Below are 72,089 nucleotides of genomic sequence, written 5' to 3'. Positions count from 1 at the left end.
ATAAACTCGTGGCAAGTGTAGGATGTTTGGGTCAATAGTTTGTCATGTCATTCTAGCATGTAATTTGCAAAAACAATGTACTACAGGTTGCAGAAGTAGCAGGTGTCGGTTCGTCACTTAAGGCTCCAAAGAACAAAGGTGAAGGAGATGGAAGCGAGACCTTTTCAGGACACTTGTGATGCAGACAGGGTACAAAGAGAGTTTCAGATTACTTTTCATGCTTTTGGAGGACCAAAAGCTCCTCAAGGGGGAGGATTGATCCAGGTGGCTCCAGAAAGACACATAGGACAAAGAGGGCTTATGAACGCTCAAAAAAATCAAAGTGCTTAGAATGACTTCGAACTAGGACCAGAGCGTAGATCTTGTAGTCCTGATTGTGGAGGTGTGAACGGTTCGTCAAACCGAGCTCATATGAGGGAGAACAGGCTAGTCAAAGTTTGGTCAAAGTGGGATGTGGGCCAGGTTTAAGTATCCTACAATTTGACCGACCTCGAGGCATAAACCTAGCCCTGAAATCAGTTGAAATTGTTGCCTTGTTAATTTGCCCAATGACCCTTATTTTCTAGAAGTTTCAGAACGCCCTTTCCTTATAAAAATAAAATATAATTTGTTATGAAGTGGCAGGCCACCACCCTCGCCACCCCAAAAATTTCATAACAAATTATTATTATAAGGCCGACGGGCCATAACTCCCTGTCGACCAAATTGCAACAAATCCAAAATTATTATAAGGCCAGCGACCATAACCCCCGTCGACCTAATTTCCCCAACCCTCAAATCGCATCAATATATGTGTTTTCGGTTCAGCGGCCATAACCCCCTCCGAACCCTTTAAAACAAATCGCAATCACATAAAAACAATATATATATATTTTAGGGATCGGCGGCCATAACCCCCGCCGAACCCTCCAATGCTCCGTATATATCGGGTTGGCGACCATCACCCCACCGAACCCTCCAACCTCCCATATATGCCAATCACCAATATTATATCGCCGATATATGTGATGAATGTTCAACCATGTTAAAGCGTCGATCGCCGATTAATGAATGTGCCGATCACCAATTTTAATTGCAGTGCCATATCTTAACCCCGATACCATATCATAATTGGGCCGACAGCACAGTTAAGGGTGCTAAGTGTTAGTGTAGGGTTTTAGGGGCGAGATCTGATCCCCCGACCTCTCCTTAACCATTTGCCCATTTTACCAATGTGCTAACCAATCACATTGGTTAATCCGCCGAGGAAATTAATTTAAACAATCATTTTTGCCTTTGCACACAATTCGAGACATGGGAGAGACTGTAGGCACGGATTTCGAGGCAGAAGGTGGGCACGATTTTCGAGGTAGTTAATTAATATTTTAATGCAGGAACCATGAATTTTGCAGGAGGGAAAAAATTTCACTTTGTTAGATTTTGACAAATTTTGTATGGTTTTTACACCTCTCGTCGCCACGAACACAATGGTGCTATTCATTTCTTCATTAGAGTTTCGAATTTTTTGGTCATTTTCAGAATGCACGTGGAACCATGATTTCAGCAAAAACAGGGAGTGGAACCATGAGCCATGAAATTTTCCCAAGGAGGTAAAATTTTTCCATGTCGGAATATAGTCAAGTTTATACTTGTTTTTCATGGTTTTCCGTAGGGATCGCAATGGCGAGATCAGATTCACCATTTGAGTTGCAGATTTCTAGTCCATCCATGGAACAAAATCTTTGAGGAATCCCAAGGGAATCTAAAAGATTCCTTGAGCCCAGAATTCTCAACTTCTTAGAATTCAGATTTTGGAAAGTCAATTCATCACTACTCGACGCCACAAATCTGATGATGCAGTCAGATTTTTCATTCTCTCATTTATTCTTCTAGCCACTTTTCTAAGTGCCAGTGCAGATGTCCACATTCTTGTGCAAGCAACCATCTTCATACGATCGATTCCTTGAGATCGATGGTCTGAGCAGCTTCAGCAGTGTGACATCCACTTCTCCAGATGGCCCTTCGTTGTGAGGTATATGATGTGTTCATGTACTTCTTTTTTCTGCATTATGTTGCACATATCCTTGATTGATGTTGATGCAGGATCTTGTTTATTACATGTTGTCATGATTCCTTGCTTGATTTGATGCGAAATCTTCTATGTGATGTACTTGTTGTCATAACTCATCATGTTATGCTTTGAGATCCCCTGTGTAGAATTTGACAATGAAGAAACCTTTTGAGCATAGGTGTATATCACAGTTTTCTGTCCATATGGAGTAAATCCATTGACTTAGGGCTTCTGGTTTGGGCCAAAACCCGTTAAATCTACATATCACTGCTTTTGATAAATAATCATCATGTATTTCATTTACCTCAGGTATAGCAATCGATAGAGCAGGGTTCTGAGTTGTCTTCTCGACGATGTAGGCACCAGGAGTCATGGCTTGTTGTTTTGATTGTATTTGAGGCCCCATTTTCCCTTTTACTGCATCTTTGAAAGAAATAGGTCCTTTGGAGCTTGTACCAGAGCAGCCACCACGGAGTCTTGTATTGAGGTAGATAGTTGAGTCTCTGCCTATGTCGTATTCTTTTAGCTTGTATTCCTCCTGCAATACTTTTCCTGCGTGGGTCAAGAGTTGTTTGCAAGGTGGAATGCCCATCCTTTCTTGTATCCTCTGTTTGAGGGTTTTGATCTTCTCCCAGCTCCCTATTTTTAAGCATACTGTGTTTCCTTCTATGGATCTGATAAAAAGGGTAATTTGTTTACCTTCGAGCGGCTCTGCTACCAGGGCTTCAAGATCCAGTGGTGAGCTGATCGCCGCTTCCTGTCGTTCATGTTCAATCGCCAAAGCTTGTTGTAGATTTGGGCCGATTTGTTTGCAGGCTCGCGATGCCCACCAGTAATCGCCATATGCATGCCAGAGGTAAACCATATCCCGTGGCTTTATGTACCTTTCTACCCTCAAACAATATATCATGGCTGCCTCTGCTCCGTTGATGTCGTGAAACTTCGTCCTAGTGCCCCATTTTGCATACTGTGGATAACGCCAATCCTTAGGCTGAGGAAAACCCTGCAAGCATGTTGTCTGACCAGTCCTCCTCGTGTCCAAAGCAACGGCGAGGGTCTCAGCCCAGATCTCCGTTGCATATTTCCTCTGCCCCGACTTCCTCCATTCGTCAGGTTTTCCGGAAAGCCCACATTTGTCTCTAGATCCGTGGATTTGCAGAGAGTAAGCCCAAAAATAGTGAAAGCTTCTAGATCTGACCAATGTGGCATTTTATCTTTGTGTTGGATGAAACCGTCTGATGATATTTAACCTTCTTCATAGCTATAAATTTGATCTGAAGTAGAGTCGATCTGGTGATATTTTCGGCAGGCTTGCAGTTCGTCATCGGTTGCAACTCCCTCTTCCAGCCTGTTGTGGCGGCTTCTAGATTCCTCCCTACCGCCTTTATTGTGTCCCAGATCGCTGGGAAAGATAAAAGCTCCGTCGCAGGCACTATGTACAAAAACCCTCGCTATCGCCATCTCCATCTCATGCTCCGCTCCATAAGGTTTATTCGTGGCTGTAAGTACGCATCTAGCCAGAAAAAACGTGCTCTGGGTAGAGGCTTCAGCTTCTCAGAGAGCTCCTCAGGGATTTTCCATCCAATTGCGAGGTAAAGCCTGGTGGACACAGAGTAAATAGCCTTCTTGGCTTCTTCATTGCTGCCCATAACTATTTCGAGTGTCTGAACATACTTGGTGATGAGGTCCTCATGGGAGACTTCGGGCCTGAGCCATCGTTTGTGCGCGGACGCAGAAGACATGGGAGATCTGCAGCTCGAAACCCTTGACTTCAATCTTAAAAATATTTTAGGTTATTTGTCATTGAATTAAACTGTGAATTAAAATCAAATTTAGTCTTAACAGCTACTTGGAAATTATTAATTAATTCATTTTGAATTAATTAATTGGAGAAATTCAATTTAGAAGTCTTTATGAAGTCATGCAAGAGTTATCCCTTAAATTAAGGAGATAAGATTGAGTTATATTTGAGTTGTAATTAGTTAACTCAGTTTACTGAGTTAAGTCCAATTAGATTAGTTCCAAATTGTTTGAGGAACTAATTGTGAGTTATCAGTCAGTTGATGCATGCATGCATCCAACTAGTGCTACTCTAGTTAACTAAAGATTCCCTCATCAAAAACTCATGCATGCCTATTCTAAGAAAGACCCAGTTGAGATTAAAGTCAAGGACAGTGTACTATCAGTTTCATGTGTTCTCTTATCAAGGAAACTCATGCATGCAGTCAAGGAATCATTCCTTGAGGATTGCACAGTTCTAATAGTGTGTGAGTGCAGTGTTACACTTGGTTGGAGGAGATCATCCACTTGGTAACAGGAGAATCATCCCAGATGAACAGCACAAGGAAATAGGAGCTTGGAGGGCAGAGAGGAAGGTTGAAGAGCAATCAAGATTTCCTGTGAGCATCTATGAGGATTGTACTAAGAGCTAGCTAGCTGTGAGAGCTAAGGTTTTGTATCATTCCTATGCAATTCCACCTTGTATGATAATACAGATAGTGGGGTTTTGCGCTGAGGCTTTCCCCAAAGTATTTTCATGTGTATTGTGCATTGATTCTACTTCTTCTAGTTATATTGTTTAGCTCGATCTTTAAGCTTCCTCAAATTGATAGTAGAAGTAGGTTATAGTATTCTGCTTTGATTTATATTGCATTATCGGGTTAACCTATAGTCAGATTTTCTACATGGTCTCAGAGCTAGATCGGTAGGAAATTTCTACATGGTATCGGAGCTGTGAACAGTATACTGAGAAGAGAATTCGAAGTTTGAAGTTCGAGGCTGCAAGTGCAAATCAAATTCATATCATACTTCAAGGTTGGTCAATGGCATTCTATGGCTTGAGACTCGAGTATGCCTTGGAAGGTAACTTGAATTACATAGCATGGAAAGATAAAATGGAAGATGTATTAAAAGACAATGGCTTGAAGGAATTCAATGATCAAGAAATCCCAAGGCCAGCGTCAACTAATGCACAAGAGTTGGTTGAGTGGAAGAAGTGTGTGGCGAAGGCAAGACGAATCATCCTTGAGGGAGTTCGAGACCATATTGTCTCAAGTCTCCATGGGAAGGATATTCCATTTTCAATGTAGAAGACATTAAAGTACCTCTACCAGAATAGTAGCGACCAGAGGAAATTGGTGCTCAAGGATAAGCTTCGAAGAATCAAGATGGAGAAGGGCGATATTGTTTCCACATATCTAAACAAGCTCACCACCTACAGAGATGAGCTTGGCAGTGTGGGAATAACTACTGTCGATGATGATATGGTGAGCCTCCCTCTCCTTGGTCTTTCAAAGAGTTGGAATAGCTACCAGGACTCTGTGAATGGAAGGAAGAAACTGTTGGATTGGGAACGACTGTGGTCGGATCTTATGCAAGAGGAGATCAGGAGGAGCACACGAGATGGTTCTTCATCCAAGGATGATGATGAAGAAAATCTGGCCTTAGCAAGTAAAGCAAGGAAAGGGAAGGGGAAGGCTTCCCATTTCAAATCGAATTCTTCTCATGGAGGGAATAAGGGTGACATGTCTAAAGTAAGATGCTTTAATTGTCACGAGATGGGACATTATGCGACTAATTTCCCATCGAAGAAGTCCAAGAAGGGATCCTCGGAAGGATCGGAAGGTGAGGCATTAGCCTCTCAGTTCGAAATGGACTTTACCCTCATCGCATGCATGGTATCATCAATGATGGGTTGTGTCTGGTATCTTGACAGTGGAGCCTCATTCCACATGACCAGTGATAAAAATTTATTCAGTGCCTTGTAGGAGAAAGACCTCAAGATGCGCATAGAGATGGGGGACAATGGAAAGTATAGTGTTTCAGGAGTGGGCACGGTTGCTTTTCAGAGAGAGCATGGAGCTCCTCTCATCTTGACAGATGTGAAGTATGTGCTTGGACTGGAGAATAACTTGGTATCGGTCGCAATGTTGGAAGACAAAGGCTATGATGTTGTCTTCAGTAAAGGAAAGGCGTTCTAAGACACATAGCCATGGGTCAGACCAAGAGGATAGGGATTCGGGTGAAGAATCTCTATAAACTAGAGGTAGATGATTGTGCAGCATTGAGTACGAAAGCAGAATTGGTGCAAATCCAAGACATTGGCGAGTTGTGGCACAGGCAGTTGGGCCATTTGCATCATGGGGCTTTGAAGATAATGCAGCAGATATCTACAGGACTTCCTAAAGGTAAACTTGAGAAAGTTGACACATGCAAAGGTTGTACCTTGGGAAAGTACACCAAGTCTTCCTTTCATGATCAAGACAGTCGAGCGAAGGCTATCTTAGAGCGAGTTCATACTAATGTGTGTGGACCATTCTCGACAGCATCCACAGCGAAGCAAAGGTATTTTGTGATTTTCATTGATGACTATTCTCGTAAATGTTGGATTTATTTCATGCAGAAGAAGGACCAAACTTTCACAAAGTTTTGTGAGTTCAAAGCTTTGGTCGAGAAAGAGTCAGGGAAGAAGATCAAGGCCTTGAGAAGCAAAAACGGTGGAGAATATGTCTCTCAAGAGTTTAAGGACTTTTGTGCAACAAAAGGAATTAAACGAGAGTTGACGGCACCTCATAACCCACAGCAGAATGGGGTGGCCGAGAGGAAGAACAGAACTATTGTAGGGGCAGCACAGGCAATGTTGCATGACCAAGGCCTACCACTTCACTTGTGGGCTGAGGCATGCAACACAGCGGTCTATTTGCAGAATAGAAGCCCGCATCGCATACTTGGGATGAAGACACCAGAAGAAGCTTTCTTCGGTAAGAGACCAGATGTGGGTCACTTCAGGATCTTTGCTTCATCGGTATTTTTCCATGTGACAAAGGATGCATGGAAGAAGCTTGAGCCGATAACAGAGTTGGGGATATTTGTGGGGTACACTGATACACCTCACAACTATCGGGTGTACTTGCCTACCAGTCAGAGGACAGTAGTTCGCAGAGATCTCAAGTTTGATGAGCAAAAGGTTATGCGAGTTTCCCTTGAGAGGGAGCTCCAACTATAGGCTGTGGAGGAATTGTTTGTTCCTAAGGAGGAGGAGCCTCAGACTGATGCGGAGCAGCCGCATGCAGAGGTTCCAAGAGTGGAGACATCCACTCAAGCAGAGTCTTCCACAGATGGATGAAAGCGCACAAAAGAAGCTGACAGATTGTTGAAGGATGTGAGAGAGAATGTGGGAGCACCATCTTCTCAGTGTAGACAGAGGAGGTCACCTGAGAGGTACACTGGATACAGTGCCCTTGCTAGGGAATGTGTTGAGATCGAGCCATCTTCTTTTGAGGAAGCAGTGCAGCAGTTGATTTGTGTTGATGCTATGGTGGAGGAGTATGACTCCATACTTCGTAACAGTGCTTGGGACATGGTTCGGAGACCGGAAAACAAGTCAATTGTGAGTTCCCGTTGGCTTTACAAGGTAAAGCAAGCCGTTGATGGTAGTGTGGAGAAGTATAAGGCAAGATTTATTGCCCATGGCTTTTCATAGGTCGAGGGGATTGACTATGATAAGACTTTTGCTCCTGTCGCAAGGTACTCATCTATCAAATCTATGTTGGCACTATCAGCACAGATGGGTTGGAAGATCCATCAGATGGATGTGAAGACTGCATTCCTCAATGCCCAGATTATGGAAGAGGTGTACATAGAGCAGCCGGAAGGTTTTGAGACCTTCGATCGTGAACCGCATGTGTGCCAACTCAAGAGAGCGTTGTATGGGCTTAAGCAAGCACCTCGTGCTTGGTACACCAAGATAGACAACTACTTCACTGGGTTGGACTTCACAAAGAGTGAAGCGGATGCGAACCTATACCACATCATGGTGAAAGGTAAGTTGTTGATCATTGTACTTTATGTTTATGATCTCATATTGACTAGTGATGACCAGTTGATCATGTCTTGCAAGGAGGACCTTGCAAGAGAATTCAGGATGAAAGACATGGGTCTAATGCATTACTTCCTTGGCATGGAAGTGTGGAAGAAGGATGGGGAGTTGTTTGTGTCTCAGGGCAAGTATGCCAACGAGATACCCAGCAAATTCCACATGGAGAAGTGCAAGCCCATGTAGACTCCTCTAGCAAATAACTGGAGGAAGGAGGATGCTACTTCAGGAGAAGTAGTGGAAGCTACTGTGTGCAGGCAGCTTGTGGGTTCACTGATGTACTTAGTGAATACACGACCAAATTTGTGCTATGCGGTGAACCAGCGGAGTCAAGCGCTGGTTCAGCCTACCAAGATGTTTGGAAGGCGACAAAGCATGTATTGAGATACCTAAGAGGCACATCTCAGTATGGATTATGGTACAGACTGACAGAGATAGTGAAGCTACAAGGCTTCACTGATGCAGATTGGGCAGGGAGTCCACAAGATCAGAAGAAAACATCAGGAGGGATTTTCAACCTTGGGTCAGCAGCAGTTTCTTGGTATAGCAAGAAACAGAGGTCGATTTCACTCAGCTCGGCAGAGGCAGAATACATGGCTGCAAATCAAGCAACATGTGAGGCCATCTAGATGCGGAAAATCCTAGTTGGTTTGCTTGATCAGAGGATGGATCCAACTGTGGTCTATTGTGATAATCAGAGTTGTATCCAACTCCCTGAGAATCCACTATTTCATGATAGGTCCAAGCACATCGACATCCGGTATCATCATCTCAGAGACTGTGTAACGAGGAGTATCATGTTGTTGCAGTATATTTCGACAGAGGAGCAAGATGCTGACATTTTGACAAAGGCATTGTCAAAGTGTAAATTCGAGTTCTACAGAGACAGGATCAAGGTGGCAGATAATCCCTTTCTTGTTGAGAGGGAGTGTTGAAATGTGGCAACAAGAATATTCCAGTTTAATTTGTCCTTGAATTAAATTGTGAATTAAAATCGAATTTAGTCTTAACAACTACTTGGAAATTATTAATTAATTCATTTTGAATTAATTAGTTGGAGAAATTCAAGTTAGAAGTCTTTTTGAAGTCATGCAAGAGTTATCCCTTAAATTAAGGAGATAAGATTGAGTTATATTTGAATTGTAATTAGTTAAGTCCGGTTAAATTAGTTCTAAACGGTTTGAGGAACTAATTATGAGTTATCAGTCAATTGAGGCATGCATGCATCCAACTAGTGCTACCCCAGTTAACTGAAGATTTCCTCATCAGAAACTCATGCATGTCTATTCTGAGAAAGACTCGGTTGAGATTAAATTCAAGGACAATGTACTATCAGTTGCATGTGTTCTCTTATAAAGGAAACTCATGCGCAGTTCTGACAGTAGTGTTACACTTGGTTGGAGGAGATCATCCACTTGGTAACAGGAGAATCATCCCAGAGGAACAACGCAAGGAAATAGGAGCTTAGAGGGCAGAGAGGAAGGCTGAAGAGCAACCAAGATTGCATGTGAGCATCTGTGAGGATTGTACTGAGAGTTGGCTAGCTGTGAGAGCTAAGGTTTTGTATAATTCCTATGTATTTCCACCTTGTATGATAATACAGATAGTGGGGTTTTGAGCTAAGGCTTTCCCCAAAGTATTTTCATGTGTATTGTGCATTGATTCTTTTTCTTCTGGTTATATTGTTCAGCTCGATCTTTAAGCTTCCGCAAATTGATAGTAGAAGTAGGTTATAGTATTCTGCTTTGATTTATATTGCATTATCGGGTTAACCTACAGTTAGATTTTATACATGGTCTCAGAGCTAGATCGGTAGGAAAATTCTACATAGATTTTCCCCTATCCTTTCGCTGATGGCTTCAATCCTCCTTGATCTGCAATCACTCTGATACCAAGAGAAAATTTTTGAATCTAATAAACCAGAAATCCTACTGCAGTAAATTGATTTGCATTACCTACTTGTTTTCTTCATTTAACAACTTATTTTAATAAATGTTCGGAAAATATTAACGCAAATACACGGCAACCTACACCAATATACAGATAAAGTACTGAAAATTAAATGAGACAAACACACAAAGGACGCACTTATTTTTAGACTAAACATCCCCGGAAAAACCCAATGCGGGAAAATTTATGTAGCAACTCTAATGGTTTTCTATTATTAAGCAGAAGTTCTGAATACAAATGTTAGTTGCCCTCCCGGCAAACCGGTGACAGAGAAATACAATGGCAGAAAACCTAAGTGAGTTTTACCTCACTTCACCTGGCAGATTCTGGCTTATCCGGTAGAAAAACTGGATGGCCCTAACTACAATTACACTGCCCATTCGCAGTAACTGCGTGGAGCTCTCTGAGGCTCTGTGTCAGCTTTTATGCCCACTACGTCAGCTTCCCTAGTTGTTCCGGTAGTTCTGGCACTCTGCATGGAAGGCACCTCTCTCCCTCCATGTGGGCCCTTCTGGCTCTGCATTAATGTTATGTAGGCCCAGACTGGCCCAGCGTCAGCTCTCCTGGCTACTGCGCTGCCTCCACAAGATTCTCTCCGCCTCTCTGTCTATATTCCCTAACTATCACTTCCCCTCAGCTGCAAGATCTCCCCAATCAATTTCCCTCCTTAGAACTTCTCACCTCAGAAAATCGATTTCCTCAATCTCTTTGTGTGTGTTCTCCAACTAACCCCAAGCCTCCATTTATACTTTTCCTGTTGAGAAATCAACGGCCGAGATTAAGTCTCTAATCAACAGCTAAGATTAAATTAGACTTGATCCTCGTTTCTTAGAAGCTTCTCACCCATATTTTTACTAATACCCATTAATATTTTAATTTTCCTAAGTTTAGACTTAGGAACCCCATTAAAAATATTAATTATTTTAATAAAATACAATCCGGGTGGAATTTCTCCAAACGATTTTTGGGTCTTGGATATCTCATGTGTTCTAGCCCCTCCACAAAATTTCGAAGCTAGAGTACATCCAATGCTACCCAAAAAATCAACACTAAATCAAGCAACTATGCATCTTTCCATGAAGCAAGTGAAGCATTAAATAAGTCTTTAGTTACTCCAATATTGCAATGTGCCACAACATAATGAGTAGATTCAGGTATTTTACCTTTCCCTCTATCTGATGGTTTCCTTTCTTTTATTCCCTTTCCTATCTAATACATGTATAAGCATCATGTCCATTTCTATTACACAATATGTAATGAAGATCATGTATTTCTCCTTGGAAATGTTTGCCCCCTTGCCTCTATTATTCTTCCTTCCTTGTCCTCTTTGGCCACCTCTTCCTCTAGATGAATCTTATGCTCGATTCTTCTCTTTTTGTGCAAGACACATAGCTTCTTTAGGAGACTGAGCAATTGTCTTCTTCTTTCCAAAAGCTTTCTCTCTTTCAGCAGACTTCTCCATAAGAGAGTCAAAGGAAATCTCCTTCAGTTTACCACTAGCTTGTAATGACTCAAGATAATGACAATAAATAGGATAAAGTGCCTTGACAAAAGTTGTGAAAGGGACTTCCATTTTTAACACCAGTGGCTTCTATATCATGCATAATAGCTCTTATTTCAAAGGCTAAGGCAAGAGGAGCATCATCCTTCAATTCTAAATTAATCAACTTGATCATTAATTGGACAACTTCAAGCTCAGAGTGCGAGTCATATAAATCATTAAGCTTCTTTAAGGCTTCAGAGCATTTATGAATGGCATAATATGATGACTCACCTCTTCATCGATTGACGCTGCAATCAAGGCATAGGCCTTATTGTTCTTGTTCTTCCATATGGCGAGTTCTTTGTCTGAAGTGGGTTTCTCAGAAGGATTGTCTCCTTCTCCTTCACAAGCTCCTTTCCATAACTCATTAAAAATTAAAATATGGTTCATCTTTGTAGACCATTTATGTTAGTTCTCTTTACCAGAGAGAAGTACTCTAACTATGGAGATGAATGAATGCATCATTAAATTTTGAATTTTACTTCACTGGAATTTAACTTCATGTTCTTTAAATATCCATGTATATGTAATCCATCTCAATTTCTCTCAACAAAAATTACATGTCATACCAAGCACCAATGAATGTATATACCATATATACATAAACCAACATATGAACTAAATCATACACATGAGCCCAACCATATATATATATATATATATATATATATGAATTACACACCATCACACAGGATTCACAGCCTTCAAGATATATACCAACGCATTATGTGTGATCATATATGATATGACCATTAAAAAAAACTTCAACACATGTATGTCCACCATAATGCATACATTAAAGAAATTTTGAGGTCTAAAATGGGCCTCAAAACAAAAATATACAACCAAAATCAACTTTATAAAAACCAATAGGGTTCAAGATGATGATGTTAACCATGGGAGATAATTCACCATATTTTGAATAAAAAAATAAAAAGAATAAAATATAATAAAAAATTTATTTTTTTTCAACTCGTATTTTCAATTTATCTACCTATGGTTTTACTCAAATTTCAAGTGGAAGCATTCGTTGGATGCATAAGTTAATTCCTCGTCCATGGAGTACTCATGTTGCATACTTTTGATGGACTTTACTACACAAAAAGCGTGATTGTAATCACATTTTTTCATGTATTTCTCATTTTTTGTATAGCATGGTCCATCGAAAGCATGGAACAAGGGTACTCCTTGGATGAGGAATTAAATTCCGCATCCAACGAGTGCTCCCACTAGAAATTTGAGTTAATTAAATCGTAGCGAGATAAGTTGAAAATAAGAGTTGAAAAATAATTTTTTTTTCTTTTTCCCTCTAAAATTTGATGATATAATCTAATCTTATTGTATTATTTCCACTATTATCTTATAATATTCTTTAGGAGGTCCATTTTAGACCTTATAATATTGTTACATGCTCTCCAACGCACAGCATATATCCATAGCATACCATAGCAGCTCTATTTAATCGGCCTTCAAAGAAACCAGTCAACATATATTTAAAGGCGTACCATTCAAGTTGTCAACGCATACCACAAACCACTTGCATCACATACCATACTCAGTTCTTCAATTCAATGAGCAGAGGAGAAAGATGGCCCAACGCACAATGAATTATACCATACAACCTTCAAATGATATTCAATCAAATATGTAAGTCATCACTACCTTCAAATGACATCTCGTAAAAATGCAAAGCTCAAATATGCACAACACCAGTACTAACAAAATAGAGAGTGTGCACTATTCATAGATTTTGCGGCCTTCAAAATGATATTCATGCACATATCAGTATTTGTTTAATGGACATGGATGAATGCACCACTAATTACGATTTGCAAAGCTCAATGTTCAGCACACTGATTACCCTTTCACCGCACCATACACATAATTTGTGGGAGAGCAACATCAAATGGACCATACGCAGAGAGCAAAGAATGCTTTGTCCAAATGTAGAGAAAATAGGGACAAAATTATCACAGAGAGCTGTAGGAGTTACATGCAGAAAGAGCCCAATTTTGGACCTTTGCTCTAACACCATATCAAACCAAGCTTTGGTAACTCCATGAATGGATTATTTTTTATTAAGAGAATATATAAATATATACGAGAGAAAGATTATTGGGATTCATTTTCCAATGTTTCTTCATCTTCCAATATTTCTTTAATTTACTATTTACATTAATTTCTCAGAGTTAAATGTCAACAAAATATAAAATATTGAAAAATTATCTAATCTATCAATTTTTATAATAATGCACTATAATTAACATCTATCTTTATATATTTAAATTTATAAATTTAATTATTTTTTAAAATTTACAATACTTCACCAATTATTTAATCTTTCTTTATTAACATTAACTTTAATTTAATATCTTATAAATCTAATACATCAAACTCTTCATTCCAATGAAAGCTGGAAAATTATTCACTCTTTCTTTATTTAAGAGCCACTTTGAATTGATATCTTATAAATCTAATATAATACAACGAATTATGATTCATTCAAACAATATAATGCAATGAATTGTACTACATTCACCCATTCTGCAATGTGCACATAAGCTATACATTATTGAAGCGTTTTGAAATGTGCATATTTTAAATCATTGAAGCAACCAATCTTTTGCTATGTTTACTGAGAATTTCATGGTAGGGTGCCAATCCCATTGTGATCTACTTGGTATAAACGCTCCATATAAATATGTTCTTCATTGTTGGCTGTGCAATTTGTGATGACATGGATTTCTCAATTTGCCATTTTGTATGATAGTGTGATTATAAAGATCAATGAGAACAGACATGTTCTTCATTGTTGGCTGTGCAATTTGTGATGACATGGATTTCTCAATTTGCCATTTTGTATGATAGTGTGATTATAAAGATCAATGAGAACAGACATGTTCTTCATTGTTGGCTGTGCAATTTGTGATGACATGGATTTCTCAATTTGCCATTTTGTATGATAGTGTGATTATAAAGATCAATGAGAACAGACTTTTGGGTCATTTTTATCAAACTCCATCGAAACAAAATTCCATAGTTTTTATTAATTCTATCTATTTTGGCTTGTATGAAGCTTTGGATTGATTCACAGACCAAACTCATGGGAACATGGTGGAACCACTTGCAAAATCATGATACAGGTAAAACAAACCATGAATTCCACAGAAACAAACCAATATCCATCACGGAAGGGGTGCAATTTGATTAAAATTTTATCTATGTTATGTGATATTCTAAGTGCTTGCTGAGTTAGGCATGTGTGCCCATTAATTAGGAGTTCTTATTTATGCCCTACAATTTAACTATTAAATTAGAAGTTCTTGTTTATGCTATACCATTTAATATTAGAAGAAAAAGGTGCTAAATTGGCATTTTCTGAGCATGGTTGTATTCCTTACTTTGATCATCCTCAAAGTTATGCTGCATATGGGGCCCTACATGTTTCAGCTTATTATATTTTCTTAATATAATATATATGGTGATTTTCTCTCTGAAAAATGGGAATTCGCCACATGTAGCGAAAAAAAATCATGGTTCAGATAAACAAAAACCATGATTTCCACCGAAACAAATCAACATCCATCACTGAAGGGGTGCAATTTGATTAAAATTTTATCTATGTTATGTGATATTCAAAGTGCTTGCTGAGTTAGGCATATGTGGCCATTAATTAGAAGTTCTTATTTATGCTATTCAAAGTGCTTGCTGAGTTAGGCATATGTGGCCATTAATTAGAAGTTCTTATTTATGCTGTACAATTTAATACTAGAAAAAAGAGTGTTAAATTGGCATTTTCTGAGCATGGTTGTATTCCTTACTTTGATCATCCTCAAAGTTATGCTGCATATGGGAATTGGCCACATATAGCAAAAAAATCAAGCATTAACAGTAAGAAGAATCCCTGCTATGAAGTCTGGTTTCTTGATTGGTGTTCTTCGGCTTGTGAAGTTGATCACGTTGAACGAGTTGATTTTTAAAAACTTATGATCATAAAAATATATTATTTTTGTTCTCTCGAGGCAAGTTAATAAATTATTTAGGTATTTTGAATTATTATAAATTTTAAAAATTTTGATTAAAATTGAATTAAATAATTTTTGTGACATAAGATGTTTTGTTATTTAAAATATATTTTTGAATGTATAAATAGATTTAGTTTCTAATGTTTTGTTATTTAAAATACATTTCTGAATGTATAAATAGATTTAGTTTTCTAAAATACTTTAATTGCATTAAGATTGTGGAGAATTCACAGTTCAAACTTGTAATACTAACAAATCACTACTAGATAAATTTAGCAGGAAAATATGGACGGAAAATATCCAAAACTTGGATCAGTTAGACTACAGCATTTATTTTTAAGGTTAGACATCTAATTAGTGTATCAGATTCTCTTGTTTTTGGAACGATGAACTCATATCTGAGTGATGATTTAAATATTAAAATTTAAATGTTAAAATGTATTTTTGAATGCATAAATGGATTCAATACCCTGAAAATATTTTGAGACCCTAAGATTGTCCAGAATTCACAACTCAAACTTATTCCAATAAATCTTATCAATTTAAACAAATTTAACTGCAAAATATGAACTCCAAAACTTATTCTACATTTATTTTTAAAATTAGATCATTATAATATGAAATTTGTTTAAAAAAAAATCATCTATATAAAAAAATTAAAATTAAAATTTACAAAAATATACCTATTCTACTTTTTTAAATTAAAACGATTATCTTCTTAATTCTATCACTAAACATAATTCTATCGCTTCACACTTAAATAAAGCATTCTGGATCATTATAATAATATGAAACTTGTTTTTAAAAAGAAAAACATCTATATATAAAAATTAAAATTAAAATTCGAAAAATATACCTGCTCTACCCTTTTAAATTAAAAACTGTATCTTCTTAATTCTATCACTAGATATAATTCTATCACTTCAAACTTAAATAAAGCATTCAGGGCAATTCACACTGGAAGCTCATTTTTACCCTGCTTCCATATCCCTTTCTTATTTCCCATAATCAATGTGCAAAAATGAAAGCACACCAGCCATCACATGGGCAGGGATAGGGTTGGGCGTGGATATTAAACCTATCCCGACCAAAATCAGCTCCCAACAGAGCACTGAAACCATAATATAAAAAATAAAAAAACACAATATTGCACTGAAGTTTTTGCCGTTGTTTATTTGTTTTAAAACTAGTTTTACATTTTAATGGGTTTTTTGTTATATTTTCTGATTTAATTAATTTAAAATTATGTAGATTTTTTAATTACAAATTTGAGTTGTGAATTCTGTATTATTTAAGTGGTTTTAGGATTTTTTAGGCGTTGAATTTACATGTAAAGTCAAAAACTTATTTTAAATAATAAAAATTAAAATTTGGCCCAAAAAAATTTCACTAAATTTTGACCAAAAACTCTAAAACATAGCCACACTAAACTTTTAATAAAAGATGTTATAGATTTTTATAGTTAAATCTATATTAATTTAGATCTAGATTTATTCAGCATTCAAAGAGGGTCTGGTGTGGTGTGGTGCTCGTGGGCTGTTCAGTCACCCATTCAATTCAGCGCCCTAGGATAATATATTGGATATAATGAAGATGTAGTCCTGCCAACCTTACAAAATATATATATAAATTATATTTATAATATTCTTATTTATATTTAATTTTTTTACATAACAGTTTTTATATTAAAATGTACAATTTTCTAATTTTCTCTCTATATATATACATATGCACATATTTTTAAGTTTAAATTTATATTCAATCCATTTTCTTATACACAAATATGTCTATTCATTTTAATTTTAATTTATATTCAGTTTAATGGTTTAAAACACATATACATACATACAACTTAAATAAGTCTAATAATTAACAACATATAATTTTATTTAAAAAACTATAAGAAAAATAATATATCTACACCAAGGTAACATATCTACAATAACTTAATCAAATCCCTTCCCTGAGTACAACACCTCTATACATGTGAGTAAATAAATCCTTTAATTCATTGCTATTAATAATATAAATATATTGAGTAAATAAATCTCTTAATTCATTCCTAGAAAGTGACATATCTACACTCCCTTAATCAAATCAAATCCCTTAATACAAACACCTCTATACATGTGAGTAAATAAATCCCTTAATTCTATAAGTGTATTCCCTTAATTTATTAGTCCTAATTAATAGGATCAGTATGTTTAACTTAGTTATAATAATATTATTGTTAGAACTGAAGATATGCCAAAATACCAAAGCCAATAGATGTTCTGAAAGGAACGCTAAAATGCTTCCAAAAATTGAGCAGCAATATAAAGTAATGAATGTCATGTCTCTAAGTTCATTGCTCTGAAAGGGCTCGTCTATAGCAGAGTTCAGAGAATCCTGGTCAGCCCAGAAGGGCTTGCATATTAAAAAGAGAGACAGAGAACCGTTCTCACAAAATACAGTTGGGCTTGTTTTGTCTCATCGGAGAAAGATAACAGCGGATCAAAAGGAATCAAAATCATAGGTCGTCATAAGATACCACCTCTCTACTATGCCTAACGGTGTCTGCAGTGGTATTTCCTCCTCTCAGCCCAGCTGCAGAAGTGGCAGCAACCGATGATGCTGTTCTGTTATCACCCCTGCCTTCTCGGCCGTGAGGAATTTTAGATGGCATTTTCTTGGATAATGCATCGTTGCTAAGCTTGGAAACCTCAATGCCCATCTTCCATGGAGGAAGAGAATCATTAGCCCAAGAAACGAGCACCTGTATGGCTCAACATAGAATGTAAGGGGATAAAACCTTTTTTTCTTCAATAAATTCAAGAAATGCTTACAATATTTAAAACACTAATCTCTCTGGAAAGATCTAAATAAGCCTTTAATAGTGTGAAATTGTACAGAGAAAAGTTTAAATTTATGAAACCAAGAAAATTGCTAGGGTGATTTTGCAATTGCCAATAATTTTGCAATATGTCCAACAGGTTGGCACAGAAATATAATGTAATAATATGTGACTGCACAGTGCAATGTTAATCATTCTCCTGTGATCCGGAATTCAAATAATCTATTTTGCACGGACTAATCAATATGAGTTACTCCGTCACAATTTCATAATTTCAAAAGATGCATAATGAAGGTTAGAACTCATGAATGTACTTCAGCCCACAGAAAAGACCTCCATTACAATGGTAATTTCAGTACTGCAAAATTGAAGAAAATCGGTACCGCCTAAGACGTTCATGGTCAAACACAGTACTAATAAATCCCCTTGTTTGAAAAGGAAATTTGTATGGATGTGTTATGGTATTCTGAGGGTGTTGAAAGGGAAAACCTATATTTCTCATTCGTAGTTGCATCTGAATCAAGGAAAATAAGATATATTTTGCAATTTTATTATTCCGAGTTTGGAGTTTTTGATTGGACTAAAAAATTTGGTTAAATCTTGATCTTTGTTGTTTAAAATGGGGTTTTTTACTACAAATATAGATTCAGCGCCCTGAAAAATCTCTGGACACTTGATTTGTGGAGATTTCACAACTCAAACTTATGATTTCAAGAAATTTGGCTAAATATTAGGCAAATTAAATTAGAAAAATATCCCAAACAACTCTCCAATGACAATATGGGGATCTGTCAACATTCATCAACTCTTATAATTCGGCCAAGAGGCGCTTTCCAGCCTAATATGGTAGAGATGTAATGTAACATAATTTGATGTGATGTAATGTCTTGTAAACATTTTGACTTGGTCAAATTACAAAAAAATAAAAATAAATTATATTTATAATTATAATTAAATCAACTTATATCCATCTTAATTCCTACAAAATTTCCAGAGATCAAATATTTTGATATACAAACCTCTTTTAAAATAAACATAGATTTGATCTATATCTATTTTAATTCCTATCCAATGCAAAGAGATCAAATTTCTTTTAAAATGGAAAAAATTAATCGTATCGAACACTTAATAAGTCTAAGATGTGCACTCATATATATCCCATAAATATAGAATATTGTCAACCTCAATCCATATATATATTCATAAACTCTAAGTATAGCATGTACTTAGAGTGAGTACATGATTCGAAAACACATAAATAGATTGATATATTTAAAATGGAAATTACTTGAAAAAAATAATAATAATTAACAAAAATTGAACCTCGTTTTATTATCGCATCAAACAATTTCAAGTTGCAACGCCACAAAACGAAATGAATTGATTTATTCAATATTTGAACTTGAGAAATGCAACCTCGAGGTGCAGGTCAGACCCGGCTCTGGATAGGTAAAAGGATAGTTTATACTCCCAATTTCTTAATACTACATTAAAAATAATAGATTTCACAGTTGCATATTTGAACTTGAGAAATGCAGCCTCGAGGTGCAGGTTAGACCCGATTTTGGATAGGTAAAAGGCTAGTTTATACTCCCAATTCCTTAATATTACATTAAAAATAATAGATTTCACAGTTGCATTTCTGGAACACTTTCTCAGATGATTTTAAAATCTCAATAGTCACAGTTGCATTTCTGGAACACTTCCTCAGATGAGTTAAAATCTTAGTAGTCAAGTGTTTGATATGATGCATTTACAAATGCTCTTACGATTAAAGCAAATTTTTATTATTGATTTTAAAATCTCAATAGTCACAGTTGCATTTCTGGAACACTTCCTCAGATGAGTTAAAATCTTAGTAGTCAAGTGTTTGATATGATGCATTTACAAATGCTCTTAAGATTAAAGCAAATTTTTATTATTGTATTTAATTTATACTAATATACACTTTGCATTTTACAAACTAAATACAAGCATGTCTCTTAAAAACTAAATACCTATAAATGGAGGTTAGGAAATCTATTCAAATAATTTGCTATAAATAGAAGCTAGGAAATCTAATAAACCAACTTATATTTAAATTTTTGATTTAAAATAAATTTAATTTTTAAATATTTATTTAATTTGATTATATAGCTTTTAAAATAAAATTTATTTGTAATTTTTTAATATTTAATGTAATGTTACTTTTGTTTATATATGACAACTTCCTTATTAAATAATGTTTCACTGATCCAAAATGGATCCTGGATAAACCTTTAAGTCTAAAAGACTTCATGCAAGAGGTAAAAGGTGCCAAATGGAACAAATCTTTTCTAAATCAGAGAAAAATGGAAGTCGCAGGCTGCTCTCAAAAATAGTCTCATTGCAGAGATCTCCTCATTCTGAATCCAACGCAACTTGAATGGACGAAAACAGACTCCAGATGGCGGAGTTATTGTAAAATGAAAATTGCCCAATGTCCTTAGAAAAATAGGCAATTTCATTAAATTTTGAACTATATTGAAAATTTTGATTTTAGTATCAGCTCATGGGCCAATCCACAGCTAACACTGATTGGGCCACGTGGCCCTGTTTGAATGGAACAATGGAAATATCGCATTGCAATTATTTCAAAGGAAAGGACCTTGGGCCATCAGCGATTGCCACTTTATCGCATCGCACAGATCCATGGGAGAAGGACCAGTGCCCCGAGGCCTTAAGATGTGCAATGGGCCGATTGCGATGAGCGCATTACAGCCGTCGGATCGGCAAAGGGAAGCAACGGTCAAGATCTGATCGTTGATCGGCGATCGGGGAAGCTTAAGGGCTGCAGGGCATGGAATCAACGATATGCCGACCGCCCATATGCCGAAATGTCGATAGGCCGATACGCCGAGATGCAATAGCACCGATCGAAGCGATCGAAGATAGGAGATCGGATCGGAGCAAAGCCAAAAGGGAGCATTGGGCTTTTAGACCGTGCGACATTGCGATTTGCGATGAATGTGCGGACCCAAAATATCATAGATGCGGGTTGATATTTTTTTGAGATCTAGATTAGTCTGTTCAGTCGGGTTTTCAATGTATTTCCTGTTTTTTTATGTATTGCCATACATTGTTGTGTATGGTTAAAATGTGCTTATTTTCGGATTTTAGTTCCGGAGAAAGGGTTGGCCTACGCCCTCCGCACCTTTTGTTCCCAAGTCGTTTCTATTCCAAACATCATTGTTCCCCACCTAGGCAAATGATGAAAACGCGGATAAGGAGGCGAACGGACGAACAGAGAGGAATAGCCAGAGGCACGGCCAGAGAGGAATAGTCGGAGGCACAACCAGAGAGGCATGACCAGAGGAAGGCGTTTTGGGAACCAAAGAGGCTTTGGTAACCATCCACGAGAGCTGGAAGCATTATTCTTGGTGGACTCGAGGAGTTCGAGCCATCTCGGGGGATAAATCCCATTGTTGTAGAGCCAGCGAGAGGGAGCTCACAAATGGTAATGATCCCAAAGAACCCGAGGAACAAAGAGCCCAAGAGCAAAAGAGGCCAAGAGACCCACAGAGAGCTCAAGAGCCAGAGAGTCAAGGCCAGTCTGAATTCGAGCGTGCTGTTAGCTTCAACAGTTGAGGAAATGCAGAATTCTAATGGAGTCAGTGTTTGAAGAAGCTCAAGACAGCCAGGAGCACTGAATGAAGGAATCAAGTCCAAGGGAGTTTGGATCTGTTTGCAGCGACAACCAGGGGTAAGATGGTAATCTGAGCCCATTGATTCATTTGTAAACCATATGGAGTTGAGTCACAGACTTGTAAAAGAATTTAAGCCATAATCCCAAAGAGCCAAGTCAAATTGACAAGAACTCACGGAGACATAGCCCATAAGAGTTTTGGGTGAACTCCTCATTAAATTGTTGTCTTATGTGTATTGTTTTACTACTGTATTATTCATTGTTATATGCATTTATGTATATGTTCAAGCACATTTAAATATCAGCATAGACAACATATTTTAAAGCACATAACAGCCAACAATAAAAGCAAGCATATACTTATATTTTCAAGCATTTCTTAATTCTGCATTGGTTAATCATTAAAGACTTGGGAATATTCAAGCTTTGGAAATGGAAGAGGTTCTTGTAAGTGAGACAAGAAGCCTAAGTGCCCCATTTTCAGATCAGGTGGTATCAGAGCACTAAGATTGATTAACCACACCTTTAGGAAGGTTATATTAGAATGCTTGATTGACAAAGCAAAGACTGCTTATCTGAAAGGTGTTTGAACAGCAAGAGGCTAATTGTATGCTTGTTTGCAGATTGACTATTCGCTGAGTTTGGAGAGGTGAAGGGAAAGTTATTGATAGCTCAGTCCAAGAAGGACAAGAAGGAGAAAGGCTGAAAGCATTCTTCTATCCCAAAGGACCTCAAGGCAATCTTTGGAGCACAAGAGGTTTGTTGCAAGAGGTTGCTTAAATAAGTTCTTTATTTATCTTGTTGAAGTTTTTTTTGTTCATTGGCATAATGACAACTACTACAAGTGGGTCCTCAAATTCTGCTCTCTTCACAAGACTCTTTGATGAAGACATGAAGCAAGAATTGTCCACCATGATGGATATGGTGAGAGAAATGTATGAGGATGGAAGGAAGAGCAGCATACTTAGAGAGCAGTTGAATGCCATAAAGGAAGAGAAGCAGTTGCTTTCTAACAAACTGCAGGAAATGGAGAGGGAACTTCATATTGCAAATATGAACCTAAAAAGGATGCATGAGTTGGGGTCACAACTCTTTGTTGCCCAAGAAGCCTTAGTCAAGTATCAGCATGAAGAAGAGGTAAGCCATTCCAGTTTGTCTTCAAATTCTTCTAAAAATGCTCATATTGGTTCTTTTGAAAAACATACTAGAGGCATAGGTTCCAAGCTAATGTCCAAGATGGGCTATGAAAGAAAGGGTTTGGGAAAGCATGCACAAGGTATTGTTGAACCAATAATGGTTGAGGAAAGGCCTAAGTATTTAGGTCTTGGCTATGGACAGTCTTATGAAGAGAGTTCCAAAGCTGCCATGAAGGCCATTGAAACAGTCCCAAGAAAGAGTTGCATTGCAGGTCCTCTATCTCAAGAGTGTGAAGATTGTGTTCAGGAGGAATGCAATCGCTTGAAACATCATTCGCAGGGTGCAGGTGTTCAAAAGCACACCCTTGAACCAGAGAGTTGTGGAAACTCTAACAGCCTTGAAGAGATTGATGGGATTCAAAAGGGAGCCACTTCTTCATTTGCTTCACCTCCTCATGAAGGCAATAAAGGTGAAAGAGGCAGGTATAAATCTGGTTCTGAACGTTTTCCTTTTTATTGTGCAAAGCATGATAAATTTCCACATATGTATGGAAAAAGAATTGCATGTTCCTTTTGTGGTTTGGATAACCATCATGTTTCTAGATGTTGGAAGAGAATGGCCGCATACAGGAAACTTTTGAAGAAAGAAAGCAAGCATCCAAAGGTCCATTGGACAAGGCAAATCACGCTGTCAAGAGGATGCACAGGCAATGCACTTACTGCCATAAGCAAGGGCATCTTGTTGAAAGGTGTTGGATTTTGAATCTAGAAATGCTTCCACAAAAGCTGAAGGAGAAGGTGGAAAGAGAAGATGGCAGAAATGGAAAGGAAGATTCCATGAATGATGTGTCCCAAGATGATTCACATATTGATGCTAATGTACAGACAAAGGAAGGACCTTTGAAATGGATTGGTAAGAAATGGTTAGAGTTCTTATCCAATTGAGATTGCATGTCTATTGATGCATCTATTTGCATTTCTTTGTTAAATGGAATGCAAGTTGCAGGATTTTACCAAGAAGGTGAATAGAGAAGTTGAGTAGGCGACTCACTTTGTACTGCAACATTATATTTCATTTCAGCGTCGAAAGTATAGTGTGCTTAAGTGAAAGTTGAAGAATGAAATGCATGCATGAGATGACGTGCATGAACACAAGGATGTTGATGTTTTCCTTATTTTTGGGAACATGTGTGTGTGATTGACTTGAAGGGTTGATTGCTTTGTTGTAAACATGCATGTAAAGTTGGTTTGGTGGAGATAGTGATGAAATTGTTTCATCTTTTGAAAAGAATCTTAATGGTCTTTTTCTACATGCTTGACTTAAGGGTCATCTATTTAAAGGCATGTTTTGTGGGCTTGTTATCTAGTCCATCATTTGTATGCAGATGTAAGACATGGAGGTGTTCACAAGATGTGAAATCTGTTTCTTTTGTTGAAGCAGGAGTTTAGTCCATCCAGTTGTTGTCTGTATGCCTGTTGTTGTTAACAGTTGTTGGCAGCTTGTCAAACAGGTACAAATGAAAGTTTTGTGGAGCAGATATACTTCACATTTGTTGAGCCACCTTGGATCAATGATCAAGGCAAAGAAGCTCAAACTACCTTCTATGACCATTTTAGTAGAAGTTCTGCAGGAAGGCAAGGAGGAAGACAGTTCTTCTCAGGAAGACCAACCCATCCAAGAAGGGAAGTGGTCAGAAACTTTGGTTCAGAGGCACTATGCAAAGGCAAGTGTAGGGAGGCTGAAAGAAGAGGGTGAGTCACTCTCATTTATTGTTCAGATCAGTATATCAATCTTTTGGAGACCAAAAGTTCTTTTAGTGGGAAGGCATGATCCAAAAATGGATCCTAGATAAACCTCTAAGTCTAAAAGACTTCATGCAAGAGGTAAAAGGTGCCAAATGGCACAAATCCTTTGTAAACCAGAGGAAAATGAAATTCGCAGGTTGTTCTCAGAAATAGTCTCATTGCAGAGATCTCCTCATTCTGAATCCAACACAACTTGAATGGGCGAAAACAGACTCCGGATGACGGAGTTATTGTAAAATGAAAATTGCCCAATGTCCTTAGAAAAAGAGGCAATTTCATTAAATTTTGAACTATATTGAAAATTTTGATTTTAGTATAGGCTCACGGGCCAATCCATAGCTGACACATGGCAGGCCGGGATTGGGCCACGTGGCCCTGTTTGAATGTAACAATGGAAATATCGCATCGCAATTATTTCAAAGGGAAGGACCTCGGGCCATCAGCGATTGCGATAAGCAATTGCCGCTTTATCGCATCGCACAGATCCATGGGAGAAGGACCAGTGCCCTGAGGCCTTAAGATGTGCGATGGGACGATTGCGATGAGCGCATTACAGTCGTCGGATCGATAAAGGGAAGCAACAGTCAAGATCTGATCGTCGATCGGCGATTGGGGAAGCTTAAGGGCTACGGGCCATGGAATCGACGATATGTTGACCGCCGATATGCCGAAATGCCGATAGGTCGATACGTCGAGATGCGATAGCGCCGATCGGAGCGATCGGAGATCGGAGATCGGATCGGAGCAAAGCCAAAAGGGAGCATTGGGCCTTTAGACCGTGCGACATTGCGATTTGCGACGAATGTGCAAACCCGAAATATTATAGATGCGGGTTGATAATTTTTTGAGATCCGGCTTAGTCTGTTCAGTCGGGTTTTCAATGTATTTCCCGTTTTTTTATGTATTGCCATACATCGCTATGTATGGTTAAAATGTGCCTATTTTCGGATTTTAGTTCCAGAGAAAGGGTTGGCCTACGCCCACCGCACCTTTCATTCCCAAGATGTTTCTATTCCAAACATCATTGTTCCCCGCCTAGGCAAATGATGAAAACGCAGACAGGGAGGCGAACGGACAAACAGAGAGGAATAGCCAAAGGCACGGCCAGAGAGGAATAGTCAGAGGCACGGCCAGAGGAAGGCGTTTTGGGAACCAAAGAGGCTTTGGTAACCATCCACGAGAGCTGGAAGCGTTATTCTTGGTGGACTCGAGGAGTTCGAGCCATCTCGGAGGATAAATCCCATTATTGTAGAGCCAGCGAGAGGGAGCTCACAAATGGTAATGATCCCAAAGAACCCGAGGAACAAAGAGTCCGAGAGCAAAAGAGGCCAAGAGACCCACAGAGAGCCCGAGAGCCAGAAAGTCAAGGCCAGTCTGAATTCGAGTGTGTTGTTAGCTTCAACAATTGAGGAAATGCAGAATTCTGATGGAGTCAGTGTTTGAAGAAGCTCAAGACAGCCAGGAGCACTGAATGAAGGAATCAAGTCCAAGAGAGTTTGAATCTGTTTGCAGCAACAGCCAGGGGTAAGATGGTATTCTGAGCCCATCGGTTCATTTGTAAACCATATGGAGTTGAGTCACGGACTTGTAAAATAATTTAAGCCATAATCCCAAAGAGCCAAGTCAAATTGACAAGAGCTCACGGAGACGTAGCCCACAAGAGTTTTGGGTGAACTCCTCATTAAATTGTTGTCTTATGTGTATTGTTTTACTGCTGTATTATTCACTGTTATATGCATTTATGTATATGTTCAAGCACATTTAAATATCAGCATACACAGCAGATTTTAAAGCACATAACAGCCAACAATAAAAACAAGCATATGCCTATATTTTCAAGCATTTCTTAATTCCGCATTGGTTAATCATTAAAGACTTGGGAATATTCAAGCTTTGGAAATGGGAGAGATTCTTGTAAGTGAGACAAGAAGCCTAAGTGCCTCATTTTCAGATCATTCATGAAGATTCTAGACGTACAAGGGGACGTGTGGGAGTAACCTCAAATTCTAGGGAAATTTTGGAGTACCAGGTCCGTCGAGTATATAATATTTTAATTATATATATATATATATATATAATTCAAGTTCATATTCATTATTCAATAATGAAAGCATAAATATTAAATACACTGATAGTAATATGGATACTAATACATTGAAAATTGAAATTTGATCCACACATAAAATTTAAATTCATTATTGAATTAAATAATGACATACATTGATCTATCATCATCATTCATTTTGATACATACATCATTCATATGACATACTCATTATTCATCCATACCATGAGATTCAATAAAAAAATTCACTGATGAAATATTCAAATACATTGATCCATATCATTCATCATTCTACAATCTACATTGATTTAAAAAGTAAATTCATCATTCATCATTCTAGAATCTAAGTTGCAAGCAAAACATACTAGTATATTACTATATACTAGATACTGAAGTTTTGAGGGAGACGTCGAGACGCACCCCTTTTGGGGAGTCTCATCCCCCACACTGTGGAAATGCACCCCCTTGCGTCTCCCCAAGACTCCCCAAAAAGGGTGTGTGGGGAAACTGTAGGAATTTACAAGTTAAATTCCTTAGATAGAACACCAAAGGACACTGCTCACAAACAGATCACAAATCAGTACACCAGTATTCTTGATGTGGTTAAAACCCTCAAAGAGGGAAACAGCTAGCGGCCTGAGCCAACGTGACCACTCCAGGCAATTTATTAATATAAAAGAAAGAAAATTTACATAATTTTCTCTCATGAATGGTCACTTAACAAATGACCCTCCATGCTCTTTAAATAGAGATCATGGACCAATAGGGTGTTAAGTCACGGATCAAGCGTCAGTAATATCGAGGAGAGAATGAACCATCGGATCACTTCATGTCTAGAACATATTGTGACTGTCGGATTGTAAGTTACAAAAAGTACATACTAAAGAAACACACTTTACCTAACTATACACTAGACCAAGTTGTACTTAATTATTTCCTATATGTCAGAATATCCTAACATCCCACCTTAAGAACAACTTGGGATAGGATTGAAGGATTTACAAAGATGACACAATAGGAGAAGGAAGGAGGCATTAGAGTGTATCCCACCTTAGTAACAACTTTCTGAACTCCAACCATAAATCAAATTTGAGTAAACTTCGCCTCTGTGAGAGTCTTTGTAAAGATGTCCACAACTTGATCATCGATTGAACAATATTGCACTTCAAGAACATGGTCATGAATGAGCTTTTTGATGAAGAGCATGTGTAGTTCAATGTGTTTGTTGTGCTAATGTTAAAGTGGATCTTTGCATAGTTAAATGGCACTTTGATTATCACACCAAAGTGTAGTCGGATGTTGCTGCTGAAAACCAACCTCTGATAGGATCTGACGAAGCCACAGGGCTTCCTTACTAGCTTCAACAGCACCACGATACTCTGCTTCTGCTAAAGAAAGAGAAATGGCACTCTGTTTCTTGCAAGCCCATGTAATAGGTCCAAAACCAAGAGTGAAAACATAACCTGCAGTAGACTTCTGATCTTCAGGGTCACTAGCCCAATCAAAAATCAGTGAAACCAACCAATAGAGGAGATGCTTATGCACTGTAATGAATCCCAAACTGAACTGTACCACGAACATAACGAAGTATTCTTTTAGCTGCTTTCTAATGACTTTCATGTGGGTGTTGCATAAACCGAACAACAAGGCCAACAACAAAGGAAAGGTCAGGATGGGTATGGGTCAGATACATCAGTTTTCCAACACGCTGACGGTATAAGGTAGCATCAACTTCAGGATAAGTACAAGTGACTGAAAGTTTGGCTCCAAACTGAAAGGGAGAAGGAGTTGGCTTACAGTCTTCCATGTGAAAGTGGCATAGAAGATCGCAGGCATACTTGGACTGGGAAAGGGAAATACCTTCTTTGGATTGCAAGACTTGAAGACCAAGAAAATAATGCAAGTGTCCTAAGTCTGTCGTTTCAAACTTCTTTTTAAGGCCGGACTTCACATGGTTTATAAGGTTGGGATCACTACCAGTAAGGATAAGATCATCAACATAAAGAATAAGAATGATAAGAGACTTACCCACTTTCTTGGTGTAAACAGTATTGTCAGAATGACACCTAGAAAAGCCAGTATCTAAAAGTAAGCTATCCATTTTGGCATACCAAGCCCGAGGGGCTTGCTTGAGACCAAAAAAGGATTTCTTAAGCCGACATACAAGGTTGGAGTCTGTTCGTATAAATCCAGGAGGTTGTCCCATATATATATCTTCATGAAAGTCTCCATGCAAGAAGACGGATTTAACATCCATCTGATGGACTTCCCATTTGAAATAGACAACAAGGGAAAGAACTAAGCGGATAGAGTTCATTTTGGCAACAGGGGAAAAGGTTTCAGTATAGTCAATGCCTTCAACTTGTGAAAAACCCATAGCAACAAAAAGAGCTTTATGTTTATCAACTTTTCCATCTGGTCCAAACTTGGTTTTGTAAACCCATTTGCATCTAACAAGTTTTCGTCCCTTTGGAAGAGGAACAAGGTCCCATGTATCATTTGTCAATAATAAACGATATTCTTCATTCATAGTTGTGTCCCAATCTAGATGGCCTGAAGCTTCTACAAAAGTGTCAAGATCATAATTTGTTGAAGCTTGAGTCAGTAAAGAAGAGGCTATATCAAACTGAGAATGTGTACGACACTTCTCTGTAGGATCATCTGCAAGAGCACCTGCTGCATCCCAAGTAGCGTGGACCCATTTTGGAAGCTGAGGAGCTGAAGAAAGGTCTCGAGAAGGTGGTGGAGGATTGTCATCCTCGTTGTCATCATCTGAAGAAGAAATATTTTTAGAAGAAAGGATAGAGAAAGGTGGCACATCTATCGAACTAGGCTCGTAGGCCGATATATTTTCAGCAAACTTTACATCTCTTCTAATGATAACATTTTTGGATTTAGATTGAAGAAGTCTATATCCTTTGACATCTTTAGAATATCCAACAAAAATACATTTTTTACTCTTAGGTTCTAAGGTTTTATGTTTTCATCTGGAATATGGATCCATGCTTCACTTCCAAAAACACGAAAGTGACTTACATCTAGTTTAATTGAACTCCATGCTTCTTCTTGAGTGATATTCTTTAAAACCTTCGTAAGAGTGTGATTTACTATGTAATTTGCATAGTCAATTGCTTCTGCCCAAAAATTGAGAATAAGTCCTTTATATTGAAGCATACAATTAACCGTTTCCTTTAAGGTGCGATTCTTCCTTTCAGCTACACCATTTTGCTATGGAGTATATGACACAGTATGTTGCAATTGAATTCCATGCTCAGTGAAAAAGTTGATGAATTTGTTGTTAACATATTCTCCGCCATTATCACATCGTAGCTTAAGAATTTGATGTCTAGATTGTTTCTCAACAAAGGCCTTAAAGGACAAGAACATGTTAAAATCTTCATTCTTGAGTTTTAAGAAGTATACCCAAGTGCGTCTAGAGAAATCATCAATGAAAGTTAAGAAATACTTGTAGCCAAAGAATGAAACAATTGGAAGTGGACCACATAAATCACTATGCACAAGCTGTAAAGGGGCTGATGCGTGCCAAGAGACACATTTTTAAAACTATTTCGATGATATTTTCCGAGTACACATCCTGAACAAACACCATCTCTGCATGATACCATAGGAAGACCTGTCACCATATTTTCTTTACATAGATTTTGAAGACAGTGATAGTTTAAGTGACCAAATCACCGATGCCAAAGTTTGCTCACTTCATCATTATGAACAACAAATACTGAGGGAAGAGTTGATGACCCATAGTTGTTAAACTTATACAATCTTGTGGAATCATTAGCAATGTCAGTAGCTAAAATCTGTCTAGGACCTCTAAGGTCCTTAATTACAACATCATGAGGTGAAAATTCAACGGTTTATCTTCACCTAAATGAGTTATCTAATATACAGATAGAAGATTGCAGAATAAGGTAGGAACACATAATACATCATTAAATTGACCATTGTCTAGATGAATAGTTCCAGTCCCTACAACACTAAGAGATCTATCATCACCAACATATATATTTTTGGTGTTCCAATCATTTAAAGAAGAAAGCATGGCTTTGTGTTTTTTCATGTGATAAGAAGCTCCAGAATTAATGAGCCACTCATGAGAATGAGAAGAAGAAGATACATTTAGTGCATAACTAGACCGAGATGTTTGACAATACATGCATAAAATGTTATTCCTGAAAATGAAATTGAAGTTGAAGAGTGCTCCAAATGGATGTTATGCTTCCTCATTGCTGCTTCCAAGAATTCCATTTTCTTAAAGCATTTGGATTCTAAGTGGCCATCACGATTACAAAAGTTGCAATGTCTATTAGTCTTCTTCCATTTGTTTTTAGTTGCCTTATCGTTTTGTTGAGTTAATTTTTCGTTGTGAGACTGAAATTGCTTAGGACCCTTGTTTGGTTTAGGACCATTCTTTTTAGGATGTTGCTTCTTAAGATTCTTTGAACTTGGGTATTGTTGGGTTGCTAAGGCTTTCTTAGAAGAGTTTCCAATATTAAGAAGACCAAGATGTAAGAGTTTTTCTTGCTCTCTTATTAAAGAATCACAAAAGGCATCAAAATAGGGGGACTTGTAGGCTTGTCCTTGAGAAATAAAGGCTTCTCTACTAGAATGGAAGGTGAAAACAAGCACAGAGTAGACTAGTCCTAACTTAGTAAGAATGGAATAGATAAGGCTACCATCTTCTTTCTTAACCTTAACAACTTCCAAGAGAATTCTAAGGGTCTTGAACTTGGACAAAAAACCTTAAATGGAAGAAAAATTATTGGGGTCCAACGTAAGCAACTCATTTTGGAATTGATGGGCTCTAAGTTCATTTTTAATTCCAAAAACTTTATTGAGTTGTTTCATTGCTTCATCAAGGGTATCAATTTTTGCGATATGGAATCTAGAGTCTGGAGAAATAGATATCCCTATCAACCCACGTGCTTGATCTTGCTTATTTTCTCATTTAATTTACTTATCTTCATCTTTAGGTTTAGACTATTGGTCTGAAGCTATTATATTTAGACCTTTACTTCTAAGTAAATCCACAATGTAGGATAGTCATTGAAAGTAGTTGGAGCTGTCAAGAATAACTAGGCATAAACTTTCTATTTTAAAAGAAATTGAAGTTGTAGATGTTGAAACTAAGTATTCCAATGGAAAGATCTCGAAAAATTAAGCCGATTAAAAAAAACAACGTCCAGATGAAGAAGTTATGGTTTTTTTAAGAAGAGTGGTTGAAGATGCCAATGAAATACGTGAATGTTGGAACTGAATGATAATGTTATATAAAAAAAAAATTCCCCCCCTTTTCAAACTTAATCTAGTTAGCTCACTTAAAATATATATATATATATATATAACCCACTTTTATTCATAAGTGAAAGTCACTTTTACAATGGTACTTTATGAACTATCCATTGAATTGTAACTTAAATAAAATATAAGGTGATTTTAGAATTATAAGTGACTCATTTTTTATAATGGATTAGGGACTCAATTTTTATAATGGGTGAAAACACTTTTACATAAAATAACTTTAAAACATAATATACATGTGTTTTTTAGACAAGTAACAACCCAAGACCTCTATTCTCATAAAGTAACTTTGGACCAAAAAGGTTAGTCATTTTTCGAAAGGAGAAAGGGGTTTTTTTTTCCCACTGAAGCTTTGGAGTGTGTGCTCGCTTGGAAAACTCATTTTTTCCTACAAAACAAAAAAACAACCACACAACTCAAAACGAACAAGCACAAGTAATCCAAGTCTTACGACTTAAAGTTAGATTTAGTCAGAAACTAAATATTTTCCTCAATGTTTCTGATTTTTCCGAGATCACACTAAAGCGCAGCGGAAAAGAGCATACGCATGAGAAAAATCATTTCTTTTTGTTTCTGGTTTGCCAAAATCGCAAAGAGCATACGCATGAGAAAAATCATTTCTTTCTGTTTCTAGTTTGCCTAGATCGCAAAGAGCATATGCGGAAATGAAAGGTTTAAATCCAGTAATAAAAAATTATAGAGGACTATAAACCGAAATAAACAGATAGATAAATAATTGTAACTACAAATAAAGACTTTATACCTCCAGATATTAAAAAAGACATAGCTAGAGCTACCAAAAACCTTTTCGCGTGAAACGAAAAGGGTTCATCAGTGAAACAGATGCTCCTAACACAATAGAGTAGTCATCTCGACTCGAAAACAATCAGAAATAGTAGATATAGGAAACGACAGTTGGATGTAGTTGTACCAACTTTAGATTTGAATCATCGACGGATGCAGCTCTCGAATAGCTCTAATACCATGTAGGAATTTACAGGGTAAGTTCTTTAGATAGAACACCAAAGGACACCACTCACAAACAGATCACAGATCAGTTCACCAATATTCTTAACGTAGTTAAAACTCTCAAAGACAGAAACAGTCCACGGCGTGAGCCAACACGGCCACTTCAAGCAATTTATTAATATAAAAGAAAGAAAATTTACATAAGCTTCTATCATGGACGGTCACCAAACAAATGACCCTTCATGTTCTTTAAATAGAAAACATGGACCAATCGAGTATTAAGCCGCGGATCAAGTGTCATATCGAGGAGAGAATGAACCATCAGATCGCTTCATGTATAGAACATATCGTGACCGTCGAGTTGTAAGTTACAAAAAGTACATACTAAAGAAATATATTTTACCTAACTATACACTAAACAAAGTTGTACTTAATTAATTCCTATGTGTTAAAATATCCTAACATAAACGCACCCATTGTGTCTCCCTTAGACTTCCCAAAAAAAGTATGTGAAAAAACACACCCCTAATAAACTCCCCATCCACAATGCATAGGGTGCGAGAGGTACGTACATCCAACCCTGGGAATACATCCCAAAAAAAAGTATGTGAAGAAACACACCCCTAATAAACTCCCATCCCCAATGCATGGGGTGCGAGAGGTACGTACATCCAACCCTGGGAATACATCCCGTAAACCATTGTTATTAAATTGTAGAGCACTATTATAACTTAAAACATAAATTTACTTTAAAACCAACTCTTATTTAAAAAGACTTATATTTTTTGTTTACTATTTTTTCCTTATTTTTAATATAAAATTATTTAACACTAATGTGGCGTCTCGAATATGAGTGTTGAATAATAAAAGGTAAAATTGGTTAGTTTATGGCACTCTAGGAGCATTTGATTTTTTTAATTTTTAATAATTATTATTAAAATTGTTAAAGGAAGATTACTTTTTTACTCATAAAATACATTTCCAACCTCTCGAAAAATAATTGGTATAATAAAATTATATTATTTCAAGAGCTAATATATACAATTTTTTTTGAATAAACTGTATTGTAGAATACTTGTTGTTAATATGAAGTATTAAAATCAAATAATAAATAATTTATAGAATAAATCTAGTTATTGTTTTTAAGTTGTATCTCTTTAAATTTAGTCTTTTCATTTTTAATAAATTAATTTATCATAGTTTATGTTATTTTGTGAAAGGTGTTGGTTGACATTTAGTTTTAGGATATTCAAATATTTTACTGTGCATTGCATTTATTATAAAAAAGATTTTTTTTTTAAGTGTGGTTATTGGGTTCAATTTTTTATGATTTTTGATGTGCAAGGTTAATAACAGAAATACTTGTCACTTCATGTAAATTGTAACACTATTTATTGAACAAAATTTCTAAAAACTACTATGACAATAATATTATAACGCAGTATGAAGGCAATGTATGATTCTTTTTCTGCTCAACATGGAGTTGACACATATCACTCTTAAAATAAAAATAAAATATTCTCAAAGTAGAAAAGCAATGTCAGCGATAACGAAAGATAAAAGGAAATATACATGTTTAAGTAGTTTCAATTAAAAGCATTATAAAACATCAATAATTCCAACCTCAATATAGTCAATTGATTTATTGTTAATATCACAACTCAATATGGTAAAAATATTTTACTATCCCAATCATAAATACAATATTTAAATGTCCACATGATGTAATATAATTTCATATCAACTTTAAAAAAGATTAAAGTAATTAGAAGTATAAAAAAGTGTGAATAAGATATTTAAATCACTTTTCAAAAATATTTCAACACTGCATTTAAATAAACTATTTGAAAATCTATATTAACTAATTTATTTCCATATCAACTTCATATATATTTATATATAAAAAGAAAATACTTTAATGTTGTATATAATAAAATATCCAATGTCCAAAAAAAAATATTAATCAAAAGTTTAAAAATAAAAATAAAAAATAGAATGCTTCTTAATAAGAATAATAAATAGATGTGTAATTTATAGTCTAGTTATTTTATATTTAGGTCTTTTTTAGGTATATTTTTTTGTTAATTTTCCCTAAAATCAAACAAAGTTTTTTGGAATTAAACATTTAAGTTATGTAATTTATATAAATAATGAAAAACACAAAAATACAATTTAAACAATGAAAATTTAAGAAAAAGAGAACCACTATAAGTTCATAAAGAGAACCACTATAAGTTCATTGGGATGTATGAAGAGATAAGTTTTTTTTCAAATTTTGAAATTTACATTTGAAGAAATTTAATCCTTCTTCACGTATGATAAATCTATACTAATAATTAGATAAAATGGAAAATCAACCATATTTATTATTGATAAGATATTTAATTTTTATTTAGTTTTTTTAATTTAAAAAAAAAAAAAAATTAATTTACCAAATTTAAATTAATAATTTTTTTACTTAAAATTATATATAAAATGAAAAATGAGAAGAATTATTGTTAATGTGGTTACAATCTAACGCCCTTCATCTTGATTTATCAAATATTTGAATTCAAGAAATGCAACCTCGAGGTGCATGTCAGACCCGGATTTGGATGGCTAAAAGGCACTTCCTTAATAGTACTTTTACATAAAAAGATTTCACCCGTCAGACCCGGATTTGGATGGGTAAAAGGCTACTTTATACTCTCAATTCCTGTATTTTAAAAAAAATCCACACTTGTAATTCTGGAACACTTCCTCAGACCAGTTAAAATCTGAGTAGTCAAGTGCTTGATATGATGTAATTACACAGTTAAAAATATGTTTTTCTTTAAGAAAACTTATCGGTTTACATTCAAAAAGATTATAAATTTTAACCTTCTTTAAGATTATAAGTTTACATTCAAAAAATTATAAACTTTAACCTTCTTTAAGATTACAAGTTTGTAAAAATTGCTAGTTTAAATCCAGAAAAATAAAGTATATCTATTTATAAATTTTAATAGTCACTTAAAAATATTCTTATTCCAAGATTTCATACATTAAATTAATATGCAACTTAACAAAAACCTTAAAATTAAATATTAATCATTATATGAACCAGAGGGATTGTTTGGCAAATGTGAAAAAACACAACTAGCAGGCCCAAATACTTGATACAAAACAATTATGGAGGATACATACTCGTTTGTTTCTGATTATGATTCCCTGGGGGTCGAGGGCTGCTCTAATGGCGGCCTCAGCAAATTCTTTAGCGCGGAATGTGACGATCGCATGCCCTGAATTATCTGCAATCTTGGCCCTCGAAATACTGCCAAAACCCTCGAAACGGCATTTGAGCTCATAAACACTTGTTTCCGGGCTCAGATTTCCCACATAAACCACTGCATTGTTGTTTCTGCTTCTCTTGAATGTGGCCGCCTCAACCTCCTCCTGCTCCTCTGCTCGTTGCTGTTTTCTCTTCTTCTCCTCGAAAGTTCTATCCTTCTTCATACTTATCTCCAATTTCTAGGTTTAATAGACCTTAATGCATCAAGCAATGTCGGAAAGAAGTCGCTCACAGCCCGGAAACATCCATGACCTCAGAGTAGATGAAGCCCCTTCAGTCTCCTCGAAAAGCCATGGGATGGAGCGAAATAAACCTGAGAAAGAAAGATTAGGAAGAGGTAATGTCCTGTATTAATCCATTTCTATTTAATCTTTTTCATATATTTCTGAAAGAGTGGCCAAAAATGAGTCTGGAGAGCATCAAATGAAACTTCAACTGTGCGCGAGTAGCAAAAGAAGAGTCCGAAGAGCATCAACGTAAAATGAAACACCGAATTCTCGGGTCTCAATTTAGGGATTTTTGAGGGCAAGAAATTTGTTTTAGGTTATCAAATATATATTTTAAATAATAATAAATAAATAAATAAATTTATATTATTGGAAGGAAAAGAAAAAAATCAAACTCTAGGATAATTAAAGTGTAAGTTGATTTCTAACAAATAATTTTAAATAGCTTAGTCTTTTTTTAAGAATAAGTGGAATAGTGAGTTAAGAAATTTATTAAGATAATTTGCTATATAAATGAAGATTAGAAAAATTACTTAAATAATTTGTTATAACTTACTATAATTAACGGATAATTTTTTATATAAATGAAGATTAGAAAATCTACCTAGATAATTTGTTATAATTTATTATAATTAAGGAAGCTTGGTTTGTGTATGTTATTTTAGTGTAATATTAAGGAGTAGTTTAAATAATTGAATTTTTTAAATATATAGAGAAATTCAATATCGCCATAATTATACAATTTCAATAATTAAGATATACAATTTCAACAATTTCTATGAATTTAAAACTGGATTCTAGAATTTTTAATCTTAATAACATTGCCTATATAAAAATAACAAATAACTTTAAAAAGTAAGTTTAGTTATTGTCTTTAGTTGTACCATTTTAAATTTAACTTCTTAATTTTTAATGAGAAACATATATTTGTAATTTTTAAATTCAATTAAGTTATAGTACTTTACATTATTTTCTTGACGGATGTTTTGTTCAAATCTAGTCTTAGAATCATCAAATCTTGTCTTGTACATTATATTCATATAATTATATGTTTCTTATCTTTTTTAAGTGGTAGAGTGTTGATTTTATACATGCATATTTACCAAAAATTGAGGATAAATGTGGATGGAAATTTTTTATATATATACCCTTATAAAACAACCAAAAACATTGAAGTGAATATGTATCATACCCCATAGAACCTGTTTGGAAGTTTCCATGAAAAAGTTGTAATAAATCACTTGTACATGGTTGAAATAAATCTAACCATTCATGGGTCTTTCTTCAAATTCATTCATCTCAAAATCACAACAATAAGTATCATCAAATTCAATTTTGAAAAGATATAAGGCTTACCAAACCCTCATCTTCATAAGGAGGATTGTTATCACCAATATAGTCTTCTTCATAGGCTTGGCATGCTTCAATAATGTTTTCTTCAAGTGCTTGGAGACTCTCACCATCAAGTTCTCTGTGCCCTTGATCTTCAATGAAGTATTGAGGTAGCTCTTGAGAATGCTCTCATCAAAAAGCTCATGATCTTTAATGTGATATTCATGAATGTATTCATCATATGATATAACTTTTATTGGTTCAAAATGAGCTCTTACTCATGTTAGGTTGTCACAAAGTCTTTAAGAGCGCCCCCTCCCCCACCCCCCCACCCCAAATACTTTTCTTCATTATAATAAAGGTCTCAACATTTGAGGAAGACTTTGAACAAACTTACAAGAGAGAAAAAAGGTATTTGTCCTACAATAATGCTTGATCTAAGTATTTAGATATTCTTTCGGTGTTATACAAATAGCTTTATCAATGCATCCTCTTGTATTATATTGACCTTTGCAACAACTTTCAAGAATGACAGTGAGAAACAAAAGGAACATCACCGTGAAACTTTGGAATACATTTTAACCACTTTGAAGAATAGTTATTTTGGTACCCAAGAATTTTCTCTAGATCAATGGTAGGATACGATTCGTGAAATTCCCATGGGAACACAATTCCTTCACTACAATTTTATAAAAATAGGTTGATACATCATACCACAAATGTGTGGAGTTACCAAGTTGAATCTTCAATTACTTCACAATGTTGCTTGATACTCTCTACAAGCACAACGTTTTCGAAAAATTTGCAAGGAACAAGGACTTTGTTCCTCTAGCGGAGTGCCAAATGAGTAAACTTGGATAAGGATTTGGTTTCTACCCATCAACATGGTTGAAGCATAGACTTAAAATAACCAAAGAGGGAAGACTTGATTCTTCTCGATAATAGCACTAGAACACAATGTTGCACCTTAAAGCAAAGCTTTCACAAGGTGCAAAGACAAGTGGAACAAGGAAATGATGCTAATGTCACCTAGACAACTACTTCCCTCATTTTAATGAAAAGACAAATCCAACACAAGGGAGGCTTCCTTAGTAGCACTTAGGGTTGCTAAAGCAAAATTGATCAAGTCTAATTCTGCATGTGTTACTACCCACATTTCCACCAAGTTCTTATGATCCCTGAGCTAAGGATTTAGGCGGTTAATCAAAGAAAATATAAAATATAGGGTTTGTTCATTTTAGCGTTGTTTTAGAGGGTTTACTAATTTCTTATCCAATGAAAAATTATGCCAAAACAATCTAGATCTAAGAATTACTAAAGGATTTTATAAAACTTGCACAAAGCATAGATAAATTACATCATTAAAAAAGTTATAACAACAATAGCTTTCAGCCACTTAAATGAATTACAAACAAGTGAATTTTAGGGCTAAAATAATGAATATATATAAGATTCATATAAACTGGTAATTCTGAAAATTAGAGAGCAATAAACAACCAATTAAATCAAGTCATCCAACCCTAAGAATGTTGTATTATAAACTAGCAAGGTCGATTTCCAACCAAATTAAATTTTAGGGAAAACACATTTAAGAAACCATGGACATCCTAGGGTTTTGAGGACTAAAAAATGAGTATAAGCTAGAACAATCCTAAATTTACCCTACAAAAAAAATTAAATATTAGAAGTTTTAAATTTAAGATTGACTAGATAAGAAAATAATAGTTCCTACTAATTTTGGGGGGAATATGGAGCCAATCAAGGCTCCTTTTGAGAAAGTGTAAGTGAAACTAGGGTGATATTTAGGATTGTCCACTACAAACCATAAATAATAGACCTAATGCCTTACAAGCTTCAAGATAATTTGAGGGGAATACACTCCATTAGTAATCTTCCAAAAATATTGAAGGGACATATTCAAGAAAATAGGATGAGAGTTCACCACCAAAAATAGAAAAGCACAACTACACTTTCAGCCATTCATAAGCAAAATCCACAATGATTAAGAGATATCACTTAAATAATCAACTCATCCACAAAACCATTAAGCCAAGAACATCCATAAAATTATAAAGCATTCACAAAACATTAACCTCAAGAGAGTGTCGTTGTTATCCATCCATAACAAAAAGATCATAATAGTAGACAAGTAGTGTTTTCCACAAGTTCTAGCAATGAGTTACAAATAAGAGGTGCTTCTCTTTTTATATGAAGAGATATTGCAACACACTCAATATAAAAATAATATTCTCTTATCTTTTAGCCTCAAAAAAATTATAAAATGCCATCATCTCTTCTCAAACCCTAGAGATATGCTAAAAAATACATAAGTTATGAGGTGGTTATGCCACCTATAAAACAACATTCATGATACAAAAGTAAATGAGTCAAAAGATCCCAAAGATGCTCCCCAAATCAAGTAAACTCTCCTCAAGTTCCAAGTCATCCTCATCAACATGTGGAACAACCTCCTTAAAGCCTTAACAATCTTCTCCAAAGGTGTCCCATGAGGGGTCAAAATTTCAAGGATAATCTTCTTGTGGTAGATTTTAAAAGCACCATAATCATGTCAATTTTTACCTAAATTTATATCATGTCCACATATCTAAAATCTTGTGGCCATTCTACACTTGATGGCATTAATTTGGTGAAATTATTTATATGTTTTCAAAATATAACTACTAGACTTGAAACTTGTCACCCTCAAAAGATGTATTGAAATCCCAGTTAAACATAAAAATTGAGTCATGTCAAAATACAAATGCCATTAAGGAGAGAAAGATTAAGTATCATATTCTAACTTCATAATAATTTATATGTTTTGTATCATTTTCCAAGTCAAGATATGATGGACACATGGTTAAACCCTATTACATGTTCCAACATTTAAGAGGAGAAGTATTGGTTCCTAGTAGGAAAACCAATCAAGGAGCATGTGTAGTGATAGATGGTATGGTTTGGAATGTAAATTCATGAGTTCCATTACATAGTCATGTGAGGTTGTCTAAGATATTCAACCACATGAGTGCCTTTGAAAATGAGGGAGCACTTATGTGTTGAGCTACCCTTTCCTTGACATTGTTTCTTGCTACACCTTATTTTCCTTTTTCTTTGTTCCAATTTATTCTTTTTTTTAGTCCTTTTTTTTATTTATTTCATTTAGACTTCTTTTGGATACGATTTTATGCATAGGACTTTGGGTAACATCCTCATAACAAGGAGACATTTCTCAAACTTTATTTTGGCTTTTCAATTTTCTTATTTTTCTATTCTTCTCAAGCTTCTACCTCTTTTAGGGCGATGCTTTTCTCATGGGACTATGAAGCATGGACCTTTTGTGACATATGACATCCAACCATGAGTGGGACATAGAAATTTGGGAGAGATGACAAGCATTACATATGGATTGAGATATTCACATGCTACTCTTTTCAAAGTCCCCCTAATAGTACAACTCAATCCAAGATTGACAACACTTATCTAAGGGATGAATATGACCCAACATGGAAAAACGAGGCAAATAACATAACCAGAGTAATATGTTCCATTGTCTAACTCAATCAATTATCACCGCTTTCATGATAAGTGCATGAGACAATAGTGACCAATATGAATCAATGAAACAATATACATCATATATATGACACTTAACAAGCATAAGCATCTACTGTGAGTGAGATGAGAAAGTGTAGGAAGCATCTCTAGCCAAATGTCCATGGAATAACCATATATCTCATCTATGGAACTACCACCTATGACATAAATCACAAGTGAAAAATATCCTCTAGTTACTCTTACATGTCAGGGGGTAATAAGACTATATCCAAAAAGAATGAAGTTATGTATGCTGAAAATGCAACAAGAAAACCTTAATTTAATTTTGTCCTTGAATTAAATTAGGAATTAAATTGTAATTCCACATCTCATTATAACTTTTAATAGTTAACTAAGTTAATTTGACTTACTTGACTCAATTAATTCGATTTGAGGGTCTAACTAGAGTCATGTAGAGTGTCTCCTACTTTATTCCTGGTTGAGTTTATTTTGAGTTATAATTATTTAATTCAGTCTAACTGAGTTAAAGTCAGTTAAACTAGTTCCAACTGATGGAGGAATTAGTGGGAGGTCTAGTAGTGGGGTGTAACCTGCAGTAGTGGGGTGTAACCAGCAGTGATCAACCAGTAAACTAAAGATTCACTCATAATTAACTCATGCATGTCATATCAGAGAAAGACCCAGTTGAGATTGGAGTTCAAGGACAATGTACTATCAATTGTATAATCATCTAAATTATACATGTGGTGCATGCAATCAGAGGAAGGCCTATGAGGATTGTGAAATTTATATTTGTGGAATTTCCCAATTAAATATGGGCTAATTCCCAAGGAAATTGCGCAAGGAAATAGGAGCTTGGTAGGCAGCATAATTGGCTAAGTATTGGCTTGGGCTTGTCTAGGAAGCAGTGAGATAGATTGAGATAGTGCAGAGGTTGCTTGGGCTTGAGAAAAGCATTGTAATCTTCTCATATTCTCTAATGAATGCAATATGTAGATAGTAGGGGTTTTTAGTTGTGGCTTTCCCCATAAAATTATTGTATTATGTGTGATTGAATTTTTTTTCTAATATGCTTCGTGATTTCATCGATCATTTATTATTTCCGCTAATTAGTAGAGTATATTCAAGTCAATTCTTTTAGAATATTAAAATCTGCAAATTGAATCTACAAGAAATTTCTACATGGTATCAAAGCCGAAATCATTATAGAAGAGGAGAATACGAGTTTGTATTTTGCAGGAGAAATCGAATTTCCTGTATCATACTTCAGAGCCAGCAGGATGTTGTTCTATGGATTAAGACTCGAATATGCCCTTGATGGTAGTTTGAACTATATTGCTCGGAAGGACAAGATGGAGGTAGTGTTGGAAGCCAACGGGCTTAAGGAATTCATAGACAAAGATATTCCTAAGCCAGATGATGCTCAATATCTGGCAGAGTGGATAAAATGTGTGGCAAAGGCGAGAAGGATTATCCTAGAAGGAGTTCGAGATCATATTTTCTCGAACCTCCACAGTAAGGAAACTCCACTTGTAATGTGGAAGACCTTGACAGACCTGTTTCAAAACAGCAATGACCATAGGAAGTTGGCACTGAACAACAAGCTCAGAAAAATCAAGATGGAGAAGGGTGACACAATACTGAAGTACTTGACCAAGTTCACCCAATGTCAGGATGAGCTTGGAAGTTTTGGTGTTATATGTTGATTTCTATTAGCATCGGATGTGCTCTAAGCCTCAAAATTTTCAGGGAGGCTAGGACACATGTATTCCAGAATACCAGAAATTGTTTTGGGAAATTCCACCCAGAGAAAGTTTTATTAAAATAATTAATTATTTTTAATGGATGCCTAAGTATAAACTTAGGAAATTAAAATAATTAAAGGGTATTAATAAAACTGGGTGTGAATCTTCTAGAAGAAGATGGATATTGAGCCAATATAATCTAAGCCATTGATTAGAAGTTAATCTGGGTTGTTGATTAATCAACGAGAAGATTATAAGAAGGACTTCGATGAGCATTTGGAAAACACATCGAGTGGGATCAAGAGATCGATTTCTCAAGAGAGAAACGCAGAGCAACCAGAGATATCAAAGAGGAGATTCTTGCAGTGAGGGGAAGGGATAGTTTTCTGGTGGAAGTTTTTCTGATCCAGAGAGTGCAAGGCAGAGAGGGCAGAGAGTATTCCAAAGAGGCAACGCAGTGCCACGCAGAGGCAGTGTAGAGCTATGATGTGGAAGCACAGAGCTTTAGAGGGAGTCTATATTTCTGTTGGGGAACAGTCGAGATCCAGTGTCGGAGCTAGGGTGTGAGACCGTATTGACGTTGTTGGATCTACCAACATGTTAGGGGATCTCCCTGGTAAGAAGGCCCAACTAGACCTCAGATCGTTTGGTGTAGGAGTCCCAGTAGTGGGTAGTACAATATCGCCTTCACCGCGGTTGCGCGCAGAGGTGAGTAAGATGTCCGTGTTTGTAGCAAGTGTGCTATGGGGTAAAATGCACGGTGTATGGAAAATGAAAATACCCTCAAAGGTCTTCCCGGGACCTTCGACAGATTGTAAGATTATCTGCAACTGTCACAAAGTTACATGCATGTTCATAAACAATTACTAACCATAAAATTATGAGAAGGAGATTACCTCAAGCCTCCGTGTAGATTTGCTGGAGAGCACAAATGCAGCTAGGAGTAGATCCCCTGAGCCAAGTCCAGATCAAGTCCTACACAAAGAAGAGACAAGCGTAATCACTGCATACAACTTTGATAACTAATACATGAATACATAAAGAACATATATTTGCATACAACTAAGCTACTCATGCAAACAGGTATTGGACAAACAACTTAATGAATGATAGTACCAACACCATAGAGTAGATAGCACAACTGTAGTTCTGTATTAATATTGGAAGAGTGGTTACAACCATCTGTTGCATCAACCTTCCTTTACCCCTTCAGCTTCTCTCTCTCCCTCCCTTCTTGCTCACTTCTTATGACTTGAGACAATTCTCAACAGTCAAGTATGCTATCCTTTCAAATTCTCTAACCTCTATCACAATGGCCCTAGCTTTGCTTATGTAGCAATTGAGTTAGGATTGCCAAGTTCCTTCTTGAGTTCACTAGGGAAAAAGCAATGAACTTACCATGCTTTTCATCTCTTTCCCATTTGCCTCCTTCTTTCGGATTAGAAATCCTCCAAATAGGTCGATTTTGGATGTTTCCTTGTTTTTCTTGAGTAATTTTAGGAACAAATATCTAGATATTTATGAGTCAATTCATTCCTTTGACCCTTGGAACTTCACCAAGTTTCACTAACGTTGTCCCCTGACTAGCAACTTGAGTTAGTAGGGTCACTAACGCACCCTTAGGCTTGGAAACAAGCTTTATAAAGCAAGTTGTTAGTGTACAACTAGTGTTAGTGTGGAATCAAGGCCTGTAATTGTGGTCTTTGCTTCAATTATCATGTCTTTCCCCTCTGAGTTGATGAGGAGGTCAATTTTTTGTATAACAGATGCCCCCTAAAGTATGAGATCAAAGGCTGTGACGATGGCCGAAATACTTTACTTTAACTGTAATTTTCCTTTCAAAAAGAGAGAGAGGATTGAAGCTTCGAGCGGCAAGGGAAACCTGATACAACACACACACACACACACACACATATAATTGCTAAAATCATGTCCTGAGTCGGGTATTCCCATACTCAATAGCTATGTCAGAGTGATTTTTCTCTAAAGAGATATGACGGTAGGCCGCTGATAAGCACAATATGGATCCAGTGTTATAATAGAATCATCCTAAAAAGTTGTCTCCAAAAAAAAATATTCGCATCTTGGGAGAGGAAACAAGGCTGAATGATGCAAGCCTCTACCTAAAGTCTTGATTTCCGCTTCACCAAACAACATAGATCAATACATGTGAATATATGCGTTGACATCGAACATGCACGAAATCATATGATTACCAGTCAATAATGGAGACCGTTAATAGACGTGAGGAAGGCCACCAATAATGGTGACGGTCTCCAAGATGCATAGCACAATCTAACGAGTGTGAAAGATGTCTTTGTTGTCGAACACCTGTAGAATCGCTTAACCAGGAGCCAATAATAAGAACCCCTGATCAAACACAAGGTAACCTACCACTAATGTCTGCAAGTACCAAGGCACTGAATGTGTTTCAAGGTTATCTTCCTAGATAGAGTGTTGAAGTCGATAGAAAGAAAACCTGTCGAAAGGTAGGCAATAATGTGTCCTACATCAATCAACACGAAACGGGACAAGAATGATTTTGTCTTTTGATGAATATTTTGAGCATTTGGTTCTAAACAACAGAGGGCATGATGGAAGGATATGCTTGATGGGTTGATGGAGGAAACAAAATGTTAACCCTTGAACAATAGAAAGCACGACAATGGTTTTAACTAGACAGCACTAGACTCATGAACACCAAAGAGTGTTAGGATACAGAGATGCAAGAACATCAAGGTATATAAGCTAAACTCATAGGATGGTATGGTTCATATTGAGAGGTCGTCACAAGGAAGGTTTATCTGAGGGAGTGCCATGTTCAAGGGAACGATTGCTGCCAAACCACGCTTTTGAATACGGAATACAGTTGTATTGTCTATTTTCTCCATCTGATTAGTTTAATGAGTCTAGACAGGTAAAGTCATCAATATTTTCATATTTAAAGAGTCTGAAAAGGACCACAAAAGAGCGACTCGTTGCCCTATCTGATTAGTTTAATGAGTCCAGACAGGCAAACTCATCGATCTTTTCATATTTAAAGAATCTGAAAGGGACCGCAAAAGGAGCAACTCTATAGCTTGTCTGTGTAATTTAAAGAGTCCAGACTAGACAACTCGGTGGTCTTTTCATATTTAGAGAGTCTAAAAAGATCGTAAAGAGCAACTCCATGGTGGTCCCTTTGTCATAGTTGTTAACCGGGTGCGACAAAAGGTTAATAGTATACCCGGATCAGTTACTTTTCTGTTAGTTAATCTATTGAATTCGGATAAAGAGAAACCTATGTTCAATAGATGTCGACCTCATTTTGTTACGAGTACGAGGAGACGGACTAAACTCGTTTTTCGTCATGAAATTTTAATGAGTCATGCGACGACAAAATCAATGCCTTCATTAAATTTTAACGAGTCAAATGAAGAAAACTCAAGGTATCTTTTTCAATTTAGTGAGCGAGGAAAAAGAGGAAAAGAACTGCTCATCCCTCCTTCGTAGATTTAACGAGCCCGAAGGGGGGGAAAAACTCAGGGATTTTTTGATTTAAGAGTGAGAAATAGGGTGCTCTTGTTGCTGCCGTATATATTTAACGAGCCCGGTAACAAAAACTCGGGATTTTTCAATTTAACGAGTGAGAAAAGTACCTAAAAGAAAGCTCAGGTCATTTTTATAAAGTTTAACGAGCCTAAAGATAAAACTCGGGATTTTTTCATTTTAACGAGCAAGAAAAAAGCGCCTAAAAGAATGCTCTGATGATCTTTTTTAGTTTAATGAGCTAGAAAAAGAACGAAAAAGAGTCGCTCAGACCATCATCGTATAGATTTAACGAGCCCAACGATGAAAACTCGGAGATGTTTCTATTTTTTAAAGAGCAATAAAATATCTCAAAAAGTGCTCTATTGAGAACTGCATGCAGCTTTACTGCTTTTCATTCCTGAAGGTACTTTCATCAAAAGCGGTAAAAAGTATAAAAAAGCAGCAATTCCTACCATATGGGTTCATGCATGATAAAAAATCATGGAGAATGGACTACTTCGTCTTTAATAATTTCAAGAAATCATGTCTTCAAAAATAAATATAAGGAAATGTTTTGAGCTTTCACATTCATCATTTTCACTATTTGAGATTTGTGAGAGCATTTTGGAGCTAAAGAGGAGCAGATTTTCCACGGACCATTGCAGGAGATCCAGGCGACCATTGGACGTGCTGTCAGTCTCAGGTAAAGGCTAAAACCTTGCTCTATGTATTTCTTAACCTATCTTGATAGTTTAAGGGGTGGAATTTTGCAGATCTGAGGTGCCCTAAAGCCCTGTTTGTGCACTAACGCCCTCCAGATGGCCTGTAGGGAGCAATAAACGCTCTGTACGAGCCACTAGGGGTAGCGTTAGAGCTGAAGGGCATAGTTTAAACCCACATTCATGGATTCCTTAAGCGATTTTTCCCCATTTTGACTGTTTTTAAGGTTATTTTGTGCAGGTTTTAGGCTATAATGACTCACCTATGGAGAGAACGGGCCCATGATAGCCAGGAATTGTTGATGTGAAACGATCCAACATGCATACTTGCATTGCACTGCTACGGTTTACTGAAGTATGCAAACTTGGAGCTAATGAAAGGTCAGTAGGAGTTATTGAGATGGATTATCCAGCGCTAGGATGAACACGAGCAAGTGTTCAGGATTGGAGATCAGGAGCTAGTTATTGATCGTGATGACATATATTTTTTGACTGGTTTGTCATGCCATGGGGCATAGGCAAACCTCACCGGTGGTAGGCCAGATCCATGATCTACCTCAGAGCTAGTGCAATCCTACTGCATCCCTGAGAGTGGACTAGTCAGCAACAAAGTCCCCATAGAGAGGATAAGGTCCAGGTCTATGAGGGCAGTTTTATGGTTGATTGTGTGGTTGGTGGGGTCAAAGAGTCCCCACATTGTGACAAAGGCCCAACTGTTGCTTGCAGTTGACTATGTCCAGCCACAGATGTTCAACTGGTGTGAAGTAGTGCTTCGCCAGTTGAAGGTAGAATTAATAGCATGCAAGACTCGTACCCAACACAGTTTTGGGTATGGTACTATCATAGTTTCATTCTTCCTTGAGAGGGTACCTATTATGCACCCAAGGATGAGCTTAGGTCCCCTTGATCCGAGGGAGCCAAGGCAGGGTCATTGGTCATCACTCGATCCTTGCACAGGAGGAGGACCGATCCAACATTTCTTCGATGAAGATTTCTTCCAGTGGCTTCGTGGCCAAATTGTGATAATTGATGACTATGCTTATGAGGGCATGGATTTTACCAACGACCCAGACTTGATGCTACCGCCCGGGACCAACTGGGGTCCTCAAGGTGAGAATGATTTTTTACAGTACCTTAAGTATTTTTTAGCTTTTGAATGTTTATGTAATGTTTTTATAGGCGAAATAAGTACTAACATGAAACTTTATGCTTAACACAGATGTGGCGCCATTACAACTTACAGGAGAACCTCGCCATATGCCAACTACCTACTGGAGGGGGCGATGCCGACAGTCTCCACGAGGTTCTGAGGAACCTGGAGGGTTTGACCATGGGTGTCCCCCCCCCTTCCTATGAGGGATATTCCCGCCCATATGCAGCGGCACACAGTCGATGTACCTGAGCAGTTTCTTGTTCCTCTTTGGAGGGTACCTAGAGCAGTTTTAGCATTTCAGGAGCAATAGGCTCTTTTTAAAAAGTGTTTTGGCCAAATGGGTGTTTGTAGCTAGGCTTAGTAGCCATTTTATACTTAAAACATCCAAGTTTTGGAATATTTTGATGTAAAAGACTGGATTTTGATCTATATATATATATATAGACATTTTGGTATTTTGATGGCGTAAATGTTTTTGTAAAATTTTAACTCAATAAATTTTTACTTTTCATGCATGCTTCTATAAAGAATGAGACAGATGCCAATCTAATACATAGTTAGCTAATGAATTAGCGACCGTATTTAATTCTCGAGGAACATGTTCATATGTGATTATTTCAAATCGACGTTCCAGGAGTCGTACCCTTAGATAATGACGCAACAAGGTTGGATTACGAATGTGATAACGATTTGTCAATTGCATAACGACTAGTTGGGAGTCTAACCTGACCACCAGATTGGAGATGTCCCTTGATGACGCTTCCATGAGAAGTGAAACGACGGACATGTACTTGACAATATTGTTGGTGGTGGTACCAAGAAAGACTCCCCTGGAGCAAAATAGTTCCAACTTGGGTGTGTAGATGACCCAAGCAGCTGATGCAATGTGCCGTGTGTGATGACTGGCACCATCCGCGTATCCTACGTATGCTAAGGGTAACGAAGACATCTACATTGCGAGAAGAATGCATGAGACAAGTACTCCAATAAATATCAAAACAATCCAATCACACCAAAACGGGAAGCAAAACTTATGAATACATAAAATTACAAAGCACATGCCTAGTGCAATACTAGGCATAATACTTTTTCAGATAGAGCCCATTTATGGGCTCTGCGAGTGGGACTCCTTCCCAGTCCTGATCTTCATATGCCCCTTGTGAGAGGATTTTCGTGACGATATAGGGACCTAGCCATAAGGGTTGAAGTATTCCTGCCCCCAAGAGATCATGTTTCTGATCATAGAGCAAAACAAGGTTGCCTTCTTGGTCGGAACGAAGCTTAACCTTTTTGTCGTATTGGGATGTTACTTGGCGCTTGTGAGCCTCGAGTGCCAATGCGGCATCTTGACGGGTTTCATCCAGCTGATTAAGGTATAGTAAGCGTTCTTCTTCGCCATAGTGCCGAGCAGGATTTCAACGACTATTTGCAGGGAAGGGATATGACACTTGATGGGTTTTGCATCGTCGTGAAGCTTGATCTCATGCGTGACAATAGACGGATTAATGTCGGGAATTTCGTCATGAGACCAGTTGAATACATCGTGGAATTCCTTAAATAGGAAGGTGGAGGTTGCAATTTCCTCAAGATTACAATCGGCGCCAATCTGAATGTCTTCCACAGTGCCTGTCTTGACAGAAATATCGATGAGCGATGGTTTTGAAACATTGCCCATGTTTCCTTCCGCCTCCAAAGTTTGGAGGATTGTATGGGGTGAAGAAACGATTTCTGTTATGTCAGGGGACAAGATTTGAAGAGGCATCATGTCCGAATTAGATATCGAACCACGATGGTGCCAATCCTCCCAAGGTCGCTCTCCTAAACTCATGATTTCTCGAATAGCTTCGTCCGTAGGTAGGACTTGATCGAGTAGATCGAAAGGAGGAGCATTTATGGGAAGGGCAGTGGTACTGTTGGCCGTAACCAACGTGACTGGAGATGCGGATGCAGATTGAATGGCTTGGTAGGCCAGTTCAGTTGGTGACAGCGGCATTTGGTCTCCGTATGCATCAAGGTCTGAAGGAGCCGGTAGGATCCATGGATCGGTCTGTTCATGAGGAATGGATGAAAGCATGTTGACCGACTGTGGAACCTTCAGCAGCTGAAGAGGGAAACAACCCATGAGGGAAGAAGCCTTCAATAGACCAGTACCGAGACTGACGTAAGAGTCAGGCACACCACCTACTAGGGGTACGGAGCTACTTGGTAATGGTGAATAATCAAGGGTGCAGAAAGACAAATGATCTACTATAACTACCTTTCCATCTAATGGAAATAGGATGATGCAAAAGACAATAGATACTATGGCCATCATGGCATATGTCCAACTACAACCCAGTAAGAGATTATAGTCGAGTTTTTTGTCTACGACTTCTATCTCCACCGTTACCGTTTTCCCATACAAAGTGATGGGGTAGCTAGCCAGGTAACCTTTTGGGATAAAGGTGTGGCTTTCCAAAGCTTTAAGGGGGTTCAATGATGGGGATAGGGTTGGAGAACCCAGGGTGAGCCAGCATGAAGCCAACATGATGTAGGTAGAAGCACCTTCGTCAATGACAGTTCGGTGTATACTTTTACCTTTTGAAGTAATTTGCACTTGAAATGCAAGCTGGTGAGAAAGGGGAGGTTTACACTTTTCCATGTCAAAAATAGTAAGCATGGAATCCTGTGGATCGATACCACCAATAGCTGAAAGCAAAGCTTTCCGTTGTGCTGGGCATGTTTGTAATACTTCGAGCGACGACATATCCGACAAGGCTTGCGCTAAGTCTTCTACAATGCTCTAGTTTTGGGTGGCACGTGCAGATGTATTGTGCATTGTACATTGAAGTGCCCCTTTTGGGGGTTGAATTACAAGGTCTGCAACCGGCCTTTTGATATGCAAATCATTGGGCGGCGGTGGGTTTGGACTTGACGAAGGTTCCTCTGCATGAGCAACATGAGCTCCATAAGATTTGGCTCATGTTTGTAGATCTACCATTTCAAATGTGTAAACGGTAGAAGATCCTTCACCAGCTAAAGGATGTTGCAAATCATCGTTGCCCCCTTATGAGGGTTGCGGTTGGTTTGCAATAAGGTTTTGCTGCTGCTAAGCGGGGAAAGGATTTTTGAGGATAGCGGGGGTCCGGCCAGTACCCTTTCTAGCAATGTATTTTATGCATTCCTGAAGACGCGGACAGTGATTGTTCATGTGGTCTTCAGCAAAAATTTTGCAAGGAAATATGGCGAGTTTATCCTTTCCATCGTCAATAGGTGCAGCGGCCTTCTGTTTTGGGCTTGGCTTCTTTGTTGACTGCTCCTCAGAAGGAGCGGTCTTTTTCTTATTCTTCTTGTTCTTACCACTAGTCTTTTGCATAGACTACACAAAGTTGATCGTGGTGGTAGGAAGAGCAGTCGATTTGGTAGAGGGGTCCACTGCCATCTGGGCAATGTGACCACTGAGTTGTTGCACAGCAGCCCCAGAGGTTGCACCGACAATCCCGTCGGTGTGCGCTCCAGGGTGCCAAGGAGCAGAAACATTGGAGTTACGAGGGGCATTGGGGATTATGTCGTAAAGAGTGCCAAACTGTGAATATATCAGATCTAAGTGCTGGGCACAACGTATGGATTGGTCTTCTGTGACTGCACCACCTAAAGCGACATCTCTAGTGATTTGCGGGAGTAAGGACTTGCAGAACCAGTCCGTTAAGAGATAGTTTGGGAGGGGAGCTTTGACTAACCTCCACCTACATCTCCATTCATGTATATGATCGGAGATGTGGGTGGCGGTATCCTGACGTAATGAAGTGAGGAGCTCTGTCCCAGTCTCATAGCGGATGGGTAGCTGGAAGTGCTTTAGGAATTCCATCGCTAAAGCATCGAAGGAGTTTACTGACGCACGTGGTATCTCAATGTACCATTTAGTTGCGTTGCCAGTGAGGGTGCGGGGAAAAATACGTAACCGGACACTATCATCCACCATAGAGTTTGAAACACACCAAAGATGGTAGGTGGTGATATGGGTGCCTGGATCCTCCCCTTGCTTGCCATTGAACTTGGGGATGTCCATTGGTATCTTATGCGGGATCAACGGCCATTGTAAGTTGTGATAGATGGGGTCGTTTGTCAGTTTGTACAAGTCGGGTATATCCAACGTTGCCAAGAAAGGCAGAGAGTGTGGTGCCCCCGACTCGGAGCAAGGTGATGACATATGACATGAGGAGCCTTACGCTCCTCCCATCGTTTGACTCCCAATATTATACATGGGCTGCGTGGTGTAGCAGTTGCTTTGAGGTATGGTGTTGTAGAGTGGATTTCCATGAGGATTTTGATACTGAGGTATAGAATTTCCCCCTAGGATAAGCGGTGCCCCCTTGACTCATTTGAATATGTGAGTAGGGTGCCCCCATGGATTGGTTGGGACCTCCTAGAGGATTCCTGCCCATCACAGAACTAACCATTTGTCCTTGATTGACATAAGGAATGCTCATGTCAATTAGCGACTGACCATGCATGCCTGAGAATGGAGGGGGAACTGTTACGTTCCCTATCAGTATGTGCATATTGGGAACCCCCCCAGATACATGAATCTGGGGGTTTGAACTGTACAATGGTGGTCGACCATATTGTTGGTAGATGGGAACCGCGCCCATAGTGCCATATTGAGCGTTATAGGGAGCGTTGTATGTGGCACTTGTTGAAGGTATGCAGTTTGACACTATAGGGGTGGAACCCGGCATCGGCTGGGTTCCACTCGTAGAGGGTGTCATGTGAGTGGTTGTACCTGGGATAAATGGGATAGCAGGGTTCGCCATTATCGGTGTTGTGGTGACTGTTGACTGGGGAAGTGGTGGAGGACCACAAGTGTCCCAAAAGTCCCACGACCCGTTAGTCGTCAACGGGATAGATGGAAATGTTCCAACTACCGAAGCAGGAAGTATAAGTACCGCGGGATCCAAGATTGGGTCCAACGGATTCGTAAGCAGAGGGTTTAAGGGAGGAAGGAATCCTTCGGTAAAGAAATTCTCTGGCAAACTTGAATCGTCAGTTGTCCAAATAGATCCTGAGTGAGATCTAGGAGACTGATTCCCTGAAGATGGGGAATCCGGTTCACTGGAGCTCGGCGGATCTTCCACAATGAGTGGAGGAAGTCCTAGCAATCGTCTAGATTAACGACGAGGGCCGGATGTAGCCATGGTGACCTTTAATTGTTATCAATAAACTTTATCGTAATATTTGTTAAAGCCTCAAAATGATAACACTTGGGTGCCTAAAAATATAAAAAAATACACTAAATTGATCAATCAACAAACAAAGGGAAATTACCCTGTCTGATAAGCATCGATCACTCGAGATGAAACCCAGTATCTCAATGAATAACAAAGAAGGATGGCCAGATGTACTATTATGATTACTCTAGAGCTTTGCCTGAACTTCAGATTGAGGGGCTAAGTACTCTAGTGAAGACGAGCACCCTCATAAAAACTGAAGACAGAGTAGATTTGTCCGTGTTAGGTACCAGGACAGTCCGTCCCAGTCACCTTGTGTAAGTCCCTAAAAGTTTGGCCACTAAAGATACCTCAGATCATAGACACCACCAGGGGGGACATAGTCGTAGACAACACACTTTGTGGGCAGGATACCTGAGTCCCCGACTCAGTTCCAAAATCCCCGAACGGATCCCCAATACACAGAATACCCAAAGGAGTTGTAAGAGAAGGCGAGCTACCTTCACTTACAGTCCGATGTTGTCCTGTATTTCGCTCCGCTTTTACTGGAATGGTCACAGTAGTATGAATGCAAAATGAATCTTTCTCTCTTTTAATGACACTAGTTTGGTTTGCGGCCTTGGGCAGTTTACTCACACTGCCTAGCCCAAGATCCTAGCCTGCACTAATGTTTGTTTGCTCAATAAAGAGTTACTGATTGATTTAGGTAAATTTTATGTGTACTTGATTATTGTCTTCAGTAAGGGAGTTGACGTATGAAATGTGATGAGATTCAGACTCAATAAATCATGCACAAGACAATGCTTTGAAAAAATTTCAATTCGATGAAAACAAGTTGTATTCTACATATTCATATTTTTCACATATTCATATTTTTTCCATGCATATTAGTCATTTAACACATGCATAACCAAAAGACTTCTTTCTAATGTTTCTTAACAACTACTTGAAACCAAAATAGAGCAGCTTTTAACCAACTAAACAGAAGGATGAATAAAAAATGTGGGTCTTTCTTTCGTAAAAAATGCTTTTAAGAAAGAAAAACAAAAATTATTTCCCAAAAAAAACTTTTTAGGACACCAATTTTGCTAGCAAAATGCAGTAACAGATCTTATTTCAGTCCATGAGAAGGCTTCCTATCCCTTTTGGCTTACAGACACAGCTGGAAATCAAGTTATTGGGAGACTAACACTCTGTAACAGTGGCTACAGAGAGTTAATAGGTCCACTAACGCTCCCTGTAAGCAGACACAGTGCTTTATAAATCTTTGTGTAGTCTGCTAACCTGCGTTAGTGTGGGAAATCAGTTAAAACTAGGGCTTTCTAGATCAGATTCAAAGATGAATACATGTAGGCAAGATGCAGCAAGATATTTGGTGGGTCAGAAAGGGATTGCAGAAGTATAGGGAGCTATTAGAAGGAGGAGAAAACTGAGAGTTGTCTGGGCAAACCGGGAACTAGATGTATAGTCCCCAACAAAGTCACCACTTCTACTATGGGGTAAAATTCATGGTGTATGGAGAATGAAAATACCCTCAAAAGTCTTCCCGGGACCTTCGACAAACTGTAAGATTATCTGCAACTGTCACAAAGTTACATGCATGTTCATAAACAATTACTAACCATCAAAGTATGAGAAGGAGATTACCTCAAGCCTCCGTGTAGATTTGCTGGAGAGCACAAATGCAGCTAGGTGTAGATCCCCTGAGCCAGCTCTAGATCAAGTCTTGCACAAAGAAGAGACAAGCGTAATCACAACATACAACTTCGATAACTAATATATGAATACATAAAGAACATATAATTGCATATAACTAAGCTACTCATGCAAACAGGTATTGGACAAACAACTTAATTAATGATAGTACCAACACCATAGAGTAGATAGCACAACAACAGTTATGTATTAATATTGGAAGAGTGATTATAACCATATGTTGTATCAACCTTCCTTTACCCCTTCAGCTTCTCTCTCTCTCTCCCTTCTTGCTCACTTCTTATGACTTGAGACAATGCTCAACAGTCAAGTATGCTATCCTTTCAAATGCTCTGACCTCTATCACAATGGCCCTAGCTTTGCTTATGTAGCAATTGAGTTAGGGTTTCCAAGTTCCTTCTTGAGTTCACTAGGGCAAAAGCAATGAACTTTCCATGCTTTTCAGCTCTTTCCCATTTGCTTCCTTCTTTTGGATTAGAAATCCTCCAAATAGGTCGATTTTGGATGTTTCCTTGCTTTTCTTGAGTAATTTTAGGAACAAATATCTAGATATTTATGAGTCAATTTGTTCCTTTGACCCTTGGAACTTCACCAAGTTTCACTAACACTGTCCCCTGACTAGCAACTTTAGTTGATAGGGTCACTAACGCACCCTTAGGCTTGGAAACAAGCTTTATAAAGCAGGTTGTTAGTGTACAACCAACATTAGTGTGGAATCAAGGCATGTAATTGTGGTCTTTGCTTCAGCTATCATGTCTTCCCCCTTTAAGTTGATGAGGAGGTCAATTTGTTGTATAATAAAGGGTGTGACATGTGCAAAAAGTAAAGGAAGGTGCATGAACACATGGAACGGGGGAATGAGTGCACCCCTGGGAAACATGTGACAAAACGCAACTTGGAAGGGAACACACAGGTAGATATACATCACAAGCTGGAAAGCAGGTTAGCTAATGATCCAAAGTGATGGTTAAACCAATAGCACATCTTGATAAGATTCATACAAACATATATAGAAAAGTCCATAAATAAATGTGTAAACAACAGCTACATATATCATTAGAGTAACCAAGATAGCTGAAATACAATGACAAGATATGCATGAAATGTGTTGGCTCTGTTATATTAAGAAAGTGAAAGATCTAATCATACATACAACTATGACCAACCACTAGTCCCGACTACGGAACGTTACAGTCACTGCCGCCTGGTCCTCCAAAGAGATATACTAGCTCCAAATTGTGGAGAAGCCAAGGCTCATTACAATACACTCCAAGCTTTCTCTAAGATACACCTATAGGAAGCTTGGCCCCCAAAAGCCTCTACAATGAGTTATGAGGTTCTATAAATAGAAAAGGGTGGGGTGACCCTTGACATTCCCCTTTGTAACTCTTCATCTACCCTCATGACTCTTCAACTACTACATGACTGTTACACTCTACTATCAACACTTGGTCTTTCACTTTTCCAAGATGTCACATTACAATCTGCACATGTACCCATGTGAGACAAAATAGTCTTGAGAAAGCCATGCTAGACATCACTAAGGCTTGGAGAGTTGTGGGAAGACCAACTCTTTGACATCCTCGCGGTGATCGACGGTGGTGAACTGATGCCAAGCTTGGTAGTCTGTTATGGTGTTCACGTGCTTAATGGTGACATCCTGCTGAAAGCTCACTCTCGCCTCCGTTGTATCTGGGTACACTAATTTGGTGCCTCTTTCCAACTCGTCTAATAACACGCACATTATAATCTTTAGTGCGGCTGGACCAGCAACATATTGATGCATAGTGTCTGCGTTGATCTCCAAATCTATGTTGGTGGCTACGTGAATCAACTCATCAAAGTACATGTCCAGATCCAGTCAGACTTGGTTCTTTGAATTCGCATCAATGAGTGTGCCAATGGATGGGATCACATGCCAACGCACAATGACATCCATGCTCCTGAACACCCATGCATGTGAAGCCTACAAACTGGTGATGAGTTGCGAGAGTTCCTCATAGTTCTGGATCTAACTCTAGGTGCGTGCCTTAAACTCTACTTCCTTTGGCTTCATCATCTTTCGCAAGTGTAATGGGGCTCCCTTGTACCTCATTGTCCATGTTTGCATGTGATCGATAGCAGTATGTAGATTTGACAAGATGCGTGCTCTCCTAGCACAGCGCTACTGCCAACTGTTGAGATGGACACTGATTTATGCACGGTGACGAATCTGGAATACAATGTCCGCATGACTGCTTCGAGAGACGAAAATTCATCCAGTATCTCTCTCCTCAACTATGCTATGGCAGATGTTGTAGCATGTTCTCCTCCCTGCTTGGTCGCTCGTAACTCCTTAGCCATGCAATCGTTCTCTGCTATCAAGAATTGAACACTCGAGCTGGTGGCTTTGGCATATGCTTTGGTAGCATCGACTAATGCTATTGGATGCTTGCATGCATCGGATTAGATCACTCATTCTTCAAACTGCACAGGAAATATGTGGACATCCAGAGTGGGCACTCTACTCGACTACACAACTTTATGTTGTGACTCATTGAAAGATATGTTGTACATCTCCACCCCTGGATTGTCTTCAAGGATTTATATGTCTCCTTGATTGCTTGGGACTCGCTCTGCTTCTAGATATGATGAAGCTGGTGGGGTGACCCCTTGGTTCCGAGGCATGAGGTCAACATCCTGATCTGACTCTAGCTGAACCATATCTGTTTCCATCTTCTCTATCATTTGTTCAATCTCTTGAGCTAAGTCTTGCTCTTGCCTTTTCTCAACCTATTTACTTTGTGCCAGCTGCTCGGATGATTCTATAACATGTATGGGTGCAGTTTCATCAATCTATGCATGTTATGCCTCCCGTTGTACATGTTCCTACTGCACTTCCTTCTCTCTTCTACGCAACTCCTTTTCTTCCCTGATTTGTCGCTTTAACTCCTACAACTTCTTTTTTGTTTCCTCCATATTTTGTTTCTCTCTTAGCCTTTGCACAATCCTATTGTCCCACTATCACCTCTTAGCCTCAATCTCCAAAGATGCTTTCAAAACAAGCATATCTGCTTTGAACTTGTAGCTTTGTTCTGCCTCTGTGTTGTCAACAACATCCGTCTTGTCTTTGTCACGTGCAGGCTTGCTACGCTCTGCTGCTACTGATGATGTTTCTCTCTGATATGCTACCTCCCTCTACTTTTCCAACCACTCTACAGTTATGTCTACTGGTTCATTGAGCCTGGAGAAGTGATAACAGTATCTCCATGGGTCTTCCTTAGGCCAATGACATGCCCTGTGGATCCAAGGAAATTGCACTCTTGCACAATGGTCCTTCACTAAGCAATGCGGGTCATACGGATTGAAACTTCTGGTGTTGAAGGTGAATCTCTTGAACTCCTCCATCTCAGCCTCAGCATGCTTGAGATTCTGAATCTCATACAACCCGATCCGCAAAGGAAGAGCGGGCCAAGGTGCCTTCTTCTTCCTGTGCAGTCTCGTTGACAACCCTGTCGAGATGTGATATGACACTTCTTGCATGACGAGCTTGTCCATGGAAAACTTCAGTAAAACATGTGGAGCCTTCTCTGCAATGTACATCCGTATGAAGGTGTCAAGGAGTGAGGGATACCAATCTGCTATGTCGATCAATGCCTTCATCATTGCTTGCGACATGCAAGGTGGATCCTTCTCAAATATCATTTTGTACACCGGGGTGACAAAGTGGTATGAAAATTGTATGATAACTCCACGGAAGCTGCATTCGGAGAAAAATCTACAATAAGTGTGCACAGAGGTTTCTGAAGGTGTCCATGCCCAACCCAAGCCTAGGAACTGTTGACGAGCACAGACTGCATCCAGTATGTAAGCGGACATGTATATCTTTGCTTGTTGACCCTTGGGCAGATGTCGGGCTTCTGTCACATGTTCCTTCAACCTAAGAGCCAACATGTCAGACCAGTTGCAAGGTCTTCCTTCGCTGGCCAATTGGTCCAACGCGATCACCCAACTATGTGAGAATGTCTCTATGCTCTCTTGGTCATATAATCTGCATGCAAAGATGACCAAATGTTGATTTCGCAGTGTCTTCATCTTGTAAACCTGGCTGGGTGTTGTCCTGAACTTGGCTAGCTCTTTCACCCATCTCTTCAAGATACCTCTTGAGTTTGCACTGTTAATGGGTCTGCTAAATGGTTTCTCCATTATGGTCACCGGTTGTGGCAAGTGATACATCTCCTAAAATTCCTTCGTCCTGAAGGTAGCAAGTTGTGTTCAACTGGCACTAATCAACACCATTGTCTCAGGATCAGTATGTGAGACAATCTAGTGGACCATGTCTACAGATGGAAACGTGAGATACCTACATGTAATCCAGTACAAGCCAGACTTGTGAATGTTGACATAGACCCTGCGGTCTTCTGGATTTTCCTCAAATGTGCCTAAGAATGTATCATTGATGTCCTGCCATTTCATCTTGATATCTTTTTCTATGAACATCTTGGTGTCTTCATAGATAAGTAAGCTCGTAGACAATTTTTCAAATGCATCTCCAAATGCGCTTCCGACGATGTCCTTTTACCCTGCTCTCTTGGAGGCCATTGAACTTGTACTGCTGAGAGACAAATGAACACCTGTGATATCTGGAGACATAGCAACACTCATGGCAAGAAATCTCTCAGTTGAAAACCAAAATAACTTTGAGGACTGACATGCAACATACCTAGGTGACTAACTGGGAAGGTTGCGCAATTTTCACCGGGAGGTTGGGAAACTGACTGCCAAAACTATGCAAGGCATGGTATGGGTTGTCAAGAGGTTGACTGACTACTGGAATTGTACAATGCATAGTCTAGCCTGGCCTGCTGAGGACTGAAACTACGCAATGCACAGTTTTGGTCAGCAATGACATGCAACCCAGTAAACTACATTGTGCAATTTATGTGGCCAGCAGGGCACTGCCTCCCAAAATTGCGCAAAGAAATCCCGAAGGTCAGTGTTGGTCCAGCTTTGCACAGTTTCTGAAGGGAAGGTAGAGCCTTCACTCTCATAAATGTGCATTGCTAGCCAGGAAAGGAAAGGTCCGGGCTGAGGCAACCCAGACTCGCCAACAGGCAACTAAAAACATGAAAAGTTCTAAATGCATGGTGAAGCTAAGTGAAAACAAGAGTGAATGATCATGCATACAAATAGTGAGTGAAGGATTCGGAAAATGGGAAAACAAGCACGTGTGTGAAGAGAGTCACTGCAACAGTGACCGCTAGTGCAGAAACAGTGTCATGCATGCAACAGCAGTGAGATGTAATGAAAAACTTGAAACAGTGCTTCTACAAGCTAACATATATTAAAAGGACAATAGGCGTTCAACAAAACCAAGAAAACAACATTCACACAAAGTGAAATACAAGAAGTGACAAAAAAGCAACAAAAGTCATGAAAGGCAGACTTACCCGGAAAAAGTTGAGCTAGATGTGCCGAATTCTCCTAGATGCGATGTGGGATGTGAGAGCTCCAAGATCGATGTGAGGAATGAGCTCTGCAGCGTCGAATAAATAAGTTTGATAAGGATGAGGCTTATGATGTGCATGCCACAAATCTAGGAAAAAGCGACACTTGGCAGGAAGTTCCTAAAACGGTCTTTGCATGTAACCTCCAGATGCAAAAAATAGATCCCTAAAATCTAGGGATTCTTTTTTTCTTTTTTAATTTTTTTGGAAAAGAAGCCCATGCATGAAAATCAGGATTGGGGAGAAATGGTCAACCTAAAAGCACATGCAACAGTCTGCAAACCTGGGGATCAAATTTGCGCAATTTTTGGGCTGAGCAATATTGGTTGTCCCTCATGCATCAGAAAATTTCTCGACTGAAGCCCTGGTTGTCAATTAGAATTGCGCATTTTTTGAGCTGAAGCCCAGTGTTGGGCTGAATTGTGCATTTTCCAAAGGGAAGGCTGCCTGGCTGGATTGCGCATTTCTGAGCCTAGCAAGTAGCCCAACTGGATTGAGCAATTTCTAGAGGGAAGGTTGGTTCCCCTCCAGAATTGCATAAATTTCTAGGTGAGCACCTCAGCCAAAAAATGGTTAATTTCGGAATGTCAACCTGCATGTGGGAGGAAAAAAGGTTGACCAACACAAGCTGGTAAGCCACCGAAACTCAACTGAAGCCTATGTACTTGGACAGTGCAAGACATGCTGCTAAGGATGGTTGGTAGGGAGGCTCCAAAACGAAGCTAAGGAAAAATTTTGGAGGGTGGTTGTAGCCACTACAACACTTGGCGACACACTGGTAGAACTCCAACTCTCTTAATGGACCTTGTTTCATGAAAAGCAAGTCTAACTCCTCTAGAAGTATTGTTCAGTTCTTAGATCATCTTGGTTTTCACACTAGCTTGATTGAAAGATGTAGCACCTGCTATGCTCTTGGTCTATCAGTACACATTCCATGCTAGGTCAACACAGTTGTTTCGATTGGGGATGAGGGGTATATTGGTACACAACCAATATGATAGTCAAAGTTTAAGTTTCATCTCTAGTGTTGCTCCGCTGCCAGCAAGCCTGGATAGTACCCCGGCGGAGTCACGCAGGAACACAAGCATCGCACTATTGCCAGTGAGCCTGATCAGTACCCCAGTGGAGTTACTTGCATCACCTCTCTACATAGGAAGCCTTTCTCTTGATTCACCTTATTCAAATTTTCACATTTTAATTTTTTAATTTTTTAATTTTTCATTTTTCATAATTGTGCATAGCACTTACTTATTTTAGAGACGGGAGAGGTATCCCGACTTATTGAGAGAAGAAGAGGTTTTTCTTTTAAAGAATTATTTTGTATATACCTCTGATTTACAAGGGTTAACCCGAAAACAACAAACTAGAGTAAGTGATACTAGTTAGTGCACAAGCGTTGTGTTTTCATCAAGCTTCACTTTGAACAGAACGTATTTTCCATTGGTTTATCATTGACTAAAGACAACAAGCTCTACATAGAGAGACAAGACAACAGATAACCAAGTATTGATAAATTCACAAGTCCTCTTGTTTCTTACCCTGCTTGTTTCAAGAGTCGCGCACGGTTTCATGTGAAACTAAGCTATGAATGTAACAAGCAAACAAACAAAAGAAACAAAGAGCAGAAGCAAATGTGGAAGCAAAGCAAGTAATCAAAGCAAGCAGGCAAGCAAACAAACAATAAAGAAAGGAATCAAACATGCATGCAAGAAAACAAGACAAAAACAAACACTACTCCTACTCCTAAGCTAACGTTGCATGGGTCTACTCACGTAAAGTGATACTTCTAATGCAGTGACCCGCGCATTGGTTGACCCATGTTGATGAAGGCATGGTTCACGAATGGCATAGCCAGGAGAACCAGCAAACATGAAAGATATAACAATGAATACAAACATACTCCGAGTTTAAATGCGTCCACAAAAAAGAAAAAAAGTGAAAGTACATGACATGCACTCTGTGGACTTGCCATGGTGTTGTGCTACATTGCGTGCAGGTGTTAAGCATATGCATTCTCTTGACTGTGACATGCAAGAAAACAAGAGAAACATAGACAACTTGCGTCGTGCGAGTGTGCTTGCTATGTAAGATTCCTCCAATGCATGAGCGATGGGATCATGTATTTCAAGTGGAGGCAGTCAAATCTGCATGTGGGATTGATCTTCAATTCATACAGATGAGTGATGAGGAGCCTTGGGTGTTTCAACAATTTCCCGATTGGAAGTGAAACTAACCTCAGGACAGTGAGGGCCTGACATAACCATCAGCTCAAGTTGAATTGCCTCGACAGCCTGCGGGGTGTCGACTTCATCGACAGATAGATCATCATAAACAGGTGGATTTGAAAGATCAACAGTGATAAAATCATCATCGTGATCGAATACAAAAGTAAATGGATCACAATAGCTACAAAAAATAAAATAAAAAATCAATGATTTCATTGGCATCCTCATGATCAGATAAATCAAACAGAGGAGTAGATGAGAAACAAGAATGTTCACCCTATGCATTTTCGGAAAAAGCAGATGAAACATCAAGTGATTTTCAATGAAGAATTTGTCCTCTCTGTTGTTGAATGATGGACTAACATACAGTATGTTCTCCAAATGATAAACAGTAGGTGCATCCGTGGATTGATTTACACAAGGAAAATCTGAGATAGCAGAATCACCAAAGATGTCAGGAAAAAGCGGAGGAGGCGCAGACGGAAGGAGATCATCATTCACCGCCGATTGATGTTCAGGTTCCCAGTCATACTGATCATAAATGATAGCACATGTTGGTTGTGCAACACCAACTCCGTCGATGGTTTGATCCTCATTCATAAAAGGTCTAGAGTTTGGAACGGAAGAACACAATACATTGCAATCCGAAGGATTAGTAGAACATGAAGACGAAGGATGAGGTAACAAATGCATGTGACAACCCATGGGCTTTGCAACCAAATCTTCGTGGAAATTGAGAGAAGTGATGCTGGGAGGATATGATAGTTGAAAAGATGTGTGTGCATGTTCTCCAACATCACTCTGCTGTAGTGGAGTTGTTTGATGAGGGGAAGGTGGACAATCACCTGTGACAGAGACTGTGTTTGCTTGTGAGTGCGCATCTCCATCACTGAAGTATGTTGAGCGAGGTTTGAACTTCAACTCCATCTTGGGATAAAATGATTTTTCAAGGAAATATTCGAATCTAACCCAAATATATTGGAATTTCATCTGGTTTTTCAGAGCTTCAAACTGAAGTACACGGAAGCGCTGCCAAAAATCCATAGGCGATTCATGCAGAGTCTTCCATTGTTTTAACAGTTTTTTGTCAAGAGGTTCAGGATCAAAATGATGGAAAGTAGATTCAATTAGATCACAGAACTACTTAAGTGAGTGCACGCAACCGTGAGGCAATTTGTGGTGCCATCATTGTGGGGATTCATGAAGTGTGTGTGAAAGCAGCAAGCTAACCTCGACTTCATAGAACTCATCTGCATCCTCAAGGAATGCAAGGAAGTCGTGTAAGTACTCAGGCCAGGCCACTTCGCCTTCACCATTGTATGTGAATTCCAACAAGAGATCATAAAACTCCCTCGTGATGTCAACAGGTTCAGCATTAGATAGACATCGTGGAGGGAGGAGTCTAACGATATCCATGACAGATGTGTGAAGATTCAAAACAGGATGTGAGGACTCAGCTTGTCATCTAGCCCTCCTTCTAGCGCCAAAAATTTTGACGGTGTTGGACCCGCCAACATGTTAGGGGATCTCCCCAGTGAGAAGTCCCAACTAGACCTCAGACCATTTGGTGTAGGAGTCCCAGCAGTGGGTAGTACGGTATCGCCTTGACATCGGTTGCGCATAGAGGTGAGTAAGATTTCCTTGTTGGTAGCAAGGGTGTGACATGTGTAGCAAGTCAAGGAAGGTGCATGAATGGCTCTAACACTGGAATGGTGGAATGAGTGCCCGTTGGAAACCTGTGATAGCACACAGCTTGGAAGGGAACACACAAGTAGAGATACATCACAAGCTGGAAAGCAGTTTATCCAATGATCCAAAGTGAGGGTTAAACCAACAACACAACTCAATAAGATTCATACAAACATATATATAAAATTCCATACATACATGCATAAACAACAACTACATATATCATTAGAGTAACCAAGATAGCTGAAATATAATAACAACATGTGCATGAAATGTGTTGGCTCTGATATATCAAGAAAGTGAAAGACCCAATCATACATACAACTATGACCAACCACTAGTCCCGACAACAGAACATTACAGTCACTGTCGCCTGCTCCTCCAAAGAGATATACTAGCTTCGCACTGTGGAGAAGCCAAGGCTCGTTACAATACACTCCAAGCTTTCTCTAAGATACACCTATAGGAAGCTTGGCTCCCAAAATCCTCTACAATGAGTTATGAGGTTCTATAAATAGAAAAAGGTGGGGTGACCCTTGACATTCCCCTTTGTGACTCTTCACCTACCCTCATAACTCTTCAACTACTACATGAATGTTACACTCTATTATCGACACTTGGTCTTTCACTTTTACAAGATGTTACATTACAATTTGCACATGTACCCATGTGAGACAAAATAGGCTTGAGCAAGCCATGCAAGACATCACTAAGACTCAGACAGTTGTGGGAAGACCAACTCTTTGACATCCTCGCGATGATCGATGGTGGCGAACTGATGCCAAGCTTGGTAGTCTGTTATGGTGTCTGCGTGCTCAATGGTGACATCCTGTTGAAATTGCACTCTTGCCTCCATTGCATCTGGGTACACTGATTTGGTGCCTCTGTCCAACTCGTCTGATAACATGCACATCATAGTCTTGAGTGCGTCCGGACTAGCAGCATATTGATGCATAGTGTCTGTGTTCATCTCCAAGTCCACGCTGGTGGCTATGCGCATCAACTCATCAAGGTACATGTCCAACTCCAGTCGGACTTGGTTCTTTGACTTCACCTCGGTGAGTGTGATAATGGATGGGATGGCATGCGTGTGCACAATGACATCCATGCTCCTGAACACCTGTGCATGTGAAGCATGCAAAATTGTGATGAGTTGCAGGAGTTCCGAATCTAACTCTGGATGCGTTCCTTCAACTCTACCTCCTTTGGCTTCATCATCTTTGGCAATTGCAATGGGGCTCCCTTGTACTTCATTGTCCATGTTTGCATATGATCGACAACAGTATAAAGATTTGACAAGATGTGTGCTCTCCTAGCACAACGATGCTTCCAACCATTGAGATGGATGACTGATTTATGCATGGTGATGAATCTGGAATACAACATCCACATGATTGCTTCAAGAGACGATACTTCATCCAGTATCGCTCTCCTCAACTCTGCTCTGGAGGATGTTGTAACATGTTCTCCTCCTTGCTTGGCTGCTTGTAACTCCTTAAGCATGCGCTCGTTCTCTAATATCAAGAGTCGAACACTCAAGTTGGTGGCTTCAGCATATTCTCTGGTAGCATCAGACAATGTTATTGGATTCTTGTGCACATCGGATACGATCACTCATTCTTAAAACTGCGCAGAATATATGTGGACATCCGAAGTAGGCACTTTGCATGACTACAACTCTGTGTTGTGACTCGTCGAAATATATGTTGTGAATCTCTGCCTCCTGATCGTTTTCAAGGATTTTTGTGTCTCCTTGATGGCTTGGGACTTTCTCTGCTTCTAGATCTAGTGAATCTGGTGAGTTGACCTCTTGGTTTCGAGGCATGAGTTCAATATACTAATCTGACTCTGGCTTATTCATATCCGTGTCCATCTGCTTTATCATCATTGAGCTAAGGCTTTCTCCTGCAACTTCTCACACTGTCTGCTTTGTGCTAGCTGCTCGAATGAGTCTATAACCTCTATGGGCACAGTTTCATCAATCTGTGCATGTTGCGCCTCCTGTTGTACCTGTTCCTGTTGCACTTCCTTCTCTCTTCTGTACAGTTCTTGTTCTTCCCTGAGTTGTCGCTTTAACTCATGAAACTTCTTTTTTGTTTCCTCCATATTTTGTTTCTCTCTTAGCCTTTGTGCAATCCTCTTGTCGTGTTGTTGCCTCTTAGCCTCAATCTCCAAAGTTGCTTTCAACACAAGTGGATCTGATTTGAACTTACCGCTTTGTTCTTCCTCTGCGTTGTCAACAAGCTTCCTCTTTCCATTTTTCACATGCAGGTCTTCTACCCTCTACCACTGCTTATAGCATACAACCTGATCCGCAAAGGAAGAGCAAACCAAGGTGCCTTCTTCTTCCTCTGCAGTCTCGCTGAAAATCTTGTTGATATGTGATATGAAAACTCTTGCATGATGATCTTGTCCATGGCAAACTTCGGTAAAACATGTGGAGCCTTCTCAACGTTGTACATCCATATGAAGGTGCCAAGGGGTGAAGAATACCAATCTGCTATTTCGATCAATGCCTCCATCACTGCCTGCAACAGGCAAGGTGGATCTTTCTCAAATATCATTTTGTACACCGAGGTGACAAAGTAGTCTGACAATTGTATGATAACTCCACGGAAACTGCATTCGGAGAACAATCTGCAATAAGTGTGCACAGAGGTTTCCGAAGGTGTCCATACCCAACCCAAGCCTGGTAATTACTGATGGGCACAAACTGCATCCAATATGTAAGCGGACATGTATATCTCCGCTTGTTAATCCTCAGGCTGATGACGGGCTTTTGTCACCTTTTCCTTTAACCTGAGAGCCAACATGTCGGACCAGTTTCAAGGACTTCCTTCGCTGGCCAGTTGGTCCAACGCGATCACCCAACTCTGCGGGAAGGTCTATGTTCTCTCTTGGCCATATAAGCGTCATGCAAAGATGACCAAGTACTTATATGCCTTCCACAATATCTTCGTCTTGTAAACCTAGTTGGGTGTTGTCCTGAACTTGGCTAGCTCTTTCCCCCAGCTCTTCAAGATATCTCTTGAGTTTGCATTGTTGTTGGGTTTGTTGAAGGGTTTGTCCATTATGATCACTGGTTGTGGCAAGTGATACATCTCTTGAAATTCCTTCGCCCTGAAGGTAGCAAGTTGTGTTCCACTGGCATTTCTCAACACCATTGTCTCAAGATTAATACGTGAGAAAATTCAGTGAATCATGTTCGCACATGGAAATGCGAGATACCTTCATGCAAATCCGGTACAAGCCAGACTTGTGAATGTTGACATAGACCCTGTGGTCTTCCATATTTCCCTCAAATGTGTCTAAGAATGTATCATTGATGTCTTGCCATTCCATATTGATATCTTTGTCTATGAACAACTTTGTGTCTTCCTAGATAGGCAATCTCATAGACACTTGTTCAACTACATCTCCAATTGCGCTTTCAATGATGTCCTTTGACCTTGCTCTCTTGGAGGCCAGTGAACCTATACTATTGAGAGACAGATGAACACCTGTGATACCTAGAGACATAGCAACACTCATGGCAAGAAATATGTCAGTTGAAACCACAACAACTTTGAGGACTAACATGCAACATACCTAAGTGACTGACTGGGAAGGTTGCACAATTTTCACCAAGAGGCTGGGACACTAACTGCCAAAACTGCGCAAGGCATAGTCCAAGCTATCAATAGGTTGATTGACTACTGGAACTACGCAATGCACAGTCCAGCCTGGCCTGCTGAGGATTGAAATTCCACAATTCGCAGTTTCGATCAGCAATGACATGCACCCCAACAAACTGCATTGCGCAATTTCTGGGCAAAACAGGGTGAGGCTGGAAACAGTGAGTGTGGGATTTAGAAACGGGAAAAAAATCTTGTGTGTGAAGCGAGTTGCTGCAGCGGTGACCGTTAGTGCAAAAACAGTGTCATGCATGAGACAACAGTGAGATGCAATAAAAGTCTTGAAATGGTAAGCGAAATACAAAAAGCAGCAAAAGACATGAAAAGCATACTTACTTGAAAAAAGCTTAGTTGGATGTGCCGAATGCTCCTAGATGCGATGTGGGATGTTAGAGCTCCAAAATCGATGTGAAGAATGATCTCTATAGCATTGAATAAATAAGTTTGATAAGGATGAGGCTTATGACATGCATGCCACAAATCTAGGAAAAAACAACACTTGGTAGGAAGTTCCTAAAATGTCTTTACATGTAACCTATGGTTGCTAAAAATAGACTTCTAAAATCAAGGGATGCTTTTTTTTCTTTTTTTTTCTTTTTTGGGAAAAGCAGCGCATGCATGCAATTTAGGATTTCTCAGACCTGGGGAGAACTTGTCAACCTGAAAGCACATGCAACAATTTGCAAACCTGGGGAAGACATTTACACAATTTCTGGTTTGAGCAAGACTGGTTGTCCCTCATGCATTGCGCAATTTCTGGACTGAAACCCTGGTTGTCAGCCAGAATTGCGCATTTTCTTAGTTGAAGCCTAATGTTGGATTGAATTTTTGCATTTTCCAGAGGAAAGGCTACCTGGCTGGATTGCACATTTCTGGAGCCCAGCGGGATTGTGAAATTTCTACAGGGAAGGTTGGTTCCCCTCCAGAATTGCGCAATTTTCTAGGTGAGCACCTCAGCTAGAAAATGGTTCAGACTAGAATGTCAGCCTGCGGGTGGGAGGCAAACAAGTTGACCAACACAAATTGGTAAGCCACTGAATCTCAATCGAAACCTATGTACTTGGACAGTGCAAGACATACTGCTAAGGATGGTTGGTAGGGAGGCTCCAAAATTTTTGGAGGGTGGTTGTAACTGCTATAACAAACCGGGATGCTTGAGGGCCGAAGTTTCTAGCTAGAAGGAGACCAAGAGGAGGTGTAGCGGAGTCCCAGTAGCAGTGATGCAGTAACTGCGTAAGTGTGATGCAGTGTTGCGTAGAGACAACGCAGAGGCTCATCTCCAGTGCAAATCAGTGTCAGATTTCTCAATGATAGGGTGAGATTATCTCACTATCTTTTGTCCAGTTAGATATTTGTATAGGATTTCCAATTTGGGCATCCGAAGAATTGTATTCAGAAACCACTGCATAATAATACATACCCTCAACTGTTGCACCAGTTTTCCCGCATTGGGTTTTTCTGGAGACATTTGTCCAAAAACAATGGTGTCACTTGTGTGTGTGTTATTTCCTTTTCCTTAGTTCAATAATTACATAAGTGTGATGTAGTGTTGCGCAGAGACAGCGCAGAGGCTCATCTCCAGTGCAGATCAGTGTCACATTTCCTAGTGTCAAGGTGAGATCATCTCACTATCTTTTGTCCAATTAGATATATGTATAGGATTGCCAGTTTGGGCATCCGAAGAATTGTATTCAAAAACTACTGCATAATAATACATACCCTTAATTGTTTCACCGGTTTTCCCGCATTGGGTTTTTACGGAGACATTTGTCCAAAAACAATGGTGTCACTTGTGTGTGTGTTATTTCTTTTTTCTTACTTCTTATTTCTGTGTATAATTTAATTAGTGAAGTCTATAATCATATTTACTTCGATAGTGTAACACAGTAAATAACTTGCATGAATTAACAAGTAGGATAATTAATATCAATTTGTTCAAGTAGGGATTTGGGTCTCCAAATTTTCACATGATACCAAAGCACGAGTGAAGCAAGAGAGAAGACCGAAAGAGCCCAACGTCAAAGAGAAGGAGGGATATCGATGTGTTTTGTAGGGAGCAAATCGAAGCCCTAGAGGGATTGTGTAGTGTAGACCAAGAGGGTAAGGTTCTCGAGGAAAATCTCTATCTGAGTGAGTTGACAGTGAGGTAAGATTTCCAGTTCATGATTTATCAATGGAAGAGGGAGCAGCGTAGCAGCAGATTCAGTGTAAAGCGGTCTTCAGGTGGGACACAGTTTTCTTCAGCATTTGTTGGGTTAGAAAAGCAACAGAAGAAGAAAGAAGGCACATTTTGAGGGAATTTCTTCCTTAGTGGATTCTGATCTAAGGAATTATATTTCTCAGTTGTTGAGTAGCAGTAGTGAGGAGCATATCTACTAACTCTAGCAGGGAGTGCGTTGGCCATTATAGCAGTTGTGTAAAGGAGAAAGGAAGCAGTTCAACTTTTTTTGGCAGAGATGGCAGCTAATGCGCTGAGAGATCAAGATCGATTGGACAGAGCATCCAACTATGTGATCTGGAAGCTAGGATCTCCTGCCTTCTAGATGAGCATGATCTCAAAGCCTATGTCGATAGTGTGGTAGTTGTACCCACTGATGTAGATCCGCTTAAGAAGTACAAGGTTGAGATGGTGAAGGCCAAGTGGTTGATCCTCGATGGAGTGAGGGATCACATTGTATGTCACATTGTTGGAAAAGGGACGGTCAAAGAGATGTGGGATGACTTGGCTACATTTTATCAAGGATCTTCCGAGCAACGAAGATGTACTTGGAGGATAAAATGAGGTCCACGAGGATGCAGAAGGGGAAACACATTAATATGTTCCTATCGAAGCTTCAGGAAGTCTGAGAGCAGTTGATGGTCATAGGATCATCACCTCAGCCTACAGAGATGGTGAGGTTGGCCCTAAATTTAGTCTCAGAAGAATGGGAAGTATTTGTCCATAGTATCCTAGGTGGAGAAAAATTGTCGGATTGGGAAGGGATGTGGGCCGCTCTTCAACAAGAAGAGAAGAGGCGAGACTTAGTCAAGTACAAACTTGATGGCAGTAGCAGCTGTGAGACGAATCCCAAGGACGAGGATGAGAATGCAACCCTTGCATCAAAGGTGCAGCAAGAGCAGCGGAAGAATAATAAGGATGTTTCTAAGATCAAATGTTTCTGGTGTGGTGAATTTGGTCACCACATTATGAATTGTCCTCTCTAGAAGAAGGACAAGGACGAGAAACATGATCCGGAGGCTACAACCTCAAGGATCGAGGAGGAGGAGTTTGCCATGATTTCCCAAATACCTCTAGGGGAGAGGTGG

General features: G+C 38.6%; 1 protein-coding gene across 1 annotated transcript; it reads right to left on the bottom strand.

Moving 5' to 3' along the window:
• Positions 1–17,712: 17,712 nt before the first annotated feature.
• Positions 17,713–37,055, bottom strand: LOC149199198 (homeobox leucine zipper protein). The gene is made up of 2 exons (XM_089402338.1): positions 36,401–37,055; positions 17,713–18,198 (listed from the first exon to the last, which is right to left on the bottom strand). Exons 1-2 carry the CDS (start codon positions 36,707–36,709, stop codon positions 17,953–17,955), a joined length of 555 nt encoding a protein of 184 aa, XP_089258464.1. The 5' UTR covers positions 36,710–37,055; the 3' UTR covers positions 17,713–17,952.
• Between the last annotated feature and the right edge of the window lie 35,034 nt (positions 37,056–72,089).

This window comes from Pinus tabuliformis, chromosome 2_1, assembly GCF_031772625.1.
Source record: "Pinus tabuliformis cultivar Carrire ecotype Pingquan chromosome 2_1, CPIR1, whole genome shotgun sequence".
Classification (NCBI taxonomy): domain Eukaryota; kingdom Viridiplantae; phylum Streptophyta; class Pinopsida; order Pinales; family Pinaceae; genus Pinus; species Pinus tabuliformis.
The sequence above is the reverse complement of the archived record's forward strand: the minus strand, read 5'-3'. Positions and strand labels throughout refer to the sequence as shown.

Excerpts from the sequence above, each read along its gene's own strand:
- LOC149199198 (XM_089402338.1), bottom strand. The coding sequence starts at position 36,709 with ATGAAGAAGGATAGAACTTTCGAGGAGAAGAAGAGAAAACAGCAACGA. Across the intron at positions 18,199-36,400 it reads TCATAATCAGAAACAAACGA|GTGCTCGTTTCTTGGGCTAA; the intron begins GTATGTATCCTC and ends TGAGCCATACAG.